This window comes from Lycorma delicatula, chromosome 12 (genome assembly GCF_047948215.1).
Source record: "Lycorma delicatula isolate Av1 chromosome 12, ASM4794821v1, whole genome shotgun sequence".
Lineage (NCBI taxonomy): Eukaryota > Metazoa > Arthropoda > Insecta > Hemiptera > Fulgoridae > Lycorma > Lycorma delicatula.
In genome coordinates, this window is record NC_134466.1 from 49,711,397 (window position 1) to 49,772,344 (window position 60,948).

Below are 60,948 nucleotides of genomic sequence, written 5' to 3' on the forward strand. Positions count from 1 at the left end.
AACACCCTTATTTATTAGCAAAGATTGTGGGTTTCAAATGAGGATGTTCGTCAAGGAAACCCGTTAACGATTGAGTTGTTTTAGATGTTAATGTCGTCACTTAAAAATAACAAATATTTTCTAACCAATAGTACATTTCCTTTAAGAGCATACCAGATAAACGATTAACAATAGCGACAAGCATACATTAGTTGACATTACGTACTTTGTAGCCATACTATTTTTTTTAAATTTTTATTCTACTAGGAATTCATTTTTTATTCCTTTTTATTAGTCCTCAAAAAAACTCAGGTTATAGAAATTGGTTTTATGTTTATGTAATCGATTTTTCATGATAATATTTTTTTTCAATATTTTAATTTAAATTATATTGATTTGCATGGCATTTCTCCCGCCACCACCCCATTCGGTCGCCCTAAAGTAAAAGACCGAATGTCTGTGCCACAAACGGCTACTGAGCCTCGAATCAGTTTAGCGACCAGTGTCCTAACTAACTCCTAGAGCAAACCTAATTGCGTGAGGGAACTAAGCGCGGTGCCACACACCTCTTGCTTCGTGTCCCACCGCTCACTTCTCATATATTCTAAAATGGGTAGGCGCACCCCGTCAACTACTAAAATATAAATGGCAATCAATAAATTAAATTTATCTCGTCAAGACGCCAATTCGCTGCCACGCCTAGGTCGCTGAGTGCCAGCAAGTACCTGTCCACTAATATTAAAGCACTTGGAGCTTTAATTGACTGATGGCCAGTCATAAACTATATAACTATAAAACTAATTTAAATTATATAGAAAAAAAATGAGGGGACACTAAAACAAAAAAAAAGAAAAACAGTTTTGAACGTATCAGGGTAAGGTACGCAGTTCAGTAATATAAAATATAACAACCAATTGAAGAAACTGAAAAGTAAGAAATCTAAAATGTTTGAAAAAGATCTGTAAAAAATATATATTACATATTGTCGCTTGTTCGCGGATCGATCAGGATATTGAGAGATTTGACAATTAAAAATGTTAATATAATTACAGTTTATTAGTTTAAGAACATAAATAAAATAAACAAATCAATAATAACAATAATAAAAAAAAATAAACGAGAATAATAAAAAATAACAATCAAAGTAATCACAATAATAATTACATACAAAACAGAATTAAAAATAATAAGGATTTATTTACAGGTAGTTAAAAATTGAAAACTAGAATTCTGTCCCATTGACAAAAGACATTAGCATGACCGCTAATGTTAGCACTTTTAACTGCCAGTCTTGTAATTACAACAATAATACATAAGATAAGACAAGTAGAAAAGTTCTTTTGCTGCAAATACCTTTAATGTTCACAAATAAAACTATCCTAACAATTTATGAATGAAATTTAGTACATTATCTCTTTCGCTTATATAGTCTCATTGGTTTGCTTGGTATTTCTCCCGCCACCACCCTCATTCGGTCGCCCTAAAGCATAAGACCGAATGTCTGTGCCACAAACGGCAACTAAGCCTCGAACAGTTTAGCAACCAGTATCCTAACACAGCTCCTAGAGCTTACCTAACAGCATGAGCGGACTAAGCGTTGTGCCATACACCATCGGCTTACGTGTCCCAATCGCTCACTTGTCATATATTTGCTAAAATGGGTAGGCGCACCCCGTCAACTACTTAAAATATACTGATATAGTCTATCAGAAATTCACCACCATTTCTTGTTTTCATGTACTGTTTACACTGGAATGACTTGTGACGTCACCTTAATAGGGTCGTTCGCACTAGAAATTTGTTCCTTCACTGACCTTTTCGAGATTACTGTTGAGTCCAACTCACATAACTTCTCGCTTTGAACTCCCTCGTAGAACTCATCTCGTTGAACTCTATAGAAGACTTTCCTCGCAGACTGACTGTCAACTGCTCTTCCCTGGAGTATTTATACTCCTATCCTCTTGACCTGCAGGACAAAACGTCAGTTGAGCGTGACAACTATCGACCGAGCCCTTTCAGTTTCCCATGCATTTCTAGCCCAGCCCGGTAACACTTCTCACGGAACAACATCTGTTTAAGTGTGTAAGCGGGCAGTATTACAAAGGATGATTGTTAAATGGACTTGTTAGCTTTACTAAAAGGGTTCCTTTTATCCCCTTTCTGGATTCCTCCCATTATTATATTTTCTATTACTTTCTTCTTAATTAGCAGGAATCCGTTAGTCAGGTCCGTTATACGGTCTTGTTACAATATATTATTTAATTTAACTGATTTTAAAAATAGTAAATCGCGTCTCTCACAAACAAGAGTTTTCTTAAAAACCGATTCATATTTTAATTCAAGAGGTAACTAGGATTTCATGGTTCGTAATTAAATTCAATAAAATTTAAAACAACTTTATTAGAAACTTTCTTAAATTTTGACAGGAGATTTACCCGAGATTTTTTTTTTATAAAAAGAAATAGAAAACATTTTGAGAAACAGAAATTAGAGAAAATAAAAGTGTTTACAACTTTATAAAAAATAGTTTTATTTTATGGGCATGATAATCTATTATCTCTTTTCTAGAAAAATTAATTTCGTTTTCATTTTAACAAAACGAAACAATGTGGAAAATTATAATTTTCCGATGTCCATGGGGAAGTAGCAGTGTCTTTTCTGTCTTTAATCTGGAAAACTCTGGGTTCGAATCTCTAACGAGATTCGAACCCGAAGTTTGACATTTTTCATAAATCAAAATAATTCATTCTTCACAAACACACACACACACACACACACACACACACACACACACACACACACACACACACACACACACACAGAAACATGTGCAGTTTACGTTAGTAAAAACCCTGAAATCAGTCTAAATTAACAAATTAGTTTTTATAAGATTTACATTACCTATTATTTAGTGTAATTATGTATTTTAAAGTTGTTTTTTGTTTTTATTTAATTTCAGGAAAAGAAAGCATATCAATATGATTTTGAGTGTTTCCTTGTTGGTTTTTAACCAGTTAGTATGCTTACACTGCAGTGTTATATTATACTGTTTATTCCAGGTAAATATATACTACATTACATATATTATTACAAAGTATAATATTCGTTACTGAAGATAATGTACAAATTTGTACTATATTGTATCATAAAAACAAAAGTTTTATAGCTAATTAGTTACATTAACAAGTATGTTAATTCACTGTTTTATAATGGATTGATATTCCCAGTAAAATAAATTATGAGAACCAATGACAAATTATTAATGAATATTTAAAAGTTTAATATTTTATAGCATCGAGTTAATTTAATTCAATTAAATTAATTTAAATACTCGATTATCTCGGGTAATACGTTAAATTGCGTCCCCCTGAAACTTATCGTTTCGGAACATCTGAAGCGTCTCGAAGAGTATCAACCTCAGAATATTGGGCTGTGAAGTAGAGTAAACGACAAAAAATGATGGATGGGTGTCTTGAAGTCGGCGTTGATGCCAGCAAACATTGACAGTAAATACCAACTAAAACACATGACAAAGAAGTAAAAATCAGAAAATCCTGTCCTATACAGGTAAGGGTGCAAGCGAGTGACCGGCGCATAAAAACTGGTTCATATGGGAAAGGAAATTCCCGACAAAAAATTTCTAGATCTCCAAGTTTGTTTTTACGAAGCGTGGTGTTGGCATTCCAGACGATAAGAAATTTGCACCTTAGTAAATAAACAAGAGGCCTCGAATCAGGATTAGATTTTACGGTAATCAAAGTGTACATGGATAAAGAAAAAGATTTTGGAGTCAGAAATATGATATAAAATTAGCAAAATGGAATATGTAAACAATGTTAAAAGTGAGAAAAATGGCAGAAATTGGCGAAGAAGAAGAATTGAATTCGGAGACCGCTTGCAGTATTTAAAATTCAATTTTCAAAAAAAAGTTCTTGGTATTTTTGAAATTTCTTTTGGTTATTGAATATATTGGTTTTAAATATGCAGCGGTGAACGGCGTACATTCCTTTAAACTTGTCTTTCAAGCGCCTTCAGTTTTCACTTTTACTTTTTCGATGACAATACATAAATTACAAGAGCAGACGGTTCGAGTTTCCACTTGGATAGTCAATGTTTCTCGCATGGTATATGTATGTGGCTGGCGCAAGAGTTTCCGTAGAAACAATCTACGAGGTGTGTGAGAAGAGCAATGAGATTGGTAACACTGCGAGCGATCTGTCAACGCTGTGTCTACCGGTCTGTGATAGACCGGTTTGCTCATCCCAGTACGAGTTTCAACTCCGTTCAGCCAACACATTATTTTTGACAGCGTCATCAGTGAAGTTGTGGTTACGAAAATGGACCAACGGAATTTAGAGCGATGTTGTGCAATCAAGTTTTGTGTTAAACTTGGGAAATCCGCGAGTGTGACCTTTGAAAAGTTGAAACAAGCCTATGGGGACCCTTGCTTATCAAGAGCACAAGTTTTTCGCTGGCGCAAATCATTTTTGGAAGGCCAAGAACACGTTGAAGATCAACCTCGCTCAGGGAGACCTTCAACTTCAAAATCTGATGAAAACGTTAAGCGTGAGGGTTCTTGTGAGATCAGACCGTCGTTTAACAATAAGGATGATGCGTGAACATTAAAATTTAAACGGGTTCACCGTATATCAAATTTTGACAGACAATTTAGACATTCGAAAGGTTTGTGCGAAATTGGTGTCGAAAAACCTCACAATGGAAAAGAGGGACAATCGAAAAAACGTGTGCGTTGATCTTCTTGAGAGTATTGACAATTACCAAGAATTCTTCAATCGTGTAATCACAGGTGATGAATCCTGGATATTTGAGTACGATCCTGAAACAAAGCGGCAAAGCGAAGAGTGGCACACTCCATCTCCTCGACAAAAAAATGTCGAATTAGAAAATGAAAGATCAAAACCTTGTTGATTTGCTTTTTTGACAGTATGGGTATCGTACATAAAGAATTTGTTCCTCCAGGACAAACTGTCAACCAAGTCTTTTACAAAGGTGTCTTGAAAGGCTAAGGTAAAGAGCGATTCGCGTGAGACCAGACATTGCAGAAAAGTGGATGCTTCATCATGACAATTCCCCGTGTCACACGGCCATTTCTATCAGGAAATCTTTGATCTCAAAACGTATTCCTACGGTTCCTCAATCCCCTTATTCGCCTGATTTGAGTCCTTGTAACTTTTTCCTTTTTCCGAAATTGAAACATGTCTTAAAAGGACTTCATTTTGGAACTCTGGAGAACATTCAAAAGATTGTGACCGATCAGTTAAAAGCCCTACCAGTTGAACCCTTCCAGCGCTGCAACCAGGAGAAGGAACAACGACTCCGCCGGTGTATAGCTGCCAAAGGGAACTACTTTGAAGGGGATAATATTGTTGTTTGAAAAAATAAAAACTTTGGTAAGTAAAAAGTCAGTCTCATTACTTTTCTCACACACCTCGTATATAAATACACTCTAGTGAGTAAAGTTTTAAATATTGTATACAATTCCATTTTTTAAATTATTTTGGTCACAAAAAACAGCAAAGAAAGTTAAAAATTAAAACAAAGACAGAGAGAGGTGTAATATATTGGTTACTATGTCGTCTTGATGTTTGACGGGTAACATTAAGAATCGTACAGTATTTCTCTTTATTCGTAGGAAGAACGAGTAACCAGTTACAACTACTATCTAAAACCCGCATGGCTCAGAAAATTGCGTGTCGTGAGCTGACCAAACTGTTACTCTAAAGAAATTACAATAACTGGTAGTCTTTGTTAATTGAAAAGGCTTTAATTGTTATTTATCAGTATAATTCTCACATCCATGAGGATAATGAACACACTGGAGGTCCAGGGAGTTCTACCATACAACACCTTGTTCAGCTGTTTAATGCAAGCCCTTTCTGGCTTTGTCGGGTATTCTTTGCAATTCACTCATTAAAATTATTATCACTATTTGCATAATTAAGGTTTAAATATATGTAAAAAAAAATATTTTCTGATATTTTTTTTTTAATTTTGGGTTCTCATATCAATAGAGTTATTTTATTGATTTTAATCATTATCAAAATAAAATTTAAGCATCAAAATTTCAAATAAAAAAATATTAATTTTGTGGATCCCCCTTACTCTGTTGATAAAATTTAATAAAACATTTTACAAAAAATGTGATCCTGTGAAGAAATCATTAAAAAAAAAATTGTTTGAAAATATTGAAAAAATAAAGTATAATCTTCATGATAGTATGAATATAATTTCTTTATATTTTGGATTCGAGAAATGCTATATTGGCCAGATGTACTTAAATTTTAATTGGAAAAAATCTTTTACCTTCTTTTTAAATAAAAATAAATTGGGAGCCAGAAAAAAAATTATATTTTTTAGAGGTGTGGAGTAAATGTTAAGGAAAATATTCATATGTAGGCTATCTTAAAAAATTTGCTTGAGTAAAATTTTCTCTATACACGCCCTTCAATAAAAGCTAAAATAAAAAAAATCAATTTCTTTCTACATTTCAGGTCCGGAATTTATAATTTAAAAAAAAATTGTATACATTTCTTGATATCTCTATAATGTATGAAGTAAAAACGTTCAAAAAATGCTTGAAAAATATTTAACCCAAAGAGAGATAGAGAATAAATAAAGAAAAACGATATAGTTTAGTTTTAAGAGGCGGGGGTTGACTCTCAAAAAAATGAATTATTTATAAATGAATTTCGTTTACTAAGTTTTCTCTAAAATCCCTCTAATAAGAAAATCAAAATAGGGGTTTTCCCGATACCCCTCCTTAACATATATTAAAATAGGAAAATCTTTGTTAAAAAACATTTCCATTTATGTAATTTGGAAAACCTAACAACGGGACCATCAGTCGGAAATTCATAAGAAAAAACTCTCTTACAACATGAAAAACATTTTTTCCAAATTAATCAATTTGGTGAAGAATAATATTTAATAATACTTATAAAAATTGATTATAGAGATAAAAATATTTTTTTAGTTTTAAATACGGCTTCAAATTTTATATCATATTCAATAAGTTAAAATAAAATTACTTAAATTGTAATAAAACTTATTATTTCCCTAGAAAAATAGTGTTTCGAGAAAAGAAAAACATGTTATGGCATATTTATCATCATTAACTTGTTACGGAATGATTTGTGTCTTTGGACAACAATTAATTAATGAGGTAAGTAAGTATAAAAAAAAATCATTAAAAACGTTACAAAATATACTTTAAAAAGACTAAGAAAACTAAATTACGTTTTTTATTTAAGAACAATTTTAAATTTGGTTATTTACACTTCCCAAATTGAAATGAAGATGAGTAAAATTAATGATTGGAATTAGTGGAGTAATAAAAAAGAGATGTTAGAAAAACAAGGAGGGATGAATTGATTATATTTTTTATACTTCCTGTGGAAAATATTAAAAAAATAAATATGGAAATTGCCAGGAAAAATCCTAAATTAAAAGAGTATATTTTTACTTTGGAGTGGTGATATACCAATAAAATTTTAATTTAAAGTAAATAAATTTAAAGATTAAGGTATGTAAGTTTTAAGGTTATATACGAGACATTATATGCGAATTTTGATTTAACATTTGATCATAGTTAAAGAAAAAGGAAAAATCCAGACAGCGGATTGGTAGAATAAAGAAATATAAAAAAAACAATTATAGGAAAACATGAATGAAAATATTTAAGTATAACTCATTAAGTTAGCTTAGACTAGTAATGCGGTTTTAAATATGAAAAAACTGAAAGAATTATAGTTGAACTGGAAAAAAGAAGACCAAAAGGAAGATCCACTGCAAAAAGAAGGAGGCTTCGGAAGGGTATGAGGGATGATCCGAAATTATTTCAGATCGAATTAAGGAAAGATAGGAGTAATCTATGGATTTGTTTCTAAAAGGCTCTGCACACATAAATATCTAGAAAATTGTATAACTAACTTTTGAAAACCATCAGATATATTTCCTCTAGTCGGCCTCCGTGGCGCGAGTGTTAGCGTCTTGGCTTTTCACCCGAAGGCCCTGGGTTCGAATCTCGGTCAAGCATGGCATTTTTTCACACACGCTACAAAGCATTCACGTCATCCTCTGCGGAAAAACAAAAATTGCTTAACTGCGGACCCGGAGGTTAAAAAAAAAGAAAGATATATTTCCCCTGAGATGAAACACGAAACACAGTGAAGGGGTTTGGTTTTAGAATGAAGTTTGGATTTCGGTTGTACGGTGTGTTGATGTGCAAGAATATATTCTATCTCACGAAGATAGTAAAGAAAAACAATTTCTACCCTTAGCATGGGATAATTTTGTTCTTGAACAAAGCTATGATATGATTAAATGTGTATTGTATTTACTACATGAAAATCAGTACCCGTTGTAACTAATAGGAATCCAAAAATAAAATTTTTCACGGCTCAAATAGAAAATTTACAACTGGCATTCCTATCGGTTTTTGGCTGAAAAGCCAATTACAAAACCCGAGGATCTTCACGGGCTAGGTTTTTAACAAATGGAAAAATTAAGGTTTTATTTTTAACCTTACATTAAAAATAATCAACCCAAAATACTCCTCATTATTATTCAACTTTAACACACGATAAACTGTTCTATTTAGGTGTTAAAATGGAGATTACTTGATAGAGGGCTTGAAACTGCTCTTGATATAGATTAAAAAAAAATCTCATACCGTTTTTTTCCGACTAACCTTTTTTTTCTTCCTTCCTTACTTTGAGCTCTACAGGTGTACATTTGATTTCAATTCAATCCTAACTGAGGATGTGAGAACGTACATAACTGTTTAATCCTGGAATGATTTAACGAAAAGTTCTCAGTACACACCTGTTTGAAGATTAATTTTGTTTATGGCTGTCCAATGAGCAAAAATTCTAAATTCCTATCGGGTAAACCCAACACTCATAAAGTACAATGTAACATTATATAATATTATTTAATAATTGGAGATTTATTTTATAATTAATTTTGTATTTTTTTTTTCAATTCACTGGACCAAGAGTGAGGATTTATGGAATTCCATAACACTATGTTCATGGCTAAATAAACCGTTATGGTTTAAACAAAGCATAAAGATATTTTTAATTGCCACAATGAAACCATTAAAATTGGAACCAGCTGGATTATATAGATTGGATTTAAATTTTTTCTTGAAGGTAACAGAAAGAACAAATTATTTCTTTAGTTAATAAGAAAAAGTAATGTATCCAGTTTTTATGATATATTATCTGTTTAATTTTTTCACGTGATTAACTAGTAATGTATTGCACAGGTATATATTTCGTACTTACCCTGAAATATGCATCGGCAAAACATTAACATATAAATAAATGATAGAAAAATAAAGATGAGTATAATGCGGTAGTATCACCTTAATATTGAACTACATGGAAAAGTTGTAGTTTCTCTAACTTTGAAAGTTATTATACTTACTTTTAAAGTTCTCTGAACGGATGAAAATTATTACGTATTCAAATAATTACCTCTCATAAAGAAACTATTATATTGCATCAATCGGCTTTTTTATTTTACATCTATATCCCCCCCCCTCGGAGTCAGACCCCAACCAAGAATAAACTCAACTCCGGGGACTGCCATCACCTCTAGCTACCTTGGTAGAAAAAAAGTCCCAGCTAGGTAGCCGAGATACCGTCTTTATTTGAATGCCACGCCTCTACCCCTCACCCGGACTCCGTTGAGGGGTCAATTATTTATGGAAAAGTAAAATAACGGTTAAGTGATTGACTTTTGATTGGTTTCTCGACTTATTTCAAACTTCATAACAAAACGTATGGATATAAGTGGATATAATGTTTACTTTCATTTTCCAAATGTTTAAAAAACCTATTCTTGAATTAAAGATATTATTAAATAATCTATTTTTAATAGCTCAGCCGGAGGTTATCATTGTCTTACGATTGAATATAATTTTTATTATAGGTTAAATATATACAACAATAATTTTGATTGTTTAATTATCACTAATTAAAGGTTAATCCATTTTTAATTATACAAAAATAAAAGTTATTCTCAGACTGAATCAGCCTTATCAGCAGAAACAAATACTGAGGTCTTTAAAAATGACACCGTCAACATAACTTCAAGAATCTTTCTCCTCTGCGTAGAGATGTTACTCCTTAGGCAAGGCTATCAAAAAATATTTAGTGGCCACCACCCTCATTTCCTTTTTTGAAGAAGTTGGATAGGTCAGGGGCTCACAGCGACTGAGAGAAGACTGATCAATTTTCTATTTTTCTTAATAAAATAATCTTAACAAAAAGCCAGTCAACATACGAGGGGCTGGTGAGGAGAAAAATCTTAAATTCTTTTGGAGCTCGATTCTTCTGAGTCTTCCTTGTTAAGTTATTTTCGTCATCAGGGTACTGAAGGTAATCCGGAAGAAGCAGCATTCGCAGAAAACCCCAGGCTTTGACTTAATTATTAACAAAATGCTATTATTCTTGCTTTCAACGCCGTTCTGTACCGTAACAGAACTCTAAGATATAACAAACCCAATTCGGATCTACGGGATCCAGCTTTGGAGTACAGGAAGCCGTAAAACGTTGAGATTAAACAGCGATTCCAAAACAAATTTCTGAAGAACATTACAGAATCGCCTTTGGTTCATAAAAAACAACGAAATCCACGAATATCTGGGTTTACCGAACGTCGAGAAGAAATACAGTGATTCGCTACAATAAATTACGGCTAAACAACCACGTGAACTATTTACCTATTAACCTTATAGGCAATTAGACCCAGATCCGGCTGCTGCAGTGGTTAGAGGCGTGAGACATTAAAGAGTATAGACCGAGACCCGGATCGCTTCTCGGCAGATCGGTAAGATGTATCGTTTCATTTCCGTATAGTACCGCCCACTGGTCTCATTAGTGCGGTATAATGTTTTTTTTTTGGGGGGGGTGGAGGAACCCCATTTACGGGCGCCGAAGCAGTGTTGGACTCGCTAAGAGGTTCCGCAAGCTGTTACAGAAAATGCGTATGTATTCCTGCGCACTACCGACTAAACCTCCACCCCTGGCTACCCTACCTCCTGGGAAACCGCTAATAAAGATTTACCTCAAGAGGAGGTAAGCGCCCACACACACATTCGGTCTTCAATAGCAAACATCATCCATACCAAACCCCAAACCACTACAAGAATACCTAAAGAGAAAAAAATTCAGAAAAAAAAAATAGAACACCTAACAGGTACTAAGACCTACCACACACATTTATACATTCATACAATCAAGCCAACACAAGACAAGCGCACAACAATCAAGAAAACATGGTCACAAGACATAACTTATCCGCCAGAGTACACTTAAAAGTTAATTAAATTTCCACAATCTCACCCGGAGTACACAAAACACACCCCACCAACCAACACACACACGCACAACTCAACTACTTACCACTTATCCACGCGACCGTCAGCCATAATCATTAAAAACTTGAGCAACGACCTCAGACATCAGGAGTGTAGTGTCCACGGCCTCGCCGCAAAAAAGCGGCCCCCATCATGTTCGATAGGGCCCCCAAGGCACTCAGTTGCAGACCTGTCCAACCCGGCATTATCTGACGCCTCATTCCCTTGCAGGCCGCGCTAATGCTCGCCGTCTCCTACGAGTTTTTTCTGTTTTACTGAGTTCTTCTAAAACTTTTCTATTATAATTTGCAATAATAGTCCACTGCTTCACACCCTAAAACATTATCTGCTGAAAATCCTCAGGTCTGAACATGTTCTCCCGACTCCGGGTATCCAGGATGCATCTCCGTGCATCTTGGAACCTCGTACAACAGATAAAACATGGTACGGAGTTTCCTCCACATCGCAGGCCGGACAGTTGTCTGAATGGTCAAGAGCGAACCTAAACAGATACGATCTGTAACCACCATGCCCAGCCAGGAATTACATAAGACTATAATCAATTAATGCGGGAGTCCTACTGCACCAACTCCTTACATTCCCATCAGACGGTAAGTCCACCGACCTTTTTCTCCCGCAACTCACCGTTCTTACCAAGTATTCATCAGCTGTTGTAAATTGGCTACAATCAATCTCTTCTTCTCCAAAAAGGAAGCATCCTTAATTCTCTACGCTTCCTTCTGTGAGCAATTAGCAGGTCAATTGGCATAACATCAGGCAGCACCTCTGCAGCCTCTCTTGAGGTTGTACGATAAGCTGCCGAAATCCGGAGGCAGCATCTCCTAGTATAATAAGTATAATATAATAATATATAATAATAAGTATAATTTATTAATAAATAAATTTATGTTTCAGCTGTTGCAGGTATCATACTCATATTGTAATTTGATGTTACAATTCAGTAATAAAAAAAATAATGAATAAATTTACTAATTAGGTTATTTATATTGTCTATTTTTTAAATACAAAATTATTAAGTAAAATTTATTTAAAACATAAATATTGTAACTTTATTAATATAGCAATAGGTACCTTATTCCACTTATTTAAAACTATACGGGTACTAACGTCAGCTGGCACTACGAAGAACAGCAGCACACAATATAAATGATCCTTCCGGCCTAGAAACTCATTAGAGCTCACCGGCCTATCGATATATTAACTGCACTCTGCGTTGAAGCAGCCGCGTTAAAACTAACATAGTACTACTAAGAATCATACTGGATGCGATTAACAAATAAAGCAATTTTAGTTCATCGCATAAAGAATAAAAACAATAGAAAACAAAACACAGTTATAATATGGCGATGATCAGAGGTATAATTTGAGCATGGATAGTCTACTGAATTAGTGGCGTCTACAATTCCCATTCATTAAGTACGATATTTCATAATTATTTAATACAACTATCACGCCTTTAATCACCCTACGAAAAAATTATTATTTACACTTAAATGTTATATAATGACTTATAACCATTTAAAAAAAGAATAAACTGAAAGGTTAATATTTATGCAAAAAACATTATTATAACTTATAACCGTTATATATTATGATTTATAATGATTGCACTTAAAAAAATATATATATTTAGATTTTAACATTTTAATCGTGAGAAATTAATCAGTCTATTTGGCTAATTACATTAATAAACGTAAACAATGAATGACATCACATTTGAGCAATTAAAAACACTTTGCATTCCTTTATTGTTAGTGACTCATTCTCGAAAATTATTAAGTTTTAGAGATCGGGAAGTTATAAGGATTAATGATAGAGAACTGCGTATCAAGATACCTACTTTTTTCCAGTAAATAATTTAAACTTTCATATCCTAGATGTTTATATGTTGTAAAATAAACAGCCTCGGGTCTTTTGCTAGAATTTGTAATTACGCTAAGCTTCTATAATATATACATTTTTTTATCACCAACAATATTAACGAATTATAAATTACAAAATTCGAATAATTTTTCGTTAACCGTCATCGTGTCATAAATTACAAATATTTGGGTAATAAAACATTCCCGACTATAAAATATACCTATTGATTTTAGTTCCGTTAAAAGTGATCAGCTACAATATCCCGCTGAGAGATTACTGATCTTCACTCTCGTGTATATATATATTGGTCGAAAACACTATTTTATGACCAGTGAGATATCCAAACATCTCAGGAACGGTCAAACTGAGACTGTACAAGACTACACTTCATTTACACTCATACGTATCATCCTCATTCAATCTCTGAAGTAATATCTGGACTGTAATTACCGGAGGCTAAACAGGAAAGAAAAAAAGACCAGTGTTATACGGTTATAATTGAAAATTGAATTATAACTTATATAATGGTATGATTCAAAATTAATAATGTATACTATACTAAATTTGTAGAGGTTACCCGTGCCAACATCGTAACTTATGATTATTAACAGACCTGTTAACGTAGAATTGGGCTTCATCCGGTATCAATAATGATTTTTGGAAAGAAGATATTTGAAAGAATCCTGATATTCCATTTTTGACATGATGAACATATTTTCTTATTTAATATTGCTATTCTAGCTGTATTCGCAATGAGAGTTAAAAGCAAAATGTAAACGGTGGAGCAGAGCAAACGCATGTTTTTTTAGTACAGAATAACTTCGGTTGTTTTAATTATAGAAAAAACATTTTACATTGCATAATATTTTTATTGCATTTTCTATATCAATATATCTCAATTAGGTACGGAAAATAATGTCAGTAAGACGACGTCCTTCTTGTCTGACACAAAATCAGATCCTCTCCTTAAAGCTCTGCACAGCTTTCTCCAACGTTTCATTCGACAAAACTTCAATTTCTTGACGAATGAAAATTTTCAGGTCTTCGATTGTGTGTGGCTAGTTCACATAAATTCTTAATTTCAGGAAGTCCCTCAAACGGAAATCACAAATGGATAGATCGGAGAGAGTGGGGACCATCCTAACCTCGTAGGGAGAAGACACCCACCTAGTGATGTTACCGGTCGCCACACCACCCTCTCCGTTCCGAGCCCTGAGGGGCTTTACCGGAGGTCGTCTTTAGAGCCTCTAACTGATTACATCTCATAGTCATCAGCCAGGCCTCGGTCGGAATGCCACCGATGTAAACGCCTCGGCAGACATTTGCATCAGTAAAATACATATCAAATTTTGCCTTCACTAGGCCTCAAACGGATATCTTCACATTCAACCTAACATTATTCCCTCAAACTAACTGACTGAAACCGCGGAAGCGCGAACCCCGTGCCTAATCCAGATTTGACAGCACCGTTCGTGACTGTAAATGCCTCAAATAACGAACTGGTTTAAAGTTAAATAAGTTCTGCACTCATACCAATCAAAATTATAGCTTACGAAACATAGAAATTCAGAACTACACCCGAATAAGTCGACCAATTTAGGTCACCTAACAAAGGGAATGCAACCTCATTCCGGTTCGCGCAGCAGCCGGGAGAGTGGGGACCAAGAAACATCGCAGAATCGTGAAATGACATGTCCAGGAAGCATTTGTCAAACCTCGTCAATCGGTGTTCTCGCCGTGTGAGCTGTGGCACCATCCTGTTGGAACCACATTTCTCTCAAGTTCACCCGATACCTTTCCAGTTCTGGCCGCAGGAAGTTCATACGTTTACGAGACAGGTTGATGTTACTGTAACTGCGGTTCCCTCCTTCTAAAAAAAAATAAAGATCAATAATCCCTATCTTGAAGACACCGAACCCCACAGTTACTTTTGAGTTGTGTCGAAGTGTTTTGGTCTAGTTCACGCCGGTTATCCGACGCCCAGTACCGACAGTTCTGTACATTAACATAACCATCCAGATGGAAATGCGCTTCGTCATTCAACACAATTAGGGCGTTTTCATTTTCCGTAAGAATGGCATTCATTATGTCACAAAATTTTTGCGTTGCACAAAATCCCTTTCGGTTAGCTGCTGGACGATCTTTATTTAGTGCAGGTAAAATTTGTGATCACCGTGTAAGACGCGATAAAGCGAACGATGTGACATACCTAGCGTTACACCTTTCGCCTAGTGGATCGTTTCAGACTAGGAAGAACTGCCCTTGTCACTTTGCCTACGTTTTCCGGAGTTCGGAAAGAATGGGGAAGGCCAGGTGGTTTTTTCTTTATCACAGATATAGTACTTCTAAACACCTCAACCCATCGAAGGAAGATGTTTCGATCTTGAGCTCTAACTCGACATTAAAATTTCGACGGAAAAGACGTTGAATCATGACCGCAGAATCACTGTTTTTAAAAAAAAGCTCGACCTCAAACACATGATGTTCTACGCTCTATAGCGTCAATAACTGAGTTATCGCCAGAGGTCGCCGAAGGTCAATACTATCACTCGCCGCTGAGTAATAGTGGTTTAAAAAACATGCCTTTTCTCTGCTCCATTCTGTATATACCAACGAGTATTAATGATTCATCTAAATTATGTTAAAACACAAAATTGTTCACTTTTTTAAAAAAAAACCACTTTATTTATAACACAATTAATATTTAATAATATGATATATTTTCAAACTATTTATAATAATTATTAACGATTAAAAAATATTATGCGTACTTCCTGATATTGGTAAACGTACATTTAAACGGTGAGAAACTACTAGAAAACTGAATAAAATTATATTATTTAAAACAAAGACTACAGCTGAAAAAAACTCTTAAGCGTACTTAATTACTAATAATTGTTTGAGAACCAGGTGCTCGTAGCAAATATCTTTTATGTGTCAGTTATTTATCGTAATGTGACTTGTAAGTAACTCGTATAAACAAAAACGTTAAATTATTAATTCTCTCAGCGTAACTGAATATACAGTGTGTTTCTAAAATGGTGGGCTGGCTACACTTTTTCGGACTCTACTTGTGAAACTAAACAAACAATATCCTTAGAAAAAATGACAATTTCTCCTTCGTTCTCCCCTTATCCACATTTTATTATTTTTATATAAAAATTTATATCTCAAGTTCAGATATAATCACATTAATATTTGGTAAGCGTCTTTGTAATAAAGTTTTAAAATTAGCAAAAAGCCAGAACTTAAATACGTCCGCTAATTACAAAATAGCGGCCATGTTTTTTTTCAATCCGTTGGAGATTTTGCCAAGAAGATATTACAGTTTTTCCTAAGGATATTTTTTGTTTAGTTTCACAAGTAGTATATATATATATATATATATATATATATATATATACTACTTTAAACAGACGTTTAATATAAATAATTGTTAAGTATATTTAATAATCTGTGTATTTATTCCAAAATTTTGTGAAAAATATATTGAATGAATTTGTAGTTTTTTTTTTATTAAAATATTTATTACAATAAAAACTATTAATAACTTATTACTTACTCGTAAAGATCATCTTTTTTTTATCTAAAATTTATCACTTTCAGTGAATAGTAATTATTTTTTGAATGGTTAAAATTGAAGTTAAAAATTAAAACATTATTTACACAGAAAGACAGACATGAATACAATTTGTATTTATATAAACGTATCAACTCAAACATGTCTGCATGTAGAATATTAACACTTTAAATTGTAATATTCCGATACATTTATTATTTATTCTGTTAACTACATTTTGTTATTGATTACAGCCATCTTCTATATAATTTTCTTTGTAATACGATATGTATTTTTACGCCTGCGGCAAAGAATATATCAAAATCGGTATTCAAATCCAGAACACATAGATTGGAAAATAAAGATGATAAAACTCCGTTTATGTACCTGTAAAAAAAATAATCTTTTTAAAATAAAATTTTAATTTTTGAATGCATTTAAAAACATAAATTTTTACAATTTTTTTTAATTAGTATTTAAAAAATTATATTCATGCTGTTAAAAATGAATAGGCTAACATGCCACAGGAAAAATGTCGTTTGAAAAGACAAAAAAGCGTGAAGTTTCCCGCTTTTGTTCCTCAGCCGAGTCGTTTAAGTGCATAAACCGTTTTTACCATTTTTTTTGTTACCTATATTATGTTCTCAAATAAATTATATTAATACTTTCTGCAAAGATTGTTTGAATGACATCAGGGTATACATCAAATAGGTACAGAAATCCAATACTAATTTATTATACTACAAAAAAATTAAAGGTATATCTAAATCATTTTATTAAACAAAATTTTTAGTTAAAAAAATGTTAAAGTTCGTAGAAAACACTTATAACAATATCGCAACATTCGTGGCTACTCAGCTGTTCATCAAAAAGATTTCGGGTCGATCCGGGTCAGGCATGATGTTTTTTATATGGAATAAAGTATTCGTACCGTATTTGCACTCATCAGGTTTAATCTTATTTTGCGATCTATCAATCCTTTCCTCACAAACAGAATAGAGAAACTTTAAAAAAAATCAAAAGGGATTAATTTGTTTATAGATCAAAGTAACCGATTGAAATTATTTGGTTTTTGTTGGAATTCAATTAGGTAAGTAGAAAGAGCAAAATAGAATTATTAAAATGTAAAATAAAACATTAAAACTATTTAAATAAAAACATTTAAATACTATCATACGTAGTACAATATTTATACAATTTAATAAAATAAAAATCGGATCTTCGCGTTAATTCATCCGTTGCATAAAATAGCTCAAGAGAACTGACATTAATAACTATAAAGGAATCTCAGAACCTGTCACGTATGAAATATTTTCCAAAATATTTCGTAACAGATTTGACGACGGGTCGACCAAAAGCTTGGCGAATTCAAATTTTTTCGATAATTTCCAGCTTGATATCTCTGGGGTGACTTGTGATAAAAATCAAATCTTTACAAACGATACGCATTTATATAAGATTAAACTAAACAAAAAAATTTAACTTTGATATTTCGCGGTACAAATTTTCAAAAGTTACACTAATAATGTACGTTTACGCTTCAATTAAGTACCCTGTAATTTAAGACATATATATAGTTTACCAACTAAATAATAAAAAACTTTGTTCTTGAATTTGATATTTCTCTTTAGTGTTGAGTAAAGTTTCAGAATTAGCTTACAAAAAATTTTAATTTTTTGTAAGGTCAATAATAGAATTTTTATAGTATGTTTAAATTACGAGTTTAACAAATAATAAAATCATTTAATTTGTCACCGACAAACTAATTTTATTTTATATAATAATCGATTATTTTCTTTTAGTTTCTAAATTATTTATACCTTTAAGAATATATTATTTTTATTAGTATATACTTTTGAAAAAAGGAGAGTTTCAGAATAATTTTCTCTTCTGGCTGTGGTTTAAATACAACCTTTTATATCTCAGTATTTCCGAAAATCATTTGTTCTGTTTTCCTAATTTAGCAGTTAGAAAAGACTCGTCTGATCTTTTATTTTAAAAACATGTTCATGGAACTAATCCTTCACCTGCTGTTGTTTGCGTGTTCCTGGTGCGAATTCTCGCAACACATATTTCTGCATCTTGCAAAAACAATGGATTTAACTTTACGGCAGATGTGTCAATCCAGCCACTCATTTATGGAATCGAATTGACTTCTTTCAGTTTTTACTAGAATATTCCAGAAATATAATAAAGATATAATTTATTTAGTATTTTATAATTGTTTCTACTCGCGTAATTCGGGAATAACGTTTTTGAAATTCTTTCGGTTTTTTAAAATTAATTTTAGTATTTCGTACGATAATGTTTCTGTTTGTTGTTTAACGGCATAGCAATGCACATTTGCTCTTCTGCTGTGGTTTTATTTTCCCTTTTTCTCTTCTTGCTGCATGATATTTTTCGCGTAGTTTTACATGCAGAATCCGAAAAAGTATAGCCATACCAGTATAGGCAAGAGCAAACTATAGGAAAAATTTTAACTTTGATATTTGGCTCTAAATCGCGTTAAAAATTTACAAAAGTTACGCTAATAATGTATATTTACGCTTCAATTAAGTACCTTATAAGTTAAGAAATATATATATTTTACCGACTAAATAATAAAAAACTTTGTTTTTTTTTAGTGTTAAGTAAAGTTTCAGGATTAGCGTTCACGTTTTTAAATTAAGAAATTAAAAATGAAATGTATATTTTAAAATGAAATAAAATTAACCAAATGAAAAGAAGTACGTTTATTTTTCCTTTTATAATAAATAAAAATAAAAATAATACGTAAATCTCTAAGCCATTAAATTGTTTTTAAAAATATCAAAGCTAAAAATATCAAAGTTTGGATACCGGTTAATGATATTTTAAGAAAACTGCTAGCAGTTGAACTTACCACAGTAAATGGGAGATCTCATTTTGTTTCATGTAAACATTCGGAAGAAATAAGCGTATTGAAAACAGTCATTCAGATTAGTAAGATCCTACGAAGTAAGTTTATCTTAATTTTGTAACATATATAACTTTAGAAAAATAAATTTCTGGCCGTGTTTTTAACAGGTTTTTAAAAGAAAAACACATTTATACGTCATACCTTTAAATTCTATATAAATTAAATCTCCAACCATGAAAATTAGAAACTTTTAAAAATTCTACGTATTTAATATCTAAGTCGTAAATTTAATTTTTAACTTCCGTGAAAGGTTTTGTTGGTGTACGCATTAAGGTAGGGCAAATATTTATTTTTAATTTGAGATAAATGATGGATTATAGATATTACAAATTTAAAGAGGGTTTTCTTGAAAACTTGTGGAACTATATAGTTAGGCCTATTAAAATAAGAAAAATGGGCCAGTTTTTAACAGCCAAATGTATACTATTTGTGCAAAATTTGATAATTTATAACTTTGTTCAGAGTCAAATAGCAAAGTTGGAATTTTTATTGTAGATTTCCTTTTATGTAGATTTGTATTTAATATATAAAAATTAGATTTCTTTCCCAAACCTCATGTGAGAAATGAGGCGGTCAAACGTTCAAAAAATAAAAACATTTTTAAAAAATTTTAAAAAGTAAGAAGATTATAATAATAATATTCCTACTCAACTATGTTGATTAGAATAACATATATATAAAAGAATTCACTTTGATCTGTCACCACTTCATTGTAAATTTAATTTTTTTTTAAGTAAATTTATTAAATTATGATATCTCATCTTTGAGGTCATTTCCACTGATTAGCAATTTTTAAGGCCATAAATGTAAAGAATCTAAATCAATGAGGAGAATTTATTGAAAAAAAAAAGTTGTATGTTGTAATGTTTTAGCGTAATCAAGTCCAAAGATGTTAAAATTTATGCTAATTTCTCCAAATTCAAAAATTAGCACGTCTTGCTAAGAAAAAATTGTCGGGACTCCCTGCCGGGCTAGGAAATATATTAAAGTATATTTCTTGTGGTCTACCAATGTATATGGGAATAATTTATAAAAAAAAGTTTCATCGATAAATGTTAAGAAATCCCCATTGGTTCAATTCAAATGAATTGATCTTACGATATTATGTGGAATTGCGTACAATGTCGTATTAATATTTGTCTTAGATGTATAACTAAGTTAGAATATAAAAGGCTATATAGTATATAGCCTTAATGAGAAAACCCTTACTAATGAGAAACCTTTGATTTTACATTATAATTAAAAAATTTAGAAAGGCGTAACATAAAAAGTACAACGTAATAATTCAAACATAATGTAAAAATTGTATTAAAAAACAAGAAAAAACATTATTTTAAAATAAAAATAAGCTCGTTAGATAATCTAATCGTACAATCTTACATAAGAACGCCGCATAAACCTATAACAAATATTTTTCATTACTATTAGTTTGAATAAACTTTTATGAGAGTTGTAAAGTAGAACCGAATCGTACTGAATATTTTTCATAAATGAAGGCTTACACAAAGATTCTTTTTCGCATCAACTAAAATAAAAATAGGAATAAATGTTTTCTTTGTGTATATCGATCGCGAGAAAACAGACAATACGCATGAATGTATAAACACATGGGAATAATTTATGTGCCTGCAAATAGATATACTCCCTTTAGAATACCGACACAAAGAAGATGTAAGAAAAGAAAAAAGAAAATATCATTTACATCAGAAAAAATAAATAAGTAAAAATGTCTGTATTTCCGTATAATGTTTTATAGTATTTTTAAAAAAATAAAATTTGTTGTCAGAATATATTTTCGTTTTTCGATTAATCTTTATTCATCTACAGTTGCCTTACAACGCAGTATCTATGTTTAACAAATTCACTCAACTACAATCATAAAAAGTTCAATCTTGTAAAACATAAATAAAGGTTCTTTAATCAAAATAAATAAATACATAAAAAAAAATTATCAAATAATTAGGTAAGTAGAATAACATTAGATTCATTATAAGTATTTAAAATGTTACTTACAATATTATAAGTTACAGTTTATTAATTGTATGCGGTGGCGCACGAAATGATTCAACACTTGTTTTGGTAATAATTCTTTAGGTTATAATCGGTTGGCTTGGCAGCTTATAATTTCAGCAGGTTTAGGTTGTAATTGTTTTATGTAGGCAGAAATAACTGCAGTTCATGAATTTTAATTTCTTCTCTTTCCGGTTGTGCTTTTTTTGTATCGTTCCAAGGCGGTTGACAAAGTAAGACTACCTTTTTAACAGCTCGTAAAGACTGTGTTATTTTTTTTAATGAAACAGAAAGAGTAGTGCGTACTTTAAGACGGTTTCGTGCACATTTTCAAACTCGGTGATCGCTCTCATATAAAAAAAAAAATGTAGGATTTATGAAAAATTTAATTGTGACGGTTCAGTATTTGAGAGTAAGCGCGAACGGGGTTCCAAAGTTCGTTTTCCATAGAATACCGAAGCTGCTAAGGAAACCTGGCAAATCAACAAGAAAAGCGGTAGCACAATTGGGATTTCTCGCGAACTGTGCAGCGAATTTTAAAAATGGATTTGCATTTGTATCCGTAAAAAATAACAGTGTTGCGTAATTAACGGTTTACAACAAACATCAGAGAACGGCTTTCGCTGAACGGGCTGTGAACCAAGACGAATTGTTGAACAACGTAAGCTTTTCTGATGAGGCACATTATCACCTAGACGGGGTCGTTAATATACTAAATTTGTGTTTTCGGGGTTCCGACAATCCACACGTTCTTCACGTAAAGGTGCATCAACCTCAAAGAATTACGGTATAAGCCGCTGTCTCAAGCGATAGGGTAATAGGGCCATTCTTTTTTGAACACAGTGAACAGTGACCGTCATCGAAACATGCTACTTAATAATTTTGTTCTTCGCTTCTTGCAAAAGGGTTTCAATTGGAAAACAAGTGGTTCGTGCAGAACCACTCGTGTAAAAGAAAATTTGCTTTCTGCGGTGAGCCAGACCGCAGATGTTGATGTTGTTTTAGACTTTCGCATGACGCTTTTAATGTAAATGTCATTTAAAACCGATTTCCTAGTCGCTTTGCGTGTAGAAAGAACTGGCCCTAAACAGGAATTCTCCCTAAATATCCTCGCGTAGTAATTCAACTGCGGGAGGTGGTGACCAAGCGTGCAATGAGATAACCGAGGACATGTGTCGTCGAGTTATTAACAACATAAGCGTTCGTGTTGAAGAAGTTGTAAGTCATGACGGTGGTATATTGAACAAGTGATAAGCAGAACATAATTTTCAGATATATAGTAAATACGTTGTGTTTTACTTCTATACTGCGATTAGAATAAATATTTTTTAACAAAACCAAATGTTGGATCATTTTGTTCGACACTGTACAATTATCAATTTTTTGTTTACAAGTAACTATTCAATCGTTATAAAATAATAAAAACTTCATTTTTATTAATAAACAATATTTAAATTGATGAAACCTGGTATAAATTTTCAATTTTTTTTTCTGATACAGGTTTGAATAAATATATTTAATATTAGTTACCAATACTTATTTAATGTTCCGCTGATATAAACGACTTGTTTATAAGTGAAGTTTTTTTAATATTAACCTTTTTTTTTATTCCTTGTATTGTAATCTTTCCTTTTATTTTATTATAATGTAAGGCTCTAATTTTTTTAAGAAAAATGTTTCATTTTTTGTATCGTCAATAATATTATTATTATAGGATGTTTAAATTACGATTTTAACAAATAATAAAATCATTTATTTTGTCACCGACAAACTAATTTTATTTTATATAATAATCGATTATCTTTTTTAGTTTCTAAACTATTTCTACCGTTAAGAATATATTATTTTTATTATTATATACTTTTGAAAAAATGAGGGTTTCAGAATGATTTTCTCTTCAGCCAATGGTTAAATGAAACATTTTGTATTTCAGTATCACCGAACTTCATGTGTTCTGTTTTCCTAATTTAACAGCTAGAAAGAACTGATCTATTATTTTTTAAATATTTTTTTTTTCTGTTTAACCTCCGGGGCCGCAGTTAAGCATTTACTGTACAGAGGATGAGATGAACGATTTGTAGCGTGTGTGAAAAATGCCATGCCTGACCGCGATTCGAACCCGGGACCTCCGGGTGAAAGGCCGAGGCGCTACCACTCGCTCCACGGAGGCCGGCGAGTGGTAGCCGGCCTCTTTTAAATATCTTTGCGGACGGAATCCTTCACCTTCTGTTTTTTGTTGTCTTATTTTTCTTATGCGTAAAATAACAAAAGATTTGGAATTGTGTTCCACTTATCGAAATCAACTACTTAAACTTAATTTTAAGTAATATTAAATATTTTTAATAAACTCTAAATTTTAATTTTAATATTATTATATATTTTCTTGTTAAAATTTTAGATAAAGAGAATAAAATGATTAAAAAAAATAAAATTCAAGTGATCGATGTAGTTACTGGATTATTAAACGTATTAGGTAATAAGATATATTCAACAAAAGATAATAATTTTAAAATGACATTACGAGCCAAAGTTGTAATTATATTGTCATTAGCATCATTTTTTATCCGTACTGTAAGTTTATATGTAAACTGGAACGATAATCATCGAAGGTTATTGATTATTCAAGACATCGTTGGCGGGGGAAATACTATTGTCTCTATATACGGTTTAATTTATTCGCCTAAAATATTCACCACGTTATTAGATATAATAAAATACTCAATAAAATTTAAAACAAAAAAATATTACCAAACCGTTAATCAAAGTATCGTTGATAATATTAATAACGAAATGAGTAGATTATCGTGGAACATAATACGGTAAGTAAACATTTATTTTGTTTTAGAATTATTTTGAATCAGATTATTTAAAACATTTTCCAGAAATAATAATACATATTATAAAACCTTAATTATAGAACATATTGTTTCGCAATTTAAAGTGTTAAATTATTCCGTTACTTCATCTGTCTGTATTTTTCTTAAGGTTGTGGCTGCGATATATCATGAAATACAAAATGAACTGACCAGAGGTAATAGTGTTCGCTAAACAGCCAGTGCCGTCTGTACTGTGGAGTTATCAAAACAAAATTATGTTTAGCGCCGCAAAGACCACGATGATGGCGCTCAAAGGCCGTTTGGTTATTTTTTTCTTTTTTCTTTTTTTGTTTCCCTCTTTCCTGAGCCGAACACACGGTAATTAAGTAAATCCGCAGCAATACTGCATAATTAAGAATTACGCAGTTCAGGGATGTATCCATAAACTCAAACAGGCCTCCCCGTCTGCCAGATATATTTTCGGCATGACAAGTCGTGCCGACGTTCGGATCTTTTCCTTCCAACGCCTGCCTATAACCTCCAGAGTGAAGTAACCAGACCCGATTATATCGTTCCTGGGCCCCACCCCCGAGGCCGGAACTCGGTCTTTACGCCCTCGCCTCAAACAAAGACACCCTGGAAGAAGGCGTCCCTGCTGGGCTGTCTTTTTCAAGCTCAGGGGCTCAAGAGTCCTTCCGTAGAGGGGGTTTGGTAGCCCGTGCGACCGGAGGCGTTCTTCGTTCCGCCGGTGGCGATCCTGATTGTGACTTGGAAATGCCCCGCGAGTCTCCATGATGGTACCGAGTGGGGGTGCGGGATTTTTCCCGGCTCCTGCGTGGACCGGAATGAAGTTATGTTTCTCTTGCTAGGTGACCAAAAATGGTCGACCATTTTTGGTAGGTCTGAATTTTTATTTTGTGTAAAACATAATTTTGATTGGTATGAGTGTAGCACTTATTTAACTTTAAATTCGTTCGTTTTCTGAAGCATTCAACAGTCACGAACGGTGCTGTCAAATCTGGAATACATTTATTTATTAAAATTATATTTATTCATTCTTATTCTTAAATATCTTCAATATCATTTTATTTTTCGAACAAGGCGCAGGGTTCCAGCTTCCGTGTTTTCGGTCAGTTAGTTTAAGGGAATCATATTACGTTGGATGTGAAGATGTCCGTTTGAGGCCTTTGTGAAGGCAGAATTTGATTTTTATTTTACTGATGCAAATGTCTGCCGAAGCATTTACATCGGTGGCATTCCGACCGAGGCCTGGCTGATGACTGTGAGATGTAATAAGTTAAAGGTTCTAAAGACGACTTCTAGTAAAGCCCCTCAGGACTCGGAACGGAGGGGTTGGTGTGGAGACCGATAACGTCACTAGCTGGGTGCCTTGCCCCTACGGAGTTGAGATGGTTTTGAAGAGAATTGCTGAAGGCTTTTTAGGATATACTGAGTCCCGTTTGGGCTTTTCCTTCTTTTAATGTTTTTAGTTTATCCGTTTCTGATTTGTTTTCGTTGTCAGTTATTTTTCCGTTATAGGGTGAAGTCACATCTCCTAATTACAGATCTTAATATCTAGAAATCAATTTTGTTAAAGAACGCAATAATAATGATTATACCGTTAATCACAATAATCTTTACTATTAATGGTAACCAATTTCTCGAAGGTGATTGCGTTAACAATAGACTGAAACTGTTTCCGAATTTTTTTTTGTTGTCTTAGGGAATTTATAAGAAAATATACTGATTCAAACTAAATATTTTTAGATAATCCTTTTGATAATGTTTTATTTTTTTTTGTTTTTTACAGATTTATGTTTGTAGGATTACTAACTTATTGGATATTTGTATGTATTATTCCGTTTTGTGTACTTTTATTCAATGTTTTTAATAATTTTGAAATAGATATAAATAATACTGATTCACCGGTTCCATCGTTTAATGCGATTATAAATGAAGATAATAATTTAATTGTATTTATAATAAATTTCATAATTCAAATAATAGTTTACACAATTTCGTGTTTAGTTATTGGAACGTGGTTGTTATTATTGTCTTTATCTTTGGTACAAGTATCTTACGAATTGAGATTACTAAGTTGTATAATTTTAAATATTGATAATTATATCCGAATAGTAAATGGAACAGGAACAGATAAATCAATTTTAGAAATGGAATCGTACGATTTAAATCTGAAAAACTTCATGAGAAATATTTATCAACACCATTTAAGGGCGCTACAGTAAGTGTGAATTTTCATATTTTTATTTCTTTAAGTAACTCAATTTACTTACCCACAATAACCTTATTAAGTAGTAACGATTGTGGGTTTAAATAAATAAGGATCGTCTTCAAAAAGACTCCACTAACGATCTTTGGTGCTATTAAATAATCATTTAAAAACAACAAATATTTTAAAACCAATATTTTTTCTGTGAACATACCAGGTGAACGATTAATAACCGCGTCACTTGCCTACAACAGTGGACATTACGTACTTTGTAGTGTTACTATTTCATTCTTTGTTTAATTTTTATTTTACCGAAATTTAATTTTTATTCCTTTTTATCAGTCCTCAATAGAAACTTATGTAATTCGTTTTATTTTTACCTAATAAATTTTATAATGTAATATTTTCTTTTTAATTTTGTAATTTAAACTATTAAATGAGGAAAACTGACACAAGATATAAAAAAGAAAAAAAAAATTTAACTTATCATTGTTTTACGGACGGAGTTTAAGAATATATAAAACAGCAATCAGAAGAATACAGAACAATAAACTCTGAAAATGTTTAAAAAAAATTTACCATTTTTTAACACTTTGTTTTATATATATATATATATATATATATATATATATATATATATATATATATATATATATATAATTATAACAAGACATATTTTACTGATAAATATTATCTTAATTAATCCCTTAGATTAACCAATCATCTATACAAACTTATCCGTTACTCCCCTGGGCCGGACGTACAATCAGCCCAGAAGACCGTGCTTCAACTCTAAGAACGCCTCCCCACCTACCGGCAGTACGTCCGGCATCGCAGTTCAGCCCTACCAGTGGATCTTTTAATCGCCCGCCTCTAATCTCCGAGAATAGGTTTACCGGACCCGACTATGTTGTTCCCGAGCCGCTCCCCGGAAACCGGGTATCGGTCTATACTTTTTAATGCCTCACTCCTCTAACGACTGAGCAGAGGGAACGGAGGTTGACCAAGTCATCTCAACCCCCCAACCAAAAAGCCGGGTCTGGGTCTTTTATTTAGCCCCATTCCAGCTTAAGGACCTCCTTAAGATGCCAAGGTGTGTCATAACCGACACACCTCGGCATGCCGGCCATCGCGGCTATCCACCTTTCCGTAACTCTGAAATTCACGCCGGCGCCCCTCCACGACTTTGTTGCGTAGAACGTTAGTGGCAAAAGAATTATAATATAATTCTAATTCTAAATAATAATAATTGTAGACACTATTAATCTTCTCATGGAAGCTCTCGGAGGAGATTTAATAGAAAGCAGCATGTCAACGACTTAAAAGTCTTCTCAAATCTCGCGCAAGACTCAAGGATGTATTGCGTAAACTTACAGGATATATCAATCCTGACACCCAACTGTACAAACTTATAAATAAAATTCATTACGTTTCACTTCGAATTCTCTAAGGTGACAACACATATTCATATACACATCATACAAAATTCTCTTACCCTAACAGTGATCCTAAGTAACAGAATTTTGTATGATGTGTGTATAAATGGTATTGTCGCCTGAGGAAGCTTAGAGAATTCTAAGTGAGACGTTCTGAATTTAATTTATAAGTTTATATAGTTGATTGCTTAACCGAATAGATTAATAAAGATAATATTTTTAAGTAAAATATGTCTTATGATATTTAATTCTATCCACCCAAGAGGAAAATAAATTTAATAAACTACATTGAAGTTAATATATATATATATTTTTTTTCTAAATAAATACAAAACATTTTGAGAAACGAAGATTAGAAAAAATAATATTTTTACAACTTTAGAAAAATACGTTTTTTAGTTTCATTTAACTAAAGTATCCTTTAAGTTTAAAGGATACATCTCTTTTTTGGTTGTTTGTTCTATTTAGTGTTTTGAAAAAAATTATTTCGCTTTCACTTAACCAATGCTTTTGGAAGGTTATAACTTTTCAATCTCCACGGCGAAAAATAATAGCGATTCTTCAGACTTTGATCCGTAAAGCTCTGGGTTTGAATTCGGATAAAGTTTGACTATTTTCATATGTCAACAAAATTAATTCTTCTCATCACACACACACACACACACACACACACACACACACACACACACACACACACAAATGAATAAAAAACAAAGAAATTTAAACAGTAAATGATAGAAAAATTTAATTTAACACATGGGTTTCAAAATATACATTATGCATTCTTTAGTGTAGAAATGAATTTAAAAATTTAGTCGTTTTTATTTAATTTCAGGAAAACAAATGATATCAATAAGCTCTTGGGCTTTTCGTTATTGGTTTTTAACCAGCTTATATGCTTACATTACAGTGTTATGTTATACTGTATATTCAAGGTAAATATATGCAACATTATGTATATTACTACAACGTATAATAATCGTTACTGAATATAATGTACGGTAATTCCCTTTTTCTTACTGGGTGATACTTCAGTAAAATAATTTAAGAAAATCATCGATAAATTATTAATGAATATTAAATTTTTAATTTTTTTAAATTATAGTGTTTATTAAATACAATTTAATTATTTTAAGTAATCGATTGTTTTCGGTAAAATGTTAAACTGCATCTCCTTCTACCACGTTGGTTTCATTAAATGTAAAGCGCGTAGGGGAATATCAGCCTCAGAATATTGTGCGTTGAAGTATTGTGAACGGCTGGCTCCATGAGGGTCTTGAAGTCGGCGTTGGTGCTAATAAGATTATGTCAATTAAACATCAAGTAAACCAGATACAAATAAATCAAAATCAGCAAATCCTGTCCTTTATACGTAAAGGTGATGATTAGGGACCGACGTGTAAGAAAGGGCCCATATTAGCTACGGAAAGGAAATCCTCGGCATCCATGGAGGAAATCCTAGTCCTCCAACACAGGTGTTAGGAGGCGTGATTTTGTCGACCACACTGTTAAAAATCTGTAGATCAGGAAATAAGCAAGAATCCTCATAGTCGATATGAAGTAATATACTCCAGCTCTTTATAGATTTTTGAGAGAAAGGTAGTCAGCAGAATATATAGGCCTATCACCCATAAAAGGAGTGTGGAGAAGATGTAACAATGAAATAGTTAAAATAAAAACATTATTAGGTATGTTAAATCCAAGAGATCGGTTGGTTGGGATATGTATTACACATACACATGTAATCAATAATAAAGAATAAAATAAACAGTATAATACGACTAACTGTGTTCAACCAGTGCTACGATGTGAATTGATGTATCGAGATTCAGTTAAGTGGATTAAACATCTTAGCAATGGAACATTTTTTACTGATTATAATCATAACATAAACAACGTTTAAGTATCAACATTTCTAAATTTCAAATAAAAAATGTTTAATTTTGTGGTCTCCCTTACTCTGTGGATACAATGTAGTAAAACATTTTTTTTTAAATAAGTGTTCCTGCGTAAAAAAAATGTTAAAAAAGAATTGCAAAATATATTGCAAAAATAAAATATAATATGTATGATACCTATTAAACTTTTATATCATACTTAATGAGTTATGAATAAATTACTTAAATTCTAATAAAATTGAATTATTTCTCTAGAAAAATGAAGTTTCGAACAAAGGAAAACATATTATAGCATATTTATCAACATTAAACTGTTATGGAATGATTTGTATCATCGGACAACTATTAATTAATAAGGTAAGGAAGACTTTTGTTGTATAAATGAGAAATAATTGAAGACAAAATATTAAATATACTTTACAATGATTAAAAAATGTTTTGTTTTGTTTTTATTTAAAAAAATCTTTAATGGTAATTTTTTGCTCTTCACAAATTGAAACGAAAGCGAGTAAAATGAATAATTTTTATTAGTGGAGTAATAAAAAAGATATTAGAAAAGTAAAAAGGAATAAACTGATTAATTAAAAAAAAATTAATTAAAAATTAATCAATTTTTTAAATTAATTAATTTAAAATTAATTTAAAAAAAATAAATATGGAGATTGTCAGGAAAACTCCTAAATTAAAACTATATATTTTTTTTGGAGTGGTGATATACCAACAAAATATACGTATGATTTATACGAGGAATATTATATTCGAATTTTGACCGTAGTAAAAGACGAAGGGAAAATCCAGACAGAAAATTGGTAATATAAAGAGGGAATCAAAAATGTATATTGTAAAATAGAAGAAATAGAAAAACATGAATTGATATAATTAACTAAGATTGTTTAAGTTAGCTTCGATAAGTAATGAGGCATTGAATGCGAGGAAACTGAAAGAAATGTAGTTGATCTGAAAAATGGATGAAGACCATAAGGAAGATTGATCGCAAAGTGAATAAGGCTTTGGAAGAGTATGAGGAATGATCCGAAATTATTTCAGGAAGTATTACGGAAAGATAGGAATAATCTATGGATTTGTTTCTAAAGGGAACTATACATATACATCTAGAAGGTTTTATTGCTAATTTTTGAAAACCATCAGATATATTACCTCCGAGATGAAACATGAAACACAGTGAAGTTTTAGGAAGAAGTCTGGATTGTGGTTGTATTGTGTGTTGATGTGCAACAATATATTCTATTTAACGAAGATAGCAAAGAAGAACTTCCATTAGCAAGGAAGGAATTTTGTTCGTGAACATAGCAAAGATATGATTAAATGTGTCTTGTATTTGCTACGTGATAACATGTAGCATTCCATAGTTGTAATAGGAATCTAAAAATCATGCGTTTCATGGGCCAAATATTAAACATACAACTGGAATATATTCCTATCGGTTTCCGGATGAAAAGCTAGAAATATGGCCGATTATGAACCCTGAGGATCTTCGACTAGGTTTTTAACAAATGAAAAAATGAAAGTTTTATTTTTACATTATATTGAACATAATCAACCCAAATTATTCCTCTATTTTTACCCCGATAAACTGTTCGATTTGGGTGGATAATTAAAAATTACTTGGTACAGGGCTTCAAAGTGCTCTTGATATATCTAAACTAATCTCATACGGGTTTTTCTTTTTTACTAACCTCTTTTGTTTTCGTTAAGTCCCTTCTTCCTTACTTTGAGTTCTGCAAGTGTACATCTTATTTCTACTCAATGCATATTGAGGATTTGGGGTTGTACACAACTGGTGATCACTGGAATAAATGTTCTCATTGCACACGTGTTTGAAGATTTATTTTTTATGGCTGTCTAATTAGTAAAAGTCTAAATTTCTATCAGAATTGTACTCTTATAGTACAATATAACATTATATAATATTATGTAATATTGGAGATTTAATTTGTATTAAATTAAACATAATCAACCCAAATTATTACTGTATTTTTAACCGGATAAACTGTTAAATTTGAGTAGATAATTAAAAAATTACACAGGCTTGAAACTGCTCTTGATATATCTAAACTAATACGGAGTTTTTTTCTCACTACCCTTCTTTTTTTTCGTTAAGTTTCTTCTTCCTTTCTTTGAGTTCTGCAGTGTACATCTGATTTCCACTCAATCCGTATTGAGGATTTAGGGATGTCCACAACTGGTGATCTCTGGAATAAATGATCTCTTTGCACACGTGTTTGAAGATTTATTTTTTATGGCTGCGCAATCAGTAAAAGTTCGAAATTTTTATCAGAATTGTAATCTTATAGTACATTATATAATACATTATACATTATAACATTATATAATATAATATATATATACATTATATAACATTATATAATATTATGTAATATTGGAAATATAATTTGTAATTAATTTTTTTTTTCAACGATTCACCGATCAAGAGTGAGGATTTACGGAATGCCATAGCACTATGTTCATGGCAAAATAAACCGTTATGGTTTAAACAGAGCATAAAGATGTGTTTAACTGCCACAATGAACCATTAAAATTGGAACCAGCTGGATTATATAGATTAGATTTAAATTTTTTATTGAAGGTAAGAGAAAGGAGAATTATTTCTTTAGTTAATGAGAAAAAGTAACGTATCACGTTTCTATGATATATTTTCTGTTTAATTTTTTTACGTGATTATCTAGTAATGTATTGCACAGGTATGTATATTATTCTGCATTTACGGCATTGAAATATGCATCAGAAAAACATTAACGTAAAAATAGATAAAAATGAGTACAATGCAGTAGTAACATTAAAGTAACCTTAATGTTGACCTCCATAAAAATATTGTAGTTTCTCAAACTTTGAAAATTATTGTACTTACTTTTAAAGTTCTCTGAATGAATGGAAGTTATTATATACTCTAACAATTGCCTCTAATAAAGAAACTATTATATTGCGTCAATCTGTTATTTATGGAGAAGTAAAATAACGGTCAAGTGTTTGACGTTTGATTGGTTTCACGACTTTTTCAAACTTCATAACAAAATGTATAGCCAAAATGTGTGTATACGTTTATTTTCCAAATGTTTTAAACAAAACGATTCTTGATGAAAAAAAAATTCTTAAATAATCTATATTTAATTACACAGTCGGTGGTTATCAGAGTCTTACGATTGAATATCATCTTTATTATATGTTAAATATATATTAAACAATAATTTAGATTAATTAAGGTAAATTAAATTTTAATTGTACAAAAATGAAAGTCATTTCTCAAACTGAATCAGCAATAAAAACATCATGGTAAAGAGACACTTCCTTCTTGGTTGGAAAACACAATTTTTTATAGCTTTTTTTTTACCGTTACACTAAATAGTAAGTAGACTAATATAATATTTTTAAAAGATATATACCTCAGCCAATATCACTATGTATTAATCGATGGCTGTCAAACACAGGTCTAGAAAAATCCATAAAAGACGCTGTCTTATCCAAAATAAAGAACATCTAAAGTACTTCACCTCTTCTTCGTGACTGGTGACACGGCAGCTGAACCATTCAATTTGGATCCTGCCCGCGGTGTGAGCTTACAAGCAGCATCCATGGACAGCGTCACAGTCGCCTTCTGGATATTCCCAAAAGCCGGCTGAAGGACGTAACGGTCAAGACGATTTTGTCCACCAGGATACGTCGTCACGTAGATCTTGGCGTCTATATCGAAAAAAGGACTTTTTTCGGTCTTCCTTCTGAAGACTACATCAGCTTATACAGACGATTTCTTTATCGTCTCGCAAAGCGGCTTGGAGAATTTCATGCGGTTTTGACGCGGATCTACATTTCGTCGATCCTCCTTTTCTTTAAAAATAAGTAGGGTGTTCATCTTCTTACTGAGGTTGTCCTGCTTAACTGAATCACGAGCTCGGTGGTGATCTTCCCGGTAGACTTGATAACCACAGTCCTCGCGGCGTCTTGCACGGCAGTTCCTCCGAATATTTTGGGACTGTCTGTGTCCAGCCCCTCCAAAATATCGTAATCGGTATCACTAAGTATTCTAAGAGGCGACGATCAAAAACTAGATCTTCGACTGAGATTCCAACAAAGAACTTGGCCGTGTACGAAGTTTCCATGATCGTGAAAAGCTTCTTGTACACCTCTCTGACATCCAATTACCAGCTTCCTTGGAGTCTACAAAGTACAAATATAGCGATGCAGTGAGGTCCCGATTGCTTCGCCAGCGAGGAACCAGGCTTTCAGAAGACTTGACGCGGCTTCAACTGACCTCATCAAAAAGGTGCCGAAGCCAAGAGAGTCTGGTGAAAGCCATCTGCACGTACGTGTAAGGTATTCGTGACGGTCGTTTGGTGTCCGACGCATCGGAGTTACCAATGGATTTCTTCAGGAGCTCCTACGTTTTGATGCAACCATCTGTGAAATAAGGGTATTTACTAACTCCTCTCTTTCCTGTTTCCTTGTTGTTGGGATAGCAGCTTCCGCTGTTTCTTTGGTCTGACAATATATCCTGATTCTTTGATGGTGGAAGGTGGTCATAAATCATTATGAGGAGGAAAGCGCTGCTTTCATTGATATCCCGCTTGCTACTACTGGTGTTGTACGTAACCGTGATTTTTGTTTTCAGACTTTAATGAATATTAATACATTTATTGGTTAATTTAGTCTTTGTCATCAATTCTGTACAAAGGGCCCAGGAATTTCAGTCCCCTTCTTCTTCTCGTTTTTTTGGTGTCTTCAAAATAGATGATATTGGTGTATCTTACAGTTAAATAGTCGATATCTTAATACAGTTTTTGGATCGATTTTAGTCTGTATTCTGTTGTTTTCTAACGGTCTAGGGTTGTTCTCAATGCTCTCCTATGTATTTTTTTAACGGTTCCAGATCGGTAAGGTGTATCGTTCCACTTCCGTATAGTACTGCCCACTGGTCTCACTACTGCGGCATAATGTTTGAGTTAATAATGTTTTGTTAAGTCAATTTTTAAAGTATAATTTATTAATAAATAAATTTATGTTTCAGCTGTTGCAGGTATCATACTCATACTGTAATTTGATGTTACAATTCAGTAATAAAAAAAAATAGCTGATAGATTTACTAATAAGGTTATTTAAATAGTCTATTTTTTTAAATACAAAATTATTAAATAGAATTTATTTAGAACATAAATATTGTAACTTCATTATTATACCGCAAGATACTTTTACCTTATTCCACTTATTTACAACTATACGTGTACAAACGCCAACAGACTATGCTACGAAGGATAGCAGCACACAATATAAATGACTCTTCCGGATTTTAAACTCATTAGAGCATACCTACCTATCCACATATTAACGGCATTGTACGTTGAAGTAGCCGGCTTAAATCTAACTTATTCATAATGAATGCGATTAACAAATAACGCGATTTTAGTTCATTGCATAAAAAATAAAATGAACAGTAACAAAACACAGTTATAATACAGCGATGATCAAATAGATAATTCGAACATGGATAATCTATTGAATTAGTGCATCTACAATTCCCATTCATGAAGTACTGTTATTCATTATTTATTCGTATTCGATACAAACTATCACACGTTAAATCAGCCTACGAAAAAATATTTTAAAAATTATTATTTAGTCTTAAATGTTATTTAATCACTTGGGATTTAAAATGATTACACTTGAATACAAAAATTACGTTTAGAATTTTAACATTTTAAGAGCGAAACGTTAATCACTGTATTCAGCTATTTACATTCATGAAGAAACACACAAAATAACAGCACAATAGAGTACATAAAAACAGTTTGAAATCCTTAATAATTTGTAAAGAACTGCTTTTATACGTGTTAAAAACGTTTGGCTGCAATATCTCTATCAACAGATTACTGATCTTACGATTCCATGTAATGAATATAGTCTAGATAACATTTGAATAGCTACTCAATATATTATATGATCAAACAACTGTTACGATTGTGGGGTTACAATTCAAAACGTATTATCTTTCAAATTTCAAAAATTGGGTTACTCATTCTTTTATACGTTTTTCAGTGTATAGAATACGATGGTAACGTTATTCTAATGCATTATTGACCATTTTCTAAAAAAATTGCATTTGAAAATTGCGATTTTTGTTCAAAAGGCACTATTTCCACCCAAAAATAAAGGGAAATTTTTTACTAAATGCACTTTTTACCATTTTGAGACATAATTAACTACTTCTTTTTCAGTGCCATAATATAACAATGCATTATTATTATTGTATTTTTTTTTTATTTTAATAAACGTTGTAATAAATTTTTGAAATATTTACTTCGTAAATCTTATAACATTCCAATCAAAAATAAAATTCAGTAAATTATATTGTCATATGATTTTTGTTCAAAGTGCACTATTTCCTGGAATCAGCTGTGTTCACATACTTCTTGATATATATATATATATATATATATATATATATATATATATATATATATATATATATATATATATGAAGTACTTGCAGTTGCATTTTGTTTCCTTTTAGTTTTGAATATACTAAAAAATGAATTTTATTAGGAAGGTTATAAAATTAAATAAGCTTTTAGCTTCATTTTCAAAGTATTACAGTATACGTATTCGTACAAAAATTCAATTTGGGATTGGGATATCCTCGTCAAAATATTTTCTCATTCTGTACAGAAATTAAAACCAAAATATACTTACAAAAATGTGATACAAATTAAATAAAACTAGAAAATTCATTAAAGATTTACAAGATGAAAGCTAAAACCTTTTTTGAGCTTTCAAAACTAAATGAAAATGGAATTGTTACAGTTTGTTTTGACATGATGTAAAACCTAAATCTCCCTATGTTGAATGTTACTGATGTGTTCTACGCTAATCAAGTTTGAATTAATATACTGACGTTTGTGATTTTATCTGAAGCGAACGAAGAACCAGTTGATAACTTTATTTATAACCTGCTTGAAACAGAGTCAGGCAGAGGCCCAAAGGAGGTATGTTCTTCGCTGTCACATTTTTTCCAAGTTCTTGAAGATAAATACAAAAATTATACAAATTTAAATTTACGGCTGTTCTCGGACTCATGCTCAGCCCAAAACAAAAATAAATTCACGGTGGGGCTTCTTCTGTACCTAGTGAATAAATGAAATATTTTTAACCAAATCGAGCACTTATTTCCCGTTTGTGACTAATTTATATGCCTGCTGATAGAACAGGAAGCATATAACATCTTTTTTTTTGAGCGCATCGAACAAGAACTACTTTGAAATTCCTGCTCAGTATTATAAAATAATGTAAAAATTATCTACTGTTTAAGTGTATGGCAATGATTTTTATTTTTTTAATTATAAAAAAATCTGTTCAATCATTAATAAAATTAGTGCTTTCTTTAAATATTTCCCGACAAAAATATTTCATTATTATGCTGGAAAGAAACGTATCGGTTTTAGTGCATGTTATTCTGCAACTGTAGTTTAATTTTCAGTATTAAGAAAGTCAAAAGATATTCTTCATCTGGACAGTAATTTTGTGATTTGGAATAAGGCGAATCATGTTCAAGAGGAAAAGAGAAAAGATGTGGAACGGTTAATGAAATATTTCACTGTACCAGTTGACGCATTCACCTTAATAATGAAGTTTTAAAAAATTCTATTGATTATAACAATGAAGAAATTATATCTTACGATGAAGAAATAATATAACTTTCCTCTTACCAACAATTTAAATTGTAAATACTTTCGGGGCTTTTACTGCATCTTCAGAGATTTTCTAAAAGATGCTAATTTAAATTCAAATCAATTATGAACATAACAATTTAATTTAAAAACATCCCTGGAGGAATGAGTAATTAACATATTTTAGAAAAATCCCTGGAGGTAAAGTAACAGCTCTGAAGGTCTGATTTTCACTTTTTAAATTGCAGGCAAGTGGAAAATTAATTTTTATAATTCTATGAATACCAACGGTGCCAAATGCTTACGAAATTAACATGGTTTTTTTTGTTTATTATTATTAAAAGTAAGTTCGATTTTTATTTTTCATCAACTATTAAATCAAGTTCCCCAAAATAAAATTTTCTACACGTTTGATAACAAAACTTAGGCGTCTATTAGTCATTTCCCAAATTGTACTTTAAATCTACAAAAATGTTTTCGACACCGAATGTTTCTGTTTTATGTTGCATGAAAATACAATTCTGAGGCACATTCAATTTTTCTGGTCAAGAAACGATAGAAACAATCAAATTTATCCCTAATATAATGAAATTTCACCGGAAGAACTAAAATCGGCGCGAAAGATTTCACTATCAGTAAGTCGATACCAAAGCGTTTAGGACATACGTTTGTATGAACTATTTTCTTTATTTCAAGCTCCAGAATCAGTTTCTAGATTATTTTCCTTTCCTTTTAAATCACCTTTATATATAATTTATGTATCCTACAACTCTCCGGTATAAAGTAAGCATTCCATCGCGAGGTCATACATCTAAATCGGTTCAGTCGCTGAGCTTCTACGATGAAATAAACGTACGTACACCCTAAATATATATATATAAATTTTCCGTGAGGGCTATAAAAAGGATACGTTACTTAGTAGGAGAGATAGTTAGTGCGCATCCGGCCGGCGCACACGTAGCCCGCTCTTCACCAATAGCAGCAGCTGGATTGCAACTAACACAACCTCACTCGACTCACACATACCAACTCTCTGTTATCAATATTGCTGGTGTTAAACATTACACGTATTTCTGTTAAAAAATTACAAATTCTATATCTACTCTCTGCTTGAGCCTATTTTAAATACAAAAACACCAAAATATTCAGAAAAATATTTCTTTTCCTAAAAAATATTTATGTAAAATAGTTAATATTCTCACAAACATGAGCGTACGAACGCGTCGAGGGTCAACGTTAGACGGTCGAGCGAGCGAAGCGAGCCCTGCCCAGCTAGTAACAAATAAGTAACATGAAACAATAACAACAAATGAGAGAAAGAATAAAGAATATGCTTATATAATCGAACGTACTGCCTGTCAAAAAATCATACGATTTTTTTTCTTTCTTAAATGTTTATGAACAATAAGTAAGAAGAAGCAACTCCAACAAATAAGAGCAAGAAGAAAGAACATTCTTACGTGATTGAACATACTGCTCGTCAAAAAATATTAAAATTATTTCTAAAAAGTTTGTAAACAATAAATACCAGGAATAAAATTATAAAATAAATTAATAAATTTTACTACCGTAATTCATTCGTTCAATATCTTAACAGATTTTAAAACACACTGTTTTCGATACAAATTAATCAGTACTGAAAATAATATCGATTATATCAATTATTGTATATATGAATTTTTTAACGATGTACACTTTTATATATATATTTATTTAATAATCTGTGTATTTATTTCATCATTTTATGAAAAATATACCATATGAATTTGTATTTTTTTATTAAAAATTTATTAAAATAAATAAATTATTAAAAATTAATTTATACCTTATTCTCAAAGGTCTTCTTTTTGATCCAAAATTTAGCACTTTCGATGGTTAGCCATCATCTTTAGAATCGTTTACACTAAATTAAAAATTTAATCGTTCTAATTACTTACACAGAAACACAAACATAAATATATATTCGTATTTATAAAAATGTGTAAACTAAAAGGTGTTTCCATGTAGATAACGAATTCATTTTTTTATAATTTAATATTCGGATGATAATTATCTTTTCCGCTAATTGTTACCTGATACACGATTAGAGCTATCTGCTATATAATTTTCCTTACAGTAAGATTAAGTGTAGCAGTAGAGTATTAAGCGTTGCCAAAATCAATATTCAAATATAGAACACATAGATTGAAAGACAACAAAACTCCTTTTATGTACTTTTATAATATACGTGTATATATATATATATATATATATATATATATATATATATATATATATATATAAAATTTTAATTTTTGATTGAATTTAAAATTAAAAGTTTTTAAGAGGCGCAAAAGCGAGAACCCTCAATTTGATATCACGATGGGACTTGTATAAACTTGAGCCTTGCCATTTTAGTGCATGAAAACGTTTTGCTATTCTCTTACCTGTATTATGTTCTCCAATAAATTATTTTAATTTTTTCTGCAAAGATTGTTTGCATGACATCAGAGTATAGAAAAAATAAGTACAGAAATCCGATCGATAATAATTTATTAAATTTAAAAAAAATAAAAGGTACATTTAAATCATTTTATTATACAATATTACTTTTAGTTTAAAAGAAAGTTAAAGTTCGTAGAAAAAACTTATAACAGAATCACAACCTCCGTGGCTACTCAGCTGTTCATCAGAAAGATTCCGGTTCGAATCCCGGAATTAAGTACAATATATTACGACCTATCAATACTTCCTTCAGAAAAGTAATAGAGGAGCATTTAAAATCGAACTGGGTTAATTTAAAGACAGTTCAAATTAGCAGATTGAATTGTTTTTTTTTTTTGAATTCAATTAGTTAAGTGTAAAGAGCAAAGTAAAAGTATTAAAATGTAAAACACTACACTATTTAAATAAAAACATTAAAATACTATTACACGTAATAGTGGCGGCTTGCGTATAGGAACTGTGGAACTGCAGCACCCGCTGTTTCCACTTCATATTATCGATAATATTTAATATAATGAGTCCTTTTTACTTTAATCCTTTCTTTATATTTGTACAATATATAATCCTTAAGCATAATATCAGTAGTCATCTCCCAGTTTATAAAAAAGATACAAAAATCTCTTTATGGAACTGTGTGCTCTTCACAGTTCCAGCGGCGTGGTATTTTCCTACACGCAAGGCTTGGAGGGAAGAGAGTAATGCCGCTCCCGCAATGCCAACCCTGGCGTGCTGGTGGAAGGTGTTTTTTTATTACTCCGCTAAAAAACCGTGTACACGACTTTTTGCCCTTAAAAACCTGTACCATATTCTTGAATGTGTCGAATTAGATTATTATCCTTTTTTTTTACCTCCGGGTCCGCAGTCAACCGATTCAGTTTTCGGTTCTTTTATTTTGCAATAAAGTTTAACCATGACCTTCAAAAAGTCAAGAATTTATTTTCTAGATAAGCACCCCCCCACTAATTTTAGCTACGAACCACCACTAATACGTAATATAATATATATACAATTTAATAAAATAAAAATAGGCTCTTCGTATTTATTCATCCGTTACATAAAATAGCTCAAGAGAACTGACATTAATAACTATAAAAGTATGTCATTATTACCTATCGCGTATGAAATATTTTCCAAAATACGTCTTAACAGATTCGACCACAGGTCGACTAAAAGCTTGGCGAATATAAATTTATCTCATTTTATTTCATATAAACAGTCGGAAGAATTAACCGTCATTCAGATTAGAAAACACCTACGAAGTAATTTCTATTAATTTTGTACCTTCAATATAATTTCAGAAAAATAAATCTGTGGTTTTATTTTTAACAGTTTATTAAAATATCACACTTTTAAAGAGGACCTTTAATTTCTTTAGAAAATCAATCACCACCATGAAATCTAAAAACTGTTTTAAAATTCTACATATTTAATATCTAAGTGTTAAATTTATTATTTTTAACTGAAATGATAGAATTTGTTAGCCTACGCATTAACATTAGGTAAATATTGTTTTAAGTTGAGATATAATATTGGATTATAGTTTTTAAAAATTTAAACAGGGTTTTCTTGAAATCTTGTGGAGTTATTTAGTTAAACCTATTAAAATGAGAAACTTGGGCGAGTTTTTTAAGAGCCAATTTAATACTATTTGTACAAATTTTGAAAATTCATAACTTTGTTCAAAGTCAAATAGCAAAGTTGAAATTTTTATCGTAGTTTGCTTTTATGTAGATTTGTATTACATATAAAAATTAAATTTCTATCCCAAATCTAACAGAGAAATGAAACGGTCAAACTTTCAAAAAATCAAAGCTTTTTTATTTTAAAAAATTCATAAAATGTAAGAAAGACTTATCAATGATCCTTCTTAACTATGTTGATTATGAGAGCATATGTATAAAAAAAATCCATTTTGATATATCACACTTCATTGCAAATTTAAACTCTAAAATGTAAAATTTAATAAATTTTGATATGACACCTTTGAAGTCATTTACACTAATTAACCATTCTTAAGGCCTTAAATGTAAAGAATGGAAATTAAAGAGGAAAATGTACTGAAAAATAAATGTTGTATGTTGTAATGTTTTAACTCAATTCAGTCCAAAGATGTTAAAATTTATGCTGATTTCTTCAAAGTCAAAAATTAGCAAAGCGTCGCTAAGATAAAATTGCCGCCACTCACTACCGAGCTGGGATATAAATTAAAGAATATTTGTCGTGGTCTATATCTAAATAAACCCTTTAGATAATCTACTCGTACAGTCTTATGTACAACCGCAGCATAGACCTGATAAACTATACCGCGTATTTTTCACAATAATTAGTTTGAATAAACTTTTATGAGAGTTGTAAAGTAGAACCGAACCGTACTGAATGAATATTTTTTCATAAATGAAGGCTTAGACAAAATTCTTCATTGCATCACCTTTAAAATAAATATAGAAATGAATACTTCATTCTGTGTATCGATCGCGAGAAAACGAGACAAATACACGCATGAATTTATAAAAGCATGGAAATAACATATTGTTCTAGAAATAGATATTCTATCTTTAAAATACATATACAAAGAAAATACAAGAAAAGAAAAAAAGAAAATATTGTGTTCATCTGAAAAAAATAAATAAGTAAAAATATCTGTATTTCCGTATAATGTATTATAGCATTTCTTTAAAAATAAAATTCTTTGTCAGAATATCTTCGTTTTTCGAATGCTTTTTATTCAGCTACAGTTGGCCTAGAACGTTGTTTCTATGTTTCTTCGTTGTGAATTTAACAAATACATTCATAAAAAGTTCAACATTCTAAAACTTCAATAAATTTTCTTTAAAATAAAATAAATGAAATCATTCGAAAAAATTATCAATTAATTACGTAAGTAGAATTAATTCGATTCATTATATGTATTTTTAAGATGTTACTTACAATGTTATAAGTTACAGTTTATTAATTGTATAATTATTAATTGTTTGAAATTTTATTAATAAACAATATTTAAGCTGAAGCAGACTGGTCGAAAATTTTAATTTTTTTTCTAATGCAGTTTGAAGAAATCTATTTAATTATTAGTTACCAATACTTGTTTAATGTGTTACTGTTATAATCAATCCACTTGTACAAAAACGGTTTTTTTTTCATTATGGATTAACATTATTCTTCTTTATACCTTATATTGTAATATTCACACTTTCTTTTTATTAAAATACTACGCTTTAAGTTTTACACAAATAATTCTTTTAAGAAAAATTTTACATTCTTTTGTAACGACAATATTAGAATTATTTTAATATGTTTAAATTAAAAGTATAATAAATAATAAAATCATTTAGTTTTTCTGAGACAAACTAATTTTCTTTTATATAATAATCAATTATTTGTTTTTAGTTTGTAAATTATTTATACCGTTAACAATATATTATTTTTATTATTATTATATTTTTTAATGCTTAAAACAAAATTTGATAATTTCTGGACTGTATAGATACAATAAAATAACTGAGTTTTTATTTTTTAAAAATGACTCAAATAAAACAACGAATAAGAACGAAAAGCACTAATTTATTGAAGATTAATTGTATAACGACAATATCAAAATACGGAAATCAATTTTAATAATTAACTTATAATATAATATACCCTCATGTAAGTAAACCCACCTTAATAATTCGATCACCGTCCATTCAATTCGAACATAGCTTAGAGACTGACTAATAAATATAAAAAACATTTACACAAAAAAGAGACCATTGGTGGGGAGAAAGCACAAGACTAACCGGCCGAACCTTGCCAGAAGTGTGGCTATTCATTGTTCCATACATTTACATCAGAAAAGTAGGAAGGATACAGAATAATTTTTTCTTCTGGCTGTAGTTTAAATGTAGTATTTTGTACCTCAGTATCACCGAAATTCATGTATCTGTTTTCCTAATTTAACAACTAAAGTGTACTCCTCTGATCTTTTATTTTATTAATATTGTCATCGACGGAATCCTTCACCAGCTGCTGTTTGCGCGTTCCTCATTCGAATTCTTTCAACATACGTTTCTGCATCTTGCAAAACCAATCGATTTAACTTTATGACAGATGAGTCACTCTAGCGACTCATAGAATCGAATTGATTTCTTTTTCTGTCTTTAATAGAATTTTACCAAAAATATAAAAAAGGATTGATTTAGTTATTGTTTTGCACTTGTTCTTGTTTTTTACTCCCTGTATGTAGAATTGAATTTTGTTTATTCTTTTTATTCGGTTTTGGAAATTCTTGTAGTTTTAATAAAATGAATTTGAGGATTTCGTACGATAATATTTTTGTTTGTTATTTCACTGTATACCAATGCATTTTTTCTGGTCTGCTGTGGTTTTATTTTTCCTATTCTCTTCTGGCTGCCTGTTTTTTTTAATTTAGTTTTACAAGTAGAATCCGAAAAAGTATCACTCTTCCACCATTTTAGAAACACTTTTCGTGTGTGTTTATATATATATATATTTATATATACACACGCAAAGTATAATTTCATACATGTAAATACCACATCTTTTAATTTCTGTAAAAAATGATGCATTACTTTTGCCAGGCAAACACGCAAGACGCAGATTGAATAATTGAGCGGCGCACATTACCCCAGACTAATTCGTACAGTTTACCCCAAGTTTAGAGTTGCCAAAAGTTAACACGTAGTTATTGCATACCTCACTAGATGGCTCCTAATGTTGAATTTAAAAATTTAATACTACTTCTTACTTCAAATGTAAATACAGTTTGTAAATTTTACTTCTCTTTGAAATTTCTTACATAAATATTAATTTACGTATGTTGAATTTTCTTAACTCGGGAACGGTCTGTGTTTATTTTCAAAAAAGAGGGGAAGACAGGTTTTTTCATATTTTTCTTTCCCGTAAAATAACAAAAGATTTGGAATTAAGTTCCACTTATCGAAATTAACTACTTAAACTTAATTTTAAATATTTTTAATTGGCCCCAAATATTTTATTTTATTATTATTATCTCTTTCTTGTTAAAATTTTAGGTAAAGAGAATAAAATGATTAAAAGAAATAAAATTCAAGTGATCGATGTAGGTACTGGATTATTAACCGTATTAGGTAATACGATGTATTCAACAAAAGATAATTTTAAAATGACATTACGAGCCAAAGTTATAATGACATTATCATTAGCATCATTTTTTATCAGTACTGTAAGTTTATATGTAAACTGGAACGAAAATCATCGAAGGTTATTGATTATTCAAGACATCGTTGGCGGGGGAAATAATATTGTCTGTGTATACGGTTTAATTTATTCGCCTAAAATATTCACCACGTTATTAGATATTATAAAATATTCAATAACATTTAAAACAAAAAAATATTACCAAACCATTAATCAAAGTATTGTTGATAATATTAATAACGAAATGAGTAGATTATCGTGGAACTTAATACGGTAAGTAAAAATTTATTTTATTTTAAAAGTAATTTGAAAAAGAATTTTTTAAACTTTTTCCAGCAATAATACATATCAGAAAACTTTAAATATAGAACACATTGTTTCAAAACAGAAAGTGTTACATTATTCTGTTACCTCATCTGTCTGTGTTTTTCTTCTGGTTGTTCTTATGGTTGCGATATATCATGAATTACAAGAGACACTGAAGAGAGGTAATAGTGTTCAGTAATCAGCCAGTCACCCGTTTGTTGTGGGGTCATCAACACAAAATGATGTTTAGCCCCGTAAAGACCACGATGATGTTACTCAAAGGCAGTTTGTTTCTTTGTTATTTCTTTTAACAACTGGGACCACCGTTACGTATTACTTCAGAGGATGAGACAAATGATTTGAAGTGCGTGAAAATGTCATGCCTGACCGGGATTTGAACTCGGGACTTCCGGATGAAAGGCTGAGACGCTACCACTCGCGCCACGAAGGCCGGCAAAAACGCCGTTTGGTTGTAACGCAGCAAACCCGCGTTTCGATGTCAGGCCAACGAATAAAATGTATTCACCTACACAAGTACCTCGTGGTGTACCTTGATAAGGATTTCCATTAACGGATCACTTGAAATACTTCGCGCGAAAGGCTTCTATTGCTTTCTTTGGTATTCTACGTTTGGTCACTCCTGATTGAGGTCTTAATTTTAGGCATGAGTATCCTTTACAAGGGCGTATATGAGGCAATTACATTGTATGTTGCGCCGGTATGGGAGGATAAGCTAAAATTTTAAATTTTTTCGGGATATTTTGTAGAAAATTAATTTGTCAATTTATATAAATTATTTGTCAAATAGATTTAAAAATTAATTTTGTCAATTCCTTTTGTTATTGATAGTGATTGGGGTTTATCAAACGATCTCTAGAGAGACAAACTTGATGACTGCAAGTGTTAAAGCAGTATACGTTCTTCTGTCTGATAGGAAGCAGCGTTTTGTTGCTAAGAAATCTGGTGAAATTATTTCGGAGAGAATGAGGAAGATCCAAGAATATGGCTTTGACTTGTGGCAGGCCAGATAGGATGAGACAGTAAGTGGCTGTTATTCGCATGGTCTCTTCCCCGATGTTAGAGGTTTTGCGGGTGTCTCTTAGGTTTGTCCAAATACATATGTGACGCAGTTTCTTTCTGGGCGTGGTTCTTTTACTGGAAGCCTGGCTCAGTTAGTCTTGTGGATTCGGGATTATGTCCTCAGTGTCAGGTGTTGAATGAAGCCTTTCACGTATTGTATGAATGTACAAAGTATGATTTGAACGTACAGAGGTTATTTTCAGGCTTGATGTTATCGGGTAGACCTTTGATTTATGAGAAAACAGGAGAACCCAGGCCGAGTGGAGTATAGCAAAGGAGATTATCAATTTTTTTTTTTTTAATTTGGAGAGAATTTCTGAGGGCGTTTAGGGCATAATAAGTCACATTTGGGCTTTTCCTCATTTAATGATCTTTAGTTTATCTGTTTTTAATTTGTTTTTGTTAAGTTATTTTTCCCTTAGCTGTTTGCTGTTGCTACACGTGAACTTTTAGTTTTCATTTGTAAGGTCTGTGGTGTTGCGTGGGGTTATAGATTAGTTTTTATTATTTTGAGCTCTTTGGCTCATCATTTCTACACTTCCTTATATCGGTCAAGTCCGTTTTCGGGTTTTGTTCCTTTGTTTTAAGTCACCGATGGAAATGTCATTGCGGGATTTGGATCGGTGGCATCCTGACAGAGGCCGCGCTAATGAAAGCGATGTCAGTTAGTTTGAGGGTCTGAATATGATCTCTGGTTAAACACGTCAGAGCTAGGTACGGAAGGAGGGGCTTGGCGACCGGAATCGACATATGTTTCACTTCGGGGTCATGAGGTGTCACTAATAGATTGAATATAACTTGTATTTAAAAGGATTTGGTGCGTTGATATGCAACCGTATATTTGGCTTGTTATAAAAGATAGCTTCATTCCTTGCTCTGCCAAAAATGCCTACAACGGGAAATTTAATTTTGAATACAGATTAGCCGTGACAAAGAACGTGAAATGGGGCCTATTTATAAAATTTCTTTAACATATTTTCGGTTTTCTTCTCGTAAAGCTATTCAAAAAAACTCAAAGGAGGGTAAAACAAAATGATTTCTATAACTTTGTGACCGCATATGCAATCGTGTATGCAGGTTTTCTGTATAAAAATTGCAAGTTTGGTATTATTTCTTCGATCGTGATGACAGACCGTGTTGGGATTTTTGTGTAAATATTAAATGATACCAAACAAAATCGGTTACTGCTTTCAACATTAATAAAATGGGGGTTAAAAATTATATAATAACCTATTAATAAGACAACAGGTACGAAAACAGCTTCAGTAAGATAAACAGGTCAATAATCTTTGATCGAAATATGATCAAAGCTAAAATGAATCGTTAGCAAACTGAAAAAACTTGTTATTGATAATTTTGGATTTTAAGTAAATATTTTATGTTTATAGTACGAAGAACTGTCGAGGAATTTTTAGAATCATATTAGGGTTCTTGGTAAAATTGTAAAATAGTTGATGAGTCGATCAACCTTTTACATTACCGATTTTCTATTTATCCTTGACTGCTTCTTCCTTGTTATAGGTTCTCTGGGTTTAGGTTTGATCCTACTTTGCTAAGTATTCTGAGACTTTAATGATAGAACAACGAGTGCTTGGTGTTATTTGATAAGGGGCTTTCGTCTGAAAAGTTGCATAATAGATAATAGAAATGTTTATCGGGTGAAGACATATATCCTACTCAGGCCATAACATCTAGAAATCAAATTTGGGTTCATTGATATGAACCCATACCAATGAACGCAATAATAATGATTATAGCGTTAAATATAATAATTATTACTATTAGTGGTAACCAATTTCTCGATGGTCATCACGTTAACAAAAGGCTGAAACTGTTTAGAATTTTTTTTTAGTGTTTAAGGGAATTTATGTGAAAATATACTGATTCAAAATAATGTTTTTAGATCAACCTTTTCACAATGTTTTATTTTTTTGTTTTTTACAGGTTTATGTTTGTAGGAGTCGTAACATATTTGATTGCTGCATGTATTATTCCGTTTTGTATATTTTTATTCAATATTTTTAATAATTTTGAAATAGATATAAATAATATTGATTCACCGGTTCCATCGTTTAATACAATTATAAATGAAGATAATAATTTAATTGTATTTATAATAAATTTCATAATTCAAATAATAGTTTACACAATTTCGTGTTTAGTTATTGGAACGTGGTTGTTATTATTGTCTTTATCATTGGTACAAATATGTTACGAGTTGAAATTACTAAGTTGTATAATTTTAAATATTGATTACTACATACGGATAATAAATGAAACGGGAACACATAAATCAGTTGTAAAAATGGAGTCGTACGATTTAAATCTGAAAAACTTCATGAGAAATATTTATCAACACCATTTAACGGTGATACAGTAAGTGTGAATTTTCATCTTTTCAAATTTTTATTTCTTTAAGCACTTAATTTAAAGATGCACTATTTATTTAACTAACAACTAAACGTAATGCATTTAGCTACATTTATTTATTAAAATTAAATTTATTGATTCTAATTTTTAAATGTTTTCAATATATGTTTGGTTTTTTTAATCAGACACTCAGCGCTGCCTATGGGCAGCTTTAGTATTAAGAGCATTCTGTATACTATTCAGACGGAGTTGGACTGTGAGTAAGCGTACACGCCAGTACGGCCTCTGCATCATAATAATATAGTTTAATATTGTTAATCTTATAAATATAGTATATTTAGTTATCAATCAGTGTGTAATTATTTTATTTATAATACAGTTCATTATTCTGCTCTTAACGTACAGCCCGTTACAATATAATTTTTATTTTTCAAACAACCCTTCAAGTTTATCTCTTCCTATTTCTGAATTTATCTAAATAATTATGTTAATTTTTTAAAAATAACCTGAAAAGAAGGGATTCATTTTTTAGACTCCACTAACGATCGTTCAATCTATTAATATAATCATTTCAAAATAACAAATATTTTCTAATCAATATTTCTCCTGTGAACATACCAGGTGAACGATTAACAACCTCGATACTTTGTTGGATATTTTTCGTATGTGCATGTGTGTGGTGCGGGGGTCTGTGTGTATGGTATAGGGGAGACTTGTCCCACTACCTTGTTCATATGTATTGCTCGTTCAGTTTGGGTTCGTGAAGTGACATGACGTCGGTCGGTTACGTTTTATCACAAGTTTTTATTTTAGTGTACCGGTGTTCAATTACGATCAGTGTCAATCTAATACGATAAAGATGTCATAATTTTTAATTAAATTCGAACTGTGTCATTTTATTATACAGTCCACTTAACAATTTTATAAACAGCATCCACACTTACGTACATCAGTCAACATTGTGTACTTTGTAATGTTAATATTTCTTTCTTTGTTTAATCTTTATTCTACCGGGAATTAACTTTTATTCCTTTTTATTAGTCGTCAATAAAAATTTAAGTTATTGGTTTTACGTTTACGTAACCAATTTTTAATAACAATGTTTTCATTTTAATTTAAACTGTTTAGGAAAACTAAAAAAAAACACAATGAAATATAAATAAAATACTTTTGAACTTAAGAGAGTTTTGGAGACGGAGTTTAATAATATAAAAAAACAAACACCAATTGAAGAAGAACCTGAACAGTAAAAACTAAAAATGTTTGAAAAAGTTTAAAAAATTCATTAAATTTTATCATCTTAATTTTGTTTTATATATATATATATATATGTGTGTGTGTGTGTGTGTGTGCCCGCGCGCGCGCGCGCGTGTGTGTGTGTGTGTGTGTTATTTAATGTAACTGTATTTCAAATACTAAATCACATTTCTCAAAATAAAAAGATTTTTTCAAATTGACATTACCCATTCTTTAGTGTAGATATGAATTTAACATTTTTTTCTTTGTTTACATTCATTTTCAGGAAAAGAAAGGATATCAATAAGTTCTTGAGCATTTCCTTATTGGTTTTTAACCAGTTAGCATGTTTACATTGCAGTGTTATATTATATTGTATATTCCAGGTAAATATATGCAACATCATGTGTATTATTACAACATATATAAGCATTACTGAAGATAATGAACGCTAATTCGCTGTTTCGTAGTGAATGATAACCCAGTAAAATAAATTACGAAAACAAGTGACAATATTAATAATAGTGAATATTAAAATGTCAATATTTTAAATATCGAGTTAATTAAATACAATTTAATTATTTTAAATAATGTATTGTCCAGAGTAATTCGTTAAACTGCATCTTCCTCCAACACGTTGGTTTCATTACATCTAAAGCGCGTTGGGGAGTATCAGCCTCAGAATATTGGGGCTGTGAAGTAGCGTAAACCGCTGGCTGGATGGGGGTCTTGGAGTCGGCGTTGATGCTAATAAGACGTTTATAATTAAATATCAAGTAAAGTACATGAAAAAGAAATCAAAATCAGCAAATCCTGTCCTTTATAGGCAAAGGTGATGACAAGAGACCAGCGCGTAAGAACGGGTCCATATTTTCCAGGGAAAGGAAATCCCCACCAGAAAAATCCTAGTCCTACAAGTTGGATGTTAGAAGGCGTAGTGTTGGTGACTCCACACAGTTAAAAATCTGCAGCTCAGGAATTAAGTAAAAGGCCTCGAGCAAGCAATGGTTTTCACGTGGATTTTTTTATGTCCATCAAAATGTACATGGAAAAAGAAAAAGATTATGAAATCAGAAATACATTGCAAAAGCAATAACATGGAATGTGCAAACAATGTTAAAAGTGAGGAAATTGGTGAAGAAATTAAAGAGTATAGCGTGGTGATGAGCAAGTGACAGAAGAGATCGGAAAGATAATAACATATTTACAATGACGATAAGGGAAGATCTGGCCTATATAGAACCGATTTTATGATATGTACTGATTGTGTTAACTACATAAGAATCACGATATTGGATGTTGTAAAGTTTTTTCAGGTATATTTACCAACCATTAAGTTCTTTTACGGAAGAAATTATCACTGTGCCTTTCGAAAAAATAAACGAACTGAAAATCAGATTTTTGAAATATTGCGGAGAATGGAGAAATGGTACGAACATCGTATAGAACTGCATGTGCTGTATGCAGATTTTAGGCAAGCCTTTGACAGGATGAATAAAATCAAAGAATTGGATATTATGGTGGACTATGGAATACCGTGTGAACTTAAAAGGCTTGTAGAAATAATATTTTAAGACAGCTCAGGCGTAGTATTAATATTAAAGAAAGTACGCAGAGAGAATAAGGTGAAAAGTGAGGTTAGAGAAAAAGGTGCAATGTCGGCATTGCTCATTAATTCGATTCTTAACAAAACGAGAAAGGAATTGAATATTAGAGGAAACTTTATTCACAGAACCTTTCAAGTGCTGGCGTATGCAGACGATATTGTTCTATGTCTTAGGAAGACATGTCTGATAAGAATATGCCTAGCAAGAAATATTTTATTTGTTACAGAGAAAAAAGCGTGAGGTGGGTTAGGAGTGAACGAGAGGAACAATAAATATATGAGAATGGGATCTGAATCAAGTACAAAGTCAAATGTAGAATTGGTATGTTCTTGTTTGAAAACGAGCAAAGAATTACGTATCTTGGAACAAAAATTAGCAAAGATAATAGAATTTCTGAAGAAATAAGGCATACAGTAACGTTGGGAAACAGAGCATAGAGTTTCCAAACAGGAAACTTTTAATTTCCAAAGTAATTTTTATGAACAATCAATTATCTATAATATATAATAATCTAATGGTTTCTGTGAGGGTCTGACTTTTTCACGCAAAAACATCTCAACCGATTGAACTAAAATTTTGTATGAATAAAGTTTTTGTATCTAGAAAGGACGTAGGAGTAATGCAGTTATGAAACATTTCAATGTTTCAAGAAAATAGCCGTTTTAATGACTTGCAGTAGCAACCGGATTTTGTTCCTTGCCGATATTCAAGAATACTACTGCAAAATCGTTGGTCAAATCGAAATCAGAGACCTCATGGAATTAATGATATTAAATTGTCTACAAAAAATTGTGTTTGTTTTTTTCGATTGTCGATAAATTACCTTTAACGGTGCAATAGTGTACGGCGTACATTCCTTTAGATTTGGGCTTGAACTTTAAACCGGCTTCTATTTTCACTTTTGATTATTCGATGACAATACATAAGTTACAAGGACAGACGGTTAGAGTAGCTGTTCTCCATACGGAGAATCAATGCTTCTCTCACAGGCAGGTGGCTTGCTTAAGAGTCTCCGTAGGAAAAATCTGTATAAATATACACCAGAGAGAAAAGCTGTAAATATTGTATACAAGTCCATTATTTTGATTATTTTTTTCACAAAAAAGGTCAAAAATATAAAATAATAACAAAGAGAGACACACACACAGAGAGAGTGAGAAGGGGGAGAGAGAGAGAAAGCGCAGTTTATTGATCACTACCACGTCTTGATGTTTAAACGTAAAGAACCGTGAAAAATATTTTTCTTACCCTTACAAACGACGAGTAACCAACTGAAATTTTTATTCTAAAACCCTCATGATTCACAAAATTTCTTGTACTGGGCTGAACAAACTGTTGCTCTAAGAAATTTATCGCACAGTATCTGATAGTTTTTATTAAATGAAAGGGATTTTATTCTTATTTTATCAGTATAATTTTCACATGCATGTCGATAATGAACATAGTCGGGGTGCCCCCCACCCCCTATTAACAACACCTTGCACTGCTTTTTCATTGCAAGACCTTTCCGGTTCTGTCAGAATTTTTTTGTAATTCATTTGTTAAAATTCTTATCCTTATTTTCATAATAAAAATTTAAATATAAGTAAAAAACATCATTTTACGAATTTTAAAAAATTTTCTGGTTCCTGTATTGTCAGTTCAGTAACCTTTCCTCTTTATTTTTTTGTTTTAAGATGTATACTTTTCTTTTCTATAAATAAAAACAAGTTTATAATTATGTTGGTGGCACGGTTACCCAGCTGTTTGTATTTAATTTTGTTAATATGTATTGTTACATATTAACAATATGTAATCCGGACCATATACTCGGAGGTCCCGGGTTCGAATCCCGGTCAGGCATGGCATTTTTACACGCTATTACAAATCATTCATCTAATCCTCTGAAATAGTACATAACGGTGGTCCTGGAGGTGAAAAAGAAAAAAAATGTATTGTTTTAAGTTGTGATTCTTTAGAATTGAAACTACACAGACACCAACAGTAGCATATACAAATATTACACGCACGCACGCGCACACGCACACGTAATGAATAATAAAGAATTTTTTTTGTCTTCAGTCATTTGACTGGTTTGATGCAACTATCCAAGATTCCCTATCTAGTGCTAGTCGTTTCATTTCAGTATACCCTCTACATCCTACATCCCTAACAATTTGTTTTACATATTCCAAACGTGGCCTGCCTACACAATTTTTTCTTTCTACCTGTCCTTCCAATATTAAAGCGACTATTCCAAGATGCCTTAGTATGTGGCCTATAAGTCTGTCTCTTCTTTTAACTATATTTTTCCAAATGCTTCTTTCTTCACCTATTTGCCGCAATACCTCTTCATTTGTCACTTTATCCACCCATCTGATTTTTAACATTCTCCTATAGCACCGCATTTCAAAAGCTTCTAATCTTTTCTTCTCAGATACTCCGATTCGGCATTTTATATCGCTCCTGCTTCGTCCATCTTTAGTAATTCTACTTCCCAAATAACAAAATTCTTCTACCTCCGTAATCTTTTCTCCTCCTATTTTCACATTCAGTGGTCCATCTTTGTTATTTCTACTACATTTCATTACTTTTGTTTTCTTCTTGTTTATTTTCATGCGATAGTTCTTGCGTAGGACTTCATCTATGCCGTTCATTGTTTCTTCTAAATAAAGAATATATTCTATAATATGACTAAATGGTGATCTTAATTATTATCCGAAAACCAGTGCTACGATGTGAATAGATATAACGAAATTCAGTTAAGTGGATTAAACCCCGTATCAATGCAAAATAACATTTAAGTATCAACATTTTTAAATTTCAAATAAAAAATGTTTAATATTGTGGTCTCCCTTACTCTGTGGATACAATGTAGTAAAATATTTTTTTTTTAAAAGTGATCCTGTGTAAAAAAAAATTTTTTTTAAATTGTATAACAATATTGCAAAATTAAAATATAATATTTATCATACCTATTAAACTTTTATATCATACTTAATGAGTTATAAATTAGTTAAATTCTAATAAAACTGAATTATTTCTTTAGAAAAATGAAGTTTCGAACAAAGGAAAACATGTTATAGCATATTTATCAACATTAACCTGTTATGGAATGATTTGTATCATCGGACAACTATTAATTAATAAGGTAAGGAAGACTTTTGTTGTATAAATGAGAAATAATTGAAAACATAACAATATAATGTAATATTAAATATACTTTAAAATGATTAAAACACCTATGTTACGTTTTTTATTTAAGAAAAATCTTTAATGGTGATTTTTTCGCTTCCCAAATTGAAATGGAGGTGAGTAAAATGAATATTTTAATTAGTGAAGTAATAAAAAAAGTTATTTGGAAAGTAAGGAGGAATGAATTGATTATTTTTTTTCTATATTTCAGGCGGTAAAGATTAAAAAAATAAATATGGATATTGTCAGGAAAAATGCAAAAAATAAAACAATATATTTTTGCTTTGGAGTGGAGATGTACCAAAAATATTTAAGTGGGTTTTATACGAGGCATATTATATGCGAAGTTTGACCGTAGTTAAAAATGAATGAAAAATCCAGACAGCAGATTGGTAGGATGAAGAAGGAATGAGAAAAATGTATATTGTAAACTAGTAGAAATAGGAAAACATGAAGAGATATAATTAAGAAAGACTGTTTAAGTTGGCTTAGCCAAGTAATGAGGTTTTGAATGAGAGGAAACTGAAAGAAATGTAGTGCAATAGAAAAATGGAAGATTGATCGCATAGTGTAAGAGTCTTCCAGAGTGTGATGGATGATCCCAAATTATTTTAGGAAGTATTACGGAAAGATAGGAGTAATCTATTGATTTGTTTCTAAAGAGCACTATACACATAAATATCTAGAAAATTTTATAGCTAAGTTTTGAAAATCATCCGATATATTACCTCTAAGATGAAATATGAAACACAATGAAGGGATTTAGTTTTAGGATAAAGTCTGGATTTTGGTTGTATGATGTGTTGATGTATAACAATATATTCTATCTAACGAAGATGGTACAGGAAAATAAATTTTACCTTTAGCCTGGGATAATTTTGTTGTTGAGCAAAGCTATGATATGATTAAATGCGTCTTGTATTTGCTACGTGATAACAGGTAGCATCCCATAGTTGTAATTAATAGGAATCTAAAAATCAAGCGTTTCATGGTCCAATATAAAACATACAACTTGTATATAATCCTATCGGTTTCTTGCTGAAAAGCCAGAAATTATAACCCGATAAACTGTTTGATTTGGGTGAATAATTGGAAATTACTTGGTAGAGTGCTTGAAACTGTTTTTGGTAGAAACTAAACCGATCTCAAACGGTGGTTTTTGTTACTAACCTCTTTTTTTCCCTTCTTCCTTACTTGGAGTTCTGCAGATGTACACTTGATTTTCACTGAATCCATATTGAGGATTTGGAGATGTACACAACTGGTGATCCCTAGAATAATTTATCCAATAGAGGTTCGCAGTGGACACCTGTTTAAAGATTTATTTTTTATGCTTGCCAAATGAGCAAAGGTTCTAAATTCCTATCGGATAAACCCAGCACTCTTAAAGTACAATGTAACATTATATAATAATATTAACTAATAATTGGAGATTCATTTTATAACTAATTTTGTTTTTTTTTTTCAACAATTCACGGACCAAGAGTGAGGATTTATGGAATGCCATAGCACTATGTTCATGGCAAAATAAACCGTTATGGTTTAAACAGAGCATAAAGATGTTTTTAATTGCCACAATGAAACCATTAAAATTGGAACCAGCTGGATTATATGGATTGGATTTAAATTTTCTATTGAAGGTAAAAGAAAGAAAGAATTATTTTTTTTAGTTAATAAGAAAAAGTAATGTATCAAGTTGCTATGTTATATTATCTGTCGCATTTTTTCACGTGATTATCTAGTAATGTATTGCACAGGTATGTATATTATTTTGCATTTACGCCACTGAAATATGCATCAGAAAAACATTATCATATAAATAAATAAAACTGTTGAAAAATAAGGATGAGTATAATGCAACAGTACCATTAATGTTAAACTTAATTTTGAGCACCATGAAGAAGTGGTAGTTTCTCTAACTTTGAAAGTTATATTTACTTTGAATGTTCTCTGAATGAATGTAAGTTATTTTACACTCTAATAATCACCTCTCATAAAGAAACTATTATATTGCTCAATCTGTTATTTATGAAGAAGTAAAATAACCGTAACTGTATGACTTTTGATTGGTTTCTGTCTGTGTCCAACCCCCCCCAAAAAATCACGAACTTCTATCCAATCGCATCGCCAGTTATTCTATTATTCGACGAGCAAAAGACTGAGACTCTGACAACGAGCTTGGTTGAATAAGTTATATCCATGATCGTGGAAAGCTACTTGTACAACCTTCTGACGGTTAATTCCCAGCTCCCTTTCGAGTCAATGAAGTACAAAAATATAGCGATTCAATGAGCCCCAACTGCTTCGCCAGCGAGGAACCTGGCTTTCAGAAGACTTGATGCGGCTTCATCTCATCATCAACAAGGAACCGAAGCCAAGGGAGCCTGGTGAAAGCCTTCTACATGTAGATGTAAAGCGTTCGTGCCGGTGGCCAGGTTGACAACTAATGTGTCCGCCTCATCGGAGTTGCAAATTGATTTCTTCACGAGCTCAGACTTCTTGATGCTACCATCTGTGAAATAAGGGAACGTAACTAACTCCTCTCTTCACAGTTTCCAATTTTTCTTTGGTCTGACGACATATACTAATTCTTTGAAGGTGGAGAGGCGGTCATAAACCACTATGAGGAGGCAAGCGCTACTTTCTTTCATATCCCGCTTGGTATTGGTGTTACAGGTAACCGTGATTACTCTTTTGTTCCCAGAGTTTAATAAATATTTGTTAATTTAGTATTTGTTCATCAATTCTCTACACAGGAACCAGGAATTTCAATCTCCTTCTTCTTATGGCTTTTTCGATATCTTCAAAATAGATGTTTTCGGTATCCTCATACAGTTAAGTAGTCGATATCTTCATACAGTTTTCGGCTCAATTTTAGTCTGTATTCTGTTGTTTTCATACAGTCTAGGACTGTTCTCAATGTTCTCCTATTTATTCTTTTTAACGGTTCCAGATCGGTAAGGTGTATTGTTCCACTTCCGTATAGTACTGCCCACTGGTGTCACTACTGCGACATAATGTTTGAGTTAATAATGTTTTGTTAAGTCAATTTTTAATGTATAATTTATTAATAAGTAAATTTATGTTTCAGCTGTTGCAGGTATCATACTCATATTGTAATTTGATGTTACAATTCAGTAATAAAAAAAAATAATTAATAGATTTACTAATTAGGTTATTTCAATTGTCTTTTTTAAATAAATATTATTAAATAAAATTTATTTAAAACATAAATATTGTAACTTTATTAAGATAGCAGAATGTATTTCCCCTTCTGCCACTTATTTACAACTATACGGGTACTATCGTCAGCTGAATATACTACGAAGGACAGCGCACACAATATAAATGACCCTTCCGGCCTAGAAACTCATTAGAGCCTACCGGCCTATGGATATATTAACGTCACTGTGCGTTGAAGCAGCCGCGTTAAAACTAACTTAGCACTAAAAATCAAATTGGATACGATTAACAAATAACGCGATCTTAGCTCATTGCATAAAAAATAAAAACAATTGTAACAAAACTAGACAGGGAATCTTGGAGAGCTCCATCAAACCAGTCAAATGACTGAAGACAAAAAAAAAGTACAAAACAGTGTTACAATATGGCGATGATCAAAGGTATAATTCGGTCACGAATAATCTATTTAGTTAGCTGTATCTACATTTCCCATTCATGAAGTATTGTTATTTCCTAATTATTCAATACAAATTATCACGCTTAAATCAGCCGACGAAAAAATTATGTACACTTAAATGTTATTTAATTACCTGTAACCATTTTAAAAAAGGATTAACTGAAAAGTACATATTAAAAAATCAGAGAAATACGAGTCACAGTAGGTGACACGATAATCCCCACGTTTAGATGTACTAAATATCTAGGCGTGTGGTTGCAAACCAGTAGGCTACATACAGAGAACCCACCGGGTTGGTCTAGTGGTTAACTTCCCAAATCAGCTGATTTGGAAGTCGAGAGTTACAGCGTTCAAGTCCTAGTAAAGCCAGCTATTTTTACACGGACTTGAATACTAGATCGTGGATACCGGTGTTCTTTGGTGGTTGGGTTTCAATTAACCACACATCTCAGATATGGTCGAACTGAGAATGTACAAGACTGACTACACTTCATTCACACTCATACATATCATCCTCATTCATCCTCTGAAGTATTATCTAAACGGTAGTTACCGGAGGCTAAACAGGAAAAAAAAGGCTACATACAGAGTCTTGAGCAGGGTATCGCAGCGAGCTGAGGCTGTGATTGGTAAGTTGAGCAAGCTCATGACCAGACACAGAGGTCCATGTTCGTCGAAAAGGAAACCGATTTTGTCAGTTGTAATGACAATTATTTTATATCCGGTCCCGGCATGGGCCGAGATCTTTGATAAGAAGAAGAACCTAAATAAGGTATCTGCCCTGCAGAGGACAGCTGCGATACCAATTGTGTCTGTAAATAAGAGGTATCAAAAAACGAAGTAAAAATCATAGCGGGAATGCCCCTGTCGGGCTCGGCTGATACTCCGGCGAATTAACTGTGGGATACCTAGAAATGAAGCTAAAAGACAGATTCTTGAAGAATGGCAGGCACAGTGGGAAACATCAGACACTGGAGGCTGGACCAGAAGGATAATTCCTCAATCTTACATAACTGTTAACTGGACACGGTGAATTTGGGGCCTACCTCCATCGTTTTGGTAGGCGAATTACCCCAGACTGCCGATACTGTAACGAAATTGACTCGGTAGAGCACTTGATCTACGATGTAACAGATGAGACGTGATTAGGCACTCGTTTGGGATAAATCAATTGCATCCGGAAAACACGCTGCAGTACATGGTAAAAGGAAAACACGAATGGGATAACGTGGCCTTTATGGTAACTAGAATAACGCAAATCAAGGCGAGAGAGGCTAGGGAGTGGAATGGGGACTGATACTGGGGATAGGGAAATACAAGGGCAGCTCTGCTCATGAGAGAGCGGTTCGCTGAGGTGGGCTGCTCTCGATGAGTGACCGAGGACCCCTTGAGTTCGGGGGGGAAAAAATGAAAAGACCGGAGACCCGGCTAGATCTCCTCCTTGGAGGGGAACTGGTTTAAGGCATAGCGCAAAGAAAAGACAGAGTCCCGGCCTATTGGGTGAGCGACCCCCACAGGGCACGGCATCGCCGGTTCCTGTGGGGTCCCGGAAGATTACAGACCAGGCAACCACTGACAATGCGCAATGAGTAACTGGACCATCCTCTGCGGTCTTGGGGGGGAAAAAGGTAACATTTAAAAAGCCGCTTCAATACCATGAGATCAAACTACTGAACAAAATGGTTTAATATAAGTTGAACAAAAATTTCTAGTACGATTTTATTTCACCGGATTAGCTGAAATCCGAGCGAAATTTTTCACTAGCCGTAACTTGCCAACGAAGGATTTTAGGACATCTGTTTATCTGAACTTTCCCATTATTTTCATGAGTAGAGTAGGTTATAAAAGTCCCGAAAGAACTTTGCGATACATTTTGTATATAAAAAAAATCCCTCTCGGCACGCCGGAAGGCTGAGGTAGATTTCACCGGTGCTAAGTACAGGATAAAAAAGATTTCCACCTTAAAGTTAAGAAAAACTTCAAATTTACTCAATACAACTTTTTCTGAAAGGTATGCAGGATGTCTTTTCCCTCCTTATTGATGAG

The 60,948-nt window shown here is 31.8% G+C and overlaps 3 protein-coding genes across 4 annotated transcripts in view; all 3 read left to right on the forward strand.

Annotated features, from left to right (window-relative positions):
• LOC142333143 (uncharacterized) overlaps positions 1–12,409 on the forward strand; it is a 15,497-nt gene extending 3,088 nt beyond the window's left edge. Inside the window, exons 3-6 of the mRNA XM_075380079.1 lie at positions 2,939–3,038; positions 7,061–7,162; positions 8,997–9,152; positions 12,281–12,409. Coding sequence (XP_075236194.1) covers positions 2,939–3,038; positions 7,061–7,162; positions 8,997–9,152; positions 12,281–12,349 — 427 coding nt within the window. The 3' untranslated portion in view covers positions 12,350–12,409. The remainder of the gene's footprint in view (positions 1–2,938; positions 3,039–7,060; positions 7,163–8,996; positions 9,153–12,280) is intronic.
• An 11,753-nt stretch (positions 12,410–24,162) lies between these two features.
• Positions 24,163–35,312, forward strand: LOC142333223 (uncharacterized). Of its 2 annotated transcripts, XM_075380210.1 has the most exons (6): positions 24,163–24,575; positions 26,383–26,814; positions 29,074–29,173; positions 30,392–30,493; positions 32,590–32,744; positions 35,178–35,312. In XM_075380210.1, the coding sequence occupies exons 1-5, from the start codon at positions 24,169–24,171 to the stop codon at positions 32,692–32,694; spliced, it is 1,146 nt and encodes a 381-aa protein (XP_075236325.1). In that variant the 5' UTR covers positions 24,163–24,168; the 3' UTR covers positions 32,695–32,744; positions 35,178–35,312. The 2 variants fall into 2 exon arrangements, with proteins under 2 accessions (XP_075236325.1, XP_075236326.1); XM_075380211.1 differs by lacking the exon at positions 30,392–30,493.
• A 13,536-nt stretch (positions 35,313–48,848) lies between these two features.
• Positions 48,849–58,474, forward strand: LOC142333135 (uncharacterized). Its single transcript, XM_075380068.1, has 5 exons — positions 48,849–49,251; positions 50,768–50,867; positions 55,117–55,218; positions 56,747–56,902; positions 58,354–58,474. The coding sequence occupies exons 1-5, from the start codon at positions 49,181–49,183 to the stop codon at positions 58,414–58,416; spliced, it is 492 nt and encodes a 163-aa protein (XP_075236183.1). The 5' UTR covers positions 48,849–49,180; the 3' UTR covers positions 58,417–58,474.
• The last annotated feature ends 2,474 nt before the right edge of the window (positions 58,475–60,948 follow it).

What these genes read in the sequence shown, in the direction of transcription:
- LOC142333223 (XM_075380210.1), top strand. Translation starts at nt 24,169, where the DNA reads ATGATTAAAAAAAATAAAATTCAAGTGATCGATGTAGTTACTGGATTA. An exon ending in TTATCGTGGAACATAATACG is followed by an intron (nt 24,576 to 26,382) that starts GTAAGTAAACAT and finishes TGTTTTTTACAG; the next exon opens with ATTTATGTTTGTAGGATTAC. An exon ending in GACAACTATTAATTAATAAG is followed by an intron (nt 30,494 to 32,589) that starts GTAAGGAAGACT and finishes TCACCGATCAAG; the next exon opens with AGTGAGGATTTACGGAATGC.
- LOC142333135 (XM_075380068.1), top strand. Translation starts at nt 49,181, where the DNA reads ATGGAGTCGTACGATTTAAATCTGAAAAACTTCATGAGAAATATTTAT. An exon ending in TATTATATTGTATATTCCAG is followed by an intron (nt 50,868 to 55,116) that starts GTAAATATATGC and finishes TTATTTCTTTAG; the next exon opens with AAAAATGAAGTTTCGAACAA. An exon ending in GACAACTATTAATTAATAAG is followed by an intron (nt 55,219 to 56,746) that starts GTAAGGAAGACT and finishes TCACGGACCAAG; the next exon opens with AGTGAGGATTTATGGAATGC.